This window comes from Sorghum bicolor, chromosome 1 (genome assembly GCF_000003195.3).
Source record: "Sorghum bicolor cultivar BTx623 chromosome 1, Sorghum_bicolor_NCBIv3, whole genome shotgun sequence".
NCBI classification, from domain to species: domain Eukaryota; kingdom Viridiplantae; phylum Streptophyta; class Magnoliopsida; order Poales; family Poaceae; genus Sorghum; species Sorghum bicolor.
In genome coordinates, this window is record NC_012870.2 from 15,233,879 (window position 1) to 15,304,637 (window position 70,759).

Sequence of the window (70,759 nt, forward strand, 5' to 3'; positions counted from 1 at the left end):
GATTTTTTAGTACCCTTACTAGATCTGACAGATGTGTTTTGGCGGCATTGTCTCGACGTTGATGGTTATATTCTTGTGGAGTTGACATCAGCAAGTCGGTTGTCACGTAGGACTAATCGAGTTCCTTGTTGGGGTCCTTGGGGATGTATTTTCCTTATGTCAGTTTCTTTTATTTTAGTTTCTCCTGTTGTAATAATAGCGTGATGCATTCTTGAAAGAGGATGGCTGAAGCCAGAAATATGATTTCCTTTATCTAAAGAAAATGTATCCAATCATATTGGGATCGTAATTCCTCTTAAAGAATAAACCAAGATTCTTTGTGCTACTAAGATATCTGAGGATATGCTTCGCTCCAGTTTAATGACAATGGATTTGATTTGCACTATGTCTAACTAGTATGTTCACTACAAATATGATATTAGGCCTGGTGCAATTTGCAAGATACATAAGTGCTCCAATGACACTAAGATATGGAACCTCGATCTCAATATCTTTTCTCTAATATCCCATTCGATCTCAATATCTTTTCTCTAATATCCCATGGTCTAGATGGATCTTTCTCTGTCAAATAGGAGAACCTCACTACAGGATTTTTCAGACTTCTTATGAAGCCGCATCATCATTGATGCATACGAAAAATTGTTTCGTGGTTTCACCGTTTCTCCTTCCGCGCTTGCTCATGCTTGCCGTCTCTCTTCCCACCTGCATGCACTAAATCCCTTCACATGGGAAATGGCTCACCACAAAATCCCCATCCATTAATTGTCAGCCAATTTATAAGAAGCATTAGAGGGTCCATCGACTTACCAGTGACGGCGTTGTTTCACAACAAGAATTAGTATTAGGCGTCCATCTAATCGGATGATCCTATACACCCTGGTAAAACACCGACATCGCCAACCATCAGGGGTTCATTCACGAGTGATGCTCTGAATGGACACAGACTGATTGCTTGGCGACAGTCGCCAACCACATGGGGTTCATTCACGAGTGAAGCCACATAGGCAGCCACAGGGGTTCATTCACGAGTGATGCCTCTGAATGGACGCAGACTGATTGCTTGGCGACAGTTCATCGTGTATATCAATCAATGAAAACAATCATAGTTCAACTCTCCCTCCCTCCCTCTCTGATTACATACTCTCAAACACATCTAAAACAAAATCCACACTACTCCCTATTATTTAAACCTATTTATACTAGAAAGCCTGGAGTCATATGCGCAGCATATATAGTCATGAACACTAATGGAACAAATGCAACATATAGGATGACACAAATAGTAGCTACTAGATTCCAAATGCGGCGGTGAATTAAGCGGTAACCAGAGTACTCCAAAGTCCAAACAGGTGTCCATAGGGAAAGCATTTATCAAGGAGGTTTTGTATATCCATACATATGTCAAACAATCTTGTGTAAAGACTTCACGGCATCCTCAATGAAATCATGGAACCTTTTGTAGAACAAAGCCTAGGTTAGATCATCCTCATCCTCATCCTTTTTCTTCAACTCATTCTTTGCCTTTAGAAGGAGACTTGTTTTCCAAGGATCCTGAAACAAAAACACATAAGACACCTTGTGTAAAGAGAAACTAACCTACTATTTATATTTCTCAAGTTAATATGCAATACCTCATCTCAGATAATACACTACCCTAGAAGAGGCACCTGCCCAAATAATGAAGGAAAAGACAGAGAAGTTTCCAATTGACTGTACCAGGCGTGTCATGCTGTCAAATTCCTTTACAGCATCAGTAAACTTGTCAACGTCTCCTTCATCCATAGAGGCTGCAAGGTCCTGCCATGTAAATTTCAGTCAGCCAAGTCACCCAAGAAAACAAATTTCTACACTTGTGAGTCAACATCTAGGACTGACAGAGCCTTCTTTGGGTTTCATTTTAGATAATTGACGTTCAATAATTGAAATGTGATGTAGTGTTAAAAAAACAGTGAAGTTCAAGCTAGCAATGTATAGCTTCTGGGAACTCGTAAGGAAAACCATATGGCACCGAAAGAGGCTGGCACCCTCGTTAGCTAAAGGACTAAAATATAATGTTACAATGTTTCAAAATCATCATAAAAATCATGTATGCAGTACACCTAAAGTTAAGTGTAGCCACAACAATTCATATTGAAATTCAATAATTCATCTTTAATGCTAAGGTTAAAAAAACAGAAGTGTCACTGTCAGCACATGGTGAAGAGTGCCAGGTTGATTGCTTGCCTATTTTGTTTCTTGGCATCTAGGATGAATTTAAAACTGAATCGTTACGGCTACACTTAACTTTATGTGTACTACATACATGTTTTTTTTGCTTTTGAAACATTGCAACATGGTATGTTAGCTAACGAGGGTGCCAGCCTCCCTGGGCACCAAATCTGCACTCAACTTGTAATGTGGGCAATTTAGTCCTTTGGTGATGGGTGTTTGTAATCTGTGTTAGTTCTGGTGTGCGTGGTATTTCTCATTGCCCTTCGAGGATTAACTTTAAGTTCTTTTCTCTCTACTATAAGTCTACAATGAAAGGTGGAGCTCCTGCCATTTTTCTTCAAAAAAAGCTAGCCATGTATAATCAAGGGCTATACATCAAGAGGAACACAGTGAACAAAAGGAATGTGAGTATTGTATGGTACCGCCAAAAGCTTGTATTCACGTGTCCCCGAGAAGGTTGGGTCAATGTCCTGCAAAAATAAGTAACGTTGAGAAAGTTGACAATAGCAACCAGCTGACAGTTCAATGGAACAGATTGCACCTGATAGCGCTCCAATGAATTATTTATAGCAACAGTATCGCCTCTACATAGTTGGCAAAGGCCCGCATTAAGTAAAATGCCTCTGACACCATACTTGAGAAGGTTATTGTTTATTGATTTACGAGCAATTTCTTCAAAGAGCTCGGTTGCTTTCTGGTACCTGAACATAATGGCAGTGTGTGTGATAAACTGTTCATGAGGCCGCTGAAAAATATCTAACAAGCTATAAGAAAGCAAGAAAAAAATTACCTAACAGCTAAGAAAGCAAGGTAAAACATCTAGCAAGCTAAGAAAGCCATCGGAAGAGTGAATAAATAGTTCAAAAGAGACAGATAAGTAATAACCTAACACCTAGACCAAAAAAAGTGGTCAGTTCAAGCTGGCTACATTAACCTACCCATTTCAAATCAAATACATACCCCGGCCGATTTACATCATAACAATAATTTCAAGAAGAGAAATTAGAAATGGGCCAGCAACTTTTTATAAAAACAAAACGAGGTCCAACTCAACCATCCATATAGATGATGTCCGGTCTCATGTTTTGATTTTTTTTTTTTGAACGGGGGGGGACGCAAATGGCAGGGGCTCTTCCTTTCAATTAAGGAAAGATTTTAAGTACATGGTGGGCACAGGTCCAAAAGAACTCCAGCCCCAAGCATGCTCAGAAGGAGGTGGGGTGGGTCTGGTTAGGGACGCACCACTAATCGAAGACAAAAGTACCCTTTAGGTAGGTTGCAAATGATGTTCTGTATCCAGCAGAGAGGAGCAACGCACTAAAAAACAGAAAATAACTAATAATAGAATGCCAACTCTTTGTGGACAGCCAAAAATGCCTCACTTGACGCCACGGGTAGTCTTGTTGGTATTCCATCAATTGTCGTGACATTGAAGCCATTTTCATTTTTAGTGCAAAATATATTGGATATTCAGTGAAGAGCGAGCGGGGTCTACAAAGCAGTTCAGTGTTCAAAATTCACTGTTGAAAACAAATTTTAGCTATGCATTTTCTGTTAAGTGGCATCAATTTTCTATCGGAATTGCACCATGTGAGAGTTATAAGATAGCTCAGAGCACACAAAAGATCATTATTTCTTTTATGAACTGTAAGATTTAACAAGTTATGAAACTAGAAATAAAATAGCATGTATTGAGCAAACTTTCATTTTAAAATGCTAGTGAAAATCTGCATTTATGTCAGCACCAAATTGTGTTTTATTGGTAATTTTTTAGTCATTACAAATAAAGCCATTGTTGCATAAAACTAAAGTAAAAGGCTTACTTTTCCAGCTGAGCATATATTTCTGCAATTTTCTGTGTCATGCTGTTTGCCTGAGAGGACTGTCCCTCACTATCAAAAAGATCAGCAGCTCGATTCAGGTAGACTGCAGCATTCTCTAAATCTTGTTCTTGCTGATAGATATCACCGATATCCTGAAATGTCCAAATTCAAGGCCATCATTTTGGTGCTTCCAGATAATAATAATAATAATAATAATAATAATAATAATAATAATAATAATAATAATAATATATAATCTTCTGTTCTTGTGAAAGAACACATAATCCAAGTGTATTGGTCAGTACTTTTTTCAAAAACAGAAGTGATTGGTCAGCAAAATAGATATGTAGGTTAATCCTTTATAGTACAAGAACCGGAAAATAAGAAAATAAAAGATAGTCATCAATGTGGTCATATAACATTTTAATCATCATTAATAATGTATATGACCTTGCTGTATCTTGCAGCCATGTTCAGTCTACCGATTTCCAGGAAAAGATTAACGGCATTGTTAAGTGCTTGTGCAGCATCTGCATGAAACATTATATGTAACAGTTAGTAGAGCAAGTTGTAGCATGAACAGTCATGCCAAGGGAATCAAACTTCATTTTGTTTGGTTGGATTAATGACTTGTTCACTTGTAGAAAGTACTCACGACACATAACATTAATGTTTCTTTGATTGCATTAAATCAATTATTGTTAAAAGGACATGCCATCTTTTTCATGCTAGCTGCTAGATATCCCATGGGTAGCCAACTATAGAAAGAGGTAGTAAGAGCAACTCCAACAGCTTTGCTATTCTTATAATGGAGGCCTTTTAGAATTTTTATAGTAGAAAAATAGGCTCCAACAGATGTGCTATTTGGTTTTGTAAAATAGAAAGTTTGTTATCCCTTGATTTTCGTTGGCCATATATAGCCAACCACTGGCACTAGCTATCTGATAGCAAGGCTGTTGTAAACCTCTTCTCTTTTAAGAAGTTATCTATTTTATAAAATAGCTAAATATTATAATTTAGCTACTCATTTTAGCCAAGCTCTTGGAGATGCTCTAAGGTAGACATATTTAGCCATAAGGAACAAATCAAATAGCATAACTTAGACAACCGAATGAGTTTCACTAGATCCAATAATTGATATTCTAGAAAAATATGAAGGATATATCGAATTGTATGGCTAGCTAGAAAATGTATGAAATGAAGAACAACAACAAAGGAGGATATTCATCATACTCTGGTAAGTGTATATATACTACCTTGTGGTGAGAACTTTTTGTAGCAGTTTGCTGCCTCAACATAAGCAGAGGCAGCCTCATGCTTGCTATCTCCCTATAAAACAAACATCAGCAGCGTAGTCTCATAATTTAATTTCCATGGTGGCAGACAATGGTATGCAGAAAAAAAAACAAAAAGGAATAGTTAAACAAACCTGCAAATGACAATCTGCAATCTTTTTGTATACCGAAGCTGCTCTGCTCCCTATAGCAAATAGTACAATGATTAACAAGGATAAGAAGTTTTTCTTTTCCTTAAATGCAAAGGAGGAGTTGATAAACTCCAGTATGACAAGATAAATCTGCAATTTCAGGTTCTCATGGATAGTAAATGGATTCGAGAGGGCAACAGGGCACAGTACCTACTGAACATATATATCAGCAGTTCAGGATCCCTAATGGATAAGTCGGGTATAAAACCAATATTGTGGGATATGGGTCCCAATTCAATATTGAAACAGCCAAATTATGCGGCCTACCAAAAAATGGAACAGATGAAAAACTGCACATGGATGGTAGTATCAGGGAGCTCAATAATAAGATCGGCCCAATGGCATCAATAAATTTCGTCGAAATCACGAGTATCATGTAACCTCTCCGGCTCTCCCCCAATCAAAATCACTTATATAATGAAAAACAATAAACCTAGATCTCAGAAATCGCATTTCCGTACGTATCCCCCGTGATACCCAGCGAAACGACATCATCAGACACCTACATACGATCGATCGCGCATTGATGCCTCAACACCGGCACACGGATGCGAGATTGCCGAACGATGCAAAAGGGGGGACAGGGCGTCTCACAGTTCTTCGCGAGTTTGAAGAAGTTGCCGGCCCTGTCGAGGAGGTCGGCGGCTTCCTCGTACTTGTTGCCGAAGAGGCCCCATCCGGAGAGCTTCTGATCGGCCTTCTTCTCAAAATCGTCCCCGCGACCCTCGTGGTCGCCCATTTCTCTCTCTCCGGCTGCTGCCGTACGAGGACACGGTTGCGTTGCGCGCGTTGCCTTTGCTACCGATCGGTGGCGGTGCCGCGGTGGACGGTGGTGCGGTGCCGTGCAGAGTGCGAACTGCTGCGACAGGGCACCTGGCGCCGCCTTCTTGTTGGGTTGCGGCCTGCGGGCGGGGAGTGGGACGGGCCAGGTGAGATATGCTCCCGAGTTGGTGGGTACTTGGGTTCCACCAGGCCCATAGGGCCTTGTTTAGTTCCAAAATATAAATAGTACCAATTTCGTTTGTATTTGATAAATATTGTCTAATCATGGACTAACTAGGCTCAAAAGATTCGTCTCGTCAATTCCGACCAAACTGTGTGATTACTTTTTATTTTCTTATATATTGAATATTTCATGCATACGTCTAAAGATTCGATGTGACGGGAAATCCGAAAAGTTTTGCAAAATTTTTTGGAAACTAAACAAGGCCTAGGTGAATACTCTGTCCAATAACTTTATTTTTATCTATATTTTACTAGAAAAATGCCATTACTTTTACTCAGTTTTTTTTCAAGTAACATTTCATTCATATCAGCAGCAGGACGCTGTAAGAACCCATACAGAGTCTAAACTTACAAGGTTCGGTGCCTCAAACAACGGGCACCGATTGTAGTGAGCTCCATTGGAGCAATCAACCTGGCAAGGCTGATGAAAAATTAGATCTCCGGCAAGCACTAGCCTAGCTAGGGAATCAGCCTCTACATTATCCTGTCTATTTATTTTGTACAAATAAGCCTGAATAATGGGGGCACAATTGTCATATTCCTGAGTATAGATTTTCATTCGCCAATCCGGATGGTGACTATGATCTAATGTTGAAATGAATTGCTGGAGCTGGCTGCAATCTGTTAGAAAGGAAACATTTGTGAATTGGAGAGTTACTGTTCTTCTATCTTCGCATCCATCGATAACAATTATTATACAATATTAATATTTGTAGTTAATAATTAGTATTGTTACATAGATCGTTGAATCTATTTTTATAATTAACTTATTTGAAGATGTATATATTGTTAATGTTTTCTATAAAATCTAGTTAAATTTAATAATGGTTGATCAGTAAGAATACTATAGCGACACTTATTTAGAGCGAGACTTTGGGATGATATTTCTTGTTTTTACACCGTTAAGTTGCAAGTTAAACGTGAGGCTTTTGATTTTAAAAAAAAAGTGAGGCCTGCTTACCTTGAAGTTAAATATAAGGCTTATTACCTTTAGTTGCCCCCTCCGCGAGAGAATTTTAATTTAATCTCAACCATAGCTTCTCCATGGGACTCGGGACATCCCGTAGCCAATAGCCACATAGGGCTCACCTTCGTTGTCAATGTCAGAGCTCACATGGCCATTGCCGAAGATCTAGGCTTGCCGGCTCGCCCGCCACCATGTCGGAGGCAAGGGCTTGCTAGCGAAGGAGCCCTAGTAGTGTGTTACTCTTTAAAATGTCAACGGGGAACCGATCCCCGATTCCCCGTGGAGAATTCCTCTATTTGGTGATGGTTTTGGGGCAAAATCTCTCCCACGGGGAGCTAAATGGGGCAAAATTTGTCCCCGTCGGGTTTCGCGGGGCCGGGTCTGGTGTGCCTCCCCCCGTCCCCGTTCCCCGTGGAGACCCGATAATAATAAACCTATGTTCGATGTTTGGATTATTAGTTGTTATTTCTAGTTGATGAATCACTTGTGGTGAATGTATGAACAATGTGATTGTTTCTATGTTGTTATGAACTATGCAGTAGGTAATTATGGACAAATGACTGTTATTTGCATGTGAATTATTGGATATTTGATGTTGTTTATGTAAGTGATTTGCTGTTGTTTATATAATTGACGCGGAGACGGAGATCCCCGAGCGGGGACGGGGATGGGGCAGAAGTTCTCCCCGTGACCATTCACGGGGACGGAGATGGGGGAGAATTTGCCCCCGCGGGGACGAGTTTAGGACAGTAACCTCCTACAGGGAATTCCCTATTGACACTCCTAGTTACTCTGTTGTCATGCCGCCCGTGGGGGTATTAGCGCTGCCTACCTAGCTTGTTGTTGCGCTGGTGCCTCGCCTGCCATGGTCGTCGTCGCCTGCTTTGCTTCTACCGCCCAGGAGCTGCTGCGGCACAACTTGCATATGCTCCGCTCATCATGGCTGTCCTCGCCTGCTCTGGTCACCACATAGGATACAGCCGCCCAACAACCTGCCTACTCCACCCACCAAGGACGACCAGACACTCACGATGAAGTTCTCCATGCCGGCCCACGGCGGATCTCTTTCGCATCACCTAAGGCTGTCTCCAACCGCAGAGGCATTTGGAAACCCAAACCTAAAATGAGTCTCCAACACAATACCTATAGCCTCCAACAGAGTACCCATACAGAAGATCCATTTTGGGTATCAGGAGAGGCATAACCCAAATTTGGGTATCCTCTCTTCTCGAGACCCATTTGCAGAGAATGTTGTCTTTTAGGTCTTGTTGTTGGAGAAGACTAAAAATAGGTATGGAAACTTTTACCTGTAGCGCTACCCAAAGGACAAATGGGTCTTATATTTTGGGTGACGATTGTTGGAGATAGTCTAAGAGCATCTCCAACAATTATGCAATTGGACTTTGCATTTTTGAAATTTGCCAAAAACCTCAAAAATTGCTCTCCAACAGTTTTGCATTTGACTTATGCATTTTGGCAAACTTGGCATTTGATGGACCAAACTTTACATTTTTAGAGCATCTCCAACCATTATGCATTTGAAGTTATGCATTTTAGGCAAATTGCAAACCCCCAAATGAAAATGGCAAGGCTAAAATCGGGTGATCTCCAACCGTTATGCAAAATGCGAAGTCCATCATCTTTTTTTCCCGGAAATTTTGTTTCGCGGCACTCGTTCCTGCGCGGCCAATCGATCCCGCGCCAAACAGCCCGCCGTCGTGAGCTGCGCAGTTCGTCGTTCCCGTTCGCAGTACCGATCGCATTGATGAAGAAGGCGTACCTGGCCGGCGTTGATGAGGAAGGCGTCGTAGATTCGTCCTATCGCGCGTTGCGTCGTCCTATTGTGCGCTGCTTCGTCCAAACGCGCGCGCGAAGCTGGCGAAGGAGGACGCGCGATGCTTCTCCTATCGCGCGAAGTGGTGGCGGCGCGAAGGGAAACCGCGCGAAGGGAAGAAAAAAGCCCGCGAGGTGGAACCGAGAATCCCGTGATCTCTATTTGCATAGCCGGACTCCTTTGGCATATATGCCAAGTTTCCCCCTCCAAATGCATAGCTATGTAAAATGCAAAGTCCAAATGCATAACGATTGGAGGGGTTTTTTTTGGAGTTTTATGCATTTTGGTAAATGCCAAGTTCATTTGCATAATGGTTGGAGTTGCTCTTACATAGGCACAATGGCTTGGCAATTTTGATATCTCTGGAATCTTGGACTTCTTGTTGTGCCCCTGCTCATCACGACGTCGGTTGTTTCCCGCGATAGGAGTCGTATCGCGTGCGTGTATTCCCTTCCCCCCGCGCGCCGCCTTCTTTTTTCTGCGCGCCAGGTCCTTCGCTTGCAGCGACGCGTGAGCCTATGATCTATCTTCGACGCATGGTGTAGGAGATCGAGTGCTTCGACTGGTTTTGTTGGAGCGACTAGAAGGGTCCAAGATCGATCGCAGGTACTGGTTTCGTTCCAGCGACGAGAAGGGTAGGAGATCGAGCGCCGCGACGCTACGCCAGCTGAGATCCATCTTCGACGCAACATCGGTTGATGTAATCCCTACAAAACTTACCGCGGATGAAAGATTCTCGAACAAAAACAGATGGGTCCACTATATTGGAAAATGCCAAATAAAAAATGTCAAACACTTGGAGATGTACTTTGTTTTCTTTTGGCAAAAGGTTTAGGGACTTGGCAAATTCCAACAAATGGCAAATTTCATCTGCATAACTGTTGGAGATGCTCTAAGGCCTTGTTTAGTTCACCCCAAAATCAAAAAAAAAATTAAGATTCCCCATCACATTGAATCTTGCGACACATGCATAAAGTATTAAATATAGACAAAAATAAAAACTAATTATGCAGTTTGCCTGTAATCGCGACATAAATCTTTTGACTCTAATTAATGTATGATTGAATAATATTTATCATAAATAAACGAAAATGCTACAGTACCGAAATTTAAAAAAATTTCACATCTAAACAAGACCTAAGCCGAGCTCAAGGCCGCTGCAGGGCCCGCTCCGAGAGACTGCTTGGGACACTGTCGAAGCCGCTGCAGGGCCCGCTCCTAGAGACTGCTTGGGACACTGTCGAAGTTGCACCTTTTGGGCTACGGTTTGTGCTCCGATCCTCTTTCTTTTTGGCCTTGTTTAGTTCACCCTAAAAAACAAAAAATTTGTAAGATTCTTCGTCACATCGAATCTTGTGGCACATACATAAAACATTAAATATAGACGAAAACAAAAACTAATTACACAGTTTAGCTGTAAATCACAAGACGAATCTTTTGATCCTAGTTAGTACATGATTAGACGAAAGTGCTACAGTACTAAAAAAATTTTTACTTTTCGAAACTAAACAAGGCCTTTGTCGTTGGCCGCGCCATGCCCCTGGCAGAGGCGAGCCTCCACCGTGCCGGTCGCATGGCAGGTGTGCCTGGATCAGCCCCTTGGTCGGCCGAGCTAGCTACTAGCTAGCGAGGAAGGCCTGGCTGGGCTACTTGCCAAGCCTGTGTTGGCGTCATGCCGTCATCGAAGTCCTTGCCAGGCTCCTCTGCCTGTTGCGCGTTGCTAGTACGTCGTCCTCAGTCGCACGCTACGTCAAGAATGCCATTGTTGGGCCGCAGGCCAAGCCCCAAGCTAAGCTAGGCTACCGTAGCACCTAAAGATGACAATTTTTATCCGTAACCCGAGAAACCGGGCTATTTTTTTACCCATACTTAAGATAATGGAAAAAAAGTTTTACCCAACGGGTAAAGCGGGTAAAGTTATGAGACTGCATTGACCATACCCGTTAACCCATTGTAAATTGATCCCGATAAATTATACTAGAATCATGGAACTTGTGAATTTTATGACTTGTTATCTAGTAATGATGGATTTACCCATTAGATCATTTGATTGTGTGTTCATGTAGCTTATATATTTGAAGAGTTTATTAATGATTTATGATATTTTGGCTAAATTTAGGAGCCTGATATATTAAAACACGTATTTTTTCATAGCAAATATTCTTAAAATCATGGGTAAAGATAACTCATGGGTTACCCGTTATCCGCATGGGTAAGGGTATGGGAAAAAACTCTTATCCGTGCACGGATATGGGTAAATTAATGGGTAAAATATTTTCTCGTGGGTAAGGGAGCGGGTAATTATCCATTGCCATCCCTAGTAGCACTGTGCATATATATATGACAATAGAAAAAAATCTACATAACCTCTTAAAATACTTCATCCCAAACTATAAAATCAGATACAAATATTCTACCTCCTGAACTTTCAAACCGATTAAATAACCCCCTATAGTGGTTTTAGATGGTGATTTTATCTTTTTCTTTTTTATTTATTTCCGTTGAATCTTTGAAAAATCATAATAAATCACAAAAAATTATAAAATGAAAAATTCAAATATTTTTTTAACTAATGTTCCACTCACGTCACAATACACTCACGTCACACCTAATGTTCCAATCCAAACATGCCAAAAAAGAAAAATAAAAACCAGCCAAACAGGCCATCGTTACATGAGTGTCTAACTGTCTATCAAATCAAATTAATAGAATCCCTTCCCTTTTCAGACAAAAATGTTATATCTCTATACTATTTTATGAGTGATCTAATATTTTTTTTGAATATCATGAATGTTAGTAATTTTTACAAATTTAGTTGAATTTAAGATTATTTGCACTTTTTAAATGTAGAGAGCAATTATAATGTTTCGTGATTTAGAAATTTTTATTATAGAAGTGCCCGTTGACAGTGGACTGCTGAAACGGCTTCTAGAAGGGAAGGGATCGTCTAGTACGTGGCGTCAGTGGTCTGACGCCCAAACGGCCAGATCGTCGTTGCCGAAAAAGCGCTCACGGCGCACCGAAAGCGCGGCCTGACGACTGACGAGACGAGACGAGACTTGATTGAGACTTTGGCAGCTTTCCTTCCGTCTGAAGTCTCCTCGCTCCTCGGTGCGGAAGTCTCGGTGTGCACGGGTCGGCGCCTCGGGTCGGCGGGTGTCAAGTGCAACAGGGCAGCCCCAGCCCAAGCGCCGCCCCTCCATGCTTTCCTCTTCATCCCTCCCAATCGCTCCGCCGAAACCTCACCAGCGACCAGTCCCCACCACCATGGATGGCTCCGCCTCCCCCTCCGCCGCCGCGGTCGAGACTGATACGCAGGGAGGAGAAGCTCCGTCCAAAGCCAAGCGAGGCAACGGTACGATCAACGGAAACTGATGCCGCACCTCACTCTGCTTCAGACTGTACTAGTAGTACCTTAGTTAGCTAGTGTTTACTCTTCCCTACATGAAAACGATGTCCTTCCTGAGATCTATAGTTACTGTGCTTTTTTTATAAGGATATTTGTAGTTCCCTTTTGAAAAACCCTGTTGTGATTATTACTGATTACCACTGCTGTTGTAACAATTTCATGACTGCTTCGGTTTCACCATAAGTTACTTGATTTGTTGTAGGAATTGTCATTAAAGCTCTTGCCAGTAGCTTTTCAAAAAAATAATAATTATTATGAACTAGGTGTAAGGACTGCTGTTACAGTTCAAGCTTTCAACTAAATTGAACCTCACCCGTTCGAAACTGGTGTCATTATTTTGCTTAGTGTCAAGCATCTGCTTAATGTTAGATTTGTGATAACGATGCCTGCCATGCCTTATTCAGCCGAGGAGAAATATCAACATGGACAGCCGGTTTACTTTCCAGAGGAACTAGTGGACAATTGGGTTTCTTTTTCTCGTCATGGCTTGTATTATTGCTACAGCATCAACATCTCGTTGCAAGGGTCTTGCAACACAGCTGCTGATCCGACCAACATAATTTTAGCTGTCAAATGTGACATGGGACCTGACTTTTTTTGGCACTCTTTTAACTCGGGTGGTATTGGAATTACCATTAAGTACTTGTGCAAGATCCATCTGAATCAAGAACAGGTAAATATGGAGTAATGTTATCTTTTTTCTTAATCTCAGGTTCCTGTTTTTAGTTTCTTTTATCAATATGTTAGTATTTTAAGTGTGAGAGATCTTCTGCATTAATGTTGTGTACAACATTTTTGCTTCTTCAGGTAATTTTTGCTAGAAGATTCCAGACAACGGTTCTTTCTTTGCTCATTAACAGTGACCATTTGGAGGTCAGTGATGCCATAAAATACTTCCATGAACTGCAAGTAGATGTGGGGGTTGTCTATCTACTTCTGCCCACAGTGTATGGCAAAATCGATTGGTGCGGTATCAAGTTCTCAACTTCATCAGTATATGATGATGTGACTGATAAAAATACTAGACATTCCCATTCTTGTAAAGATGCTGATATACTGCAGACAATGGATGGTCCTTGCTGCAGATGCATACTTCAGAATTCTGTTGTCTATGCCCCTTGTGATAAAAAAATTTATAATATTACAGAACTTGACTTAAATGCAAACCAACCTCTGGATTTGAACAATAGGAGTGCTGTTAGCTGCAAAAGGTATTAAAGATTAGATTTATGTTTGTCCTTACATTTGTTATGTGCTCCTCTGAACGGTAGAATTTACATCCAAAAACGGTATTCTTTTTGTATGCTCCGGATATGGCCTACATTTGACCTCTGAAAGCAAACCACTCTTGGTCGCCAGTGGATTATTCACAGTGCAAAACTTTCTCTACAAATGCTACGAAAAAAGAAAAGGTTGTTTTCTGTTAACAGTACTGAAATTTTTGCCTCTTGATATCTTGTTCTAACAGCATGTATAAATTCAACTACTTTACGATGCTTAGTACTCCCCCATTTATTTTTATAAGGTGGGCACGAATTTTAAGATTCAAACCTTGTAATTTACAATCCGCAATTGGGCTTACAAGATGTAAACTCCATTATACAAAAGTGATATCGTTGAATTAGTATTTGAAAAAACTACTTATGGTTATAATTTTGTTGCTAGAAACATTGTAGTATAAGAGGCAATATAGGTCAAAGTATAACTTTGGAAACCACACCTAGGTAAACCGCACCTTATATTGAAAAATGGAGAGAGTAATTAGTAAAGCAAATTCCATGCATAGGAAAAGGTTTGCAATGTAATTTTCCACTCCCAAAAGACAGAGAGAATGAGGTTAATTAGAAGTTAGAGCTGTAGCCTGTGATCCTACTGCTGTTAATAGGCTATGTATGATGTTAACTTATCTTTTTTTCCTTTCTTCAGAACCTAGGAGTGTTAAGTTGCTGCCACCTGGACTCTGCAGAGTAGTCATGGCACCAGTGTCAGCAAATACTTTGTTCAGCTTCTCATTTGTACCTTCCATAATGTACCGTATCCAGTGTCTGCTTCTTTCTGCAAAGTTGAAAGTCCAGTTGGGCCCAAGAATGCAACAGTTCAACATAACGGCTATGAAGGTTCTCTTTTTCTCAGCAGTTATTTACTCCACTAATAGCTGTAGTAGATGACTAGATACTAAGCTGATGAGCTTACAAGCTACAAACGTATTTCAGTTGCTCTTATTTTGAGAATAAAGAAGGCTTGCCAATTGGCAATGTTCATGCATTACTTTACTAGACCTAAAGAACAGCAGTTTTTTTTGGATAAATAAATAGACGGCTTGCTTGTACTATGCTTCATTTGTAAACTAATAGCAACATGCTACTAACATTACGGTTTATTCCTTGGCTGATGCTTAAACTATTTCGTTTCGCTATGAATTTGAAGTTAGCAAGATGCATCATTCGCAGATTCTGGAAGCGCTTACAACAAAGGAATGCCAGGAGAAATTTTCACTGGAATCATTAGAAACACTTGGAGATTCTTTCCTTAAGTATGTTACAGGCCAAGATCTTTTTAGCAAATACACATATAGAGAGGACATGCTAACCTCTATGAGAGGAGAAAAGGTCTCCAACCCAGCTCTATGCCAGCTAGCCTGCAAAAGCGAAATTGTGGTACTGAAAGTTTTCTGATCTGCTTTGCATGACTTTTTTCAACTTAGTACTGAAGTGTAATAGTTGGTTGAACTTTCTGAATGAAGTAGTTTGTGATTAAAATTGAACACTTACCATAGCCAAGGAGTCCTGAGTTTGGAACCTGGTTTGTTGCTTTATTTAATCAAAGAAGTCCAAATATCTCCCCCCTAAGTTTGGCCTATGTCCAGAGAACCCCTATACTAACATTTTGTTCGATTTACTCCCCCAACTACTACAGTTGGCCCAGTTTACCCTTTAACAAGGTTTTTTTTTTGTTTCTCCACGAACAAGGTAAGTCTAATTCAAATTTTGTGAGATGATAGCTTACATCATGTTTTATATTACAAGATATATATGACGAATTTTTCATTGTTATGCTTCGTACAATTTTATATCTCTAGTATTATTTTTTTACTAAATGTCCAAACCTATCAAAATAATGATGAAAATTTTTTATGTATTTTTTAACATAAATTATGATGTCATCTATCACTTCACAAAAATTGAAATTTAGACTCAACTTGTACGCAGAGGGAAAAAAAATCTTGTTATGGGGTAAATTGGACCAACTGAAATTGCTGGGGGAGTAAATTGAACCAAACATGGGTTTAGGGTTATTCATAGGTCGGACTTGAGGGGAATAATTTGGACGTTTTCCTTTAATTCAATTCAAAAATAAAAGAATTATGTTCACTTTAAGTCATATTCCTAGTGATGAATGTTCACATTGTGGTTGAAATGACCTTGTCTAGAGCGGTCTTTTCATGGAAATGTTGCAGGAACTGTTATGCTTTCTGCAAAATTTCTGTGCTGCAAACAAGCATGCCAGCTAAAATCATTTTGTGAGCAGCATTTTCATGAGAGTCCTACTGGATATGTAGATTTTGTTTTTTTGTACATTACTTTGTTCTGAGTTTTAAAGATGTTTTTTTGATAATCCTGTTATCCACAATTTTTAACCATGTTATGCAATGAAACGCGGCCAAATGGACCAAAATTTCCCACCATTATCCACAAATTACTCTACTCTTTGTAAGTACAGAGATAGAATCATTTTAGTTACTTTATCATCTCCTCAGCACTTAAATTAATTTATATGTTTACTTTCAGGTCTATATGACATTAATAGATTTTTTTTCCTTGTTTGGCAGGGATACATTCGAGGTGAATTGTTTAGCCCAAAAAAATGGACCATTCCAGGGCTCGGTTATGACACACGTGGTAACAACAAAGTTTTGTTCCGAACAACCAATGATATGTACAGTCTGGATGAAATACCCATAAAAAGTAAGAGAATTGCTGATACAGTTGAAGCCTTGACTGGGGCCTACCTCAGTGCTTGTGGTGAACTGGCAGCAGTTCATTTCATCAAATCACTAGGAATGGATGTAGAACTGCATAGTAAAATGCAAGTTGAAAGGATTGTTTCAACAAAATCTGAGGAGTTCATTGACGTGGAAAGCTTGCAGACAATCATCGGTTATGTGTTTGATGACAGTTCACTGTTAATAGAAGCATTGACACATAGTTCCTACAATACTGCTGGTATTACAACTTGCAATGAGGTTAATTTCAATGACTTAATGCACTTTGATCTTCAGTAGCAATCGTTTATTTGATTGCAAACAATTCTTTTTCAAAGTTAACAATGTTTTTGCAGTTGAGTAGTCTGCAGCATTGAGATGGGTAGTTCAATAGTTTTTCAGTTAATCCAAAGGGCGTGAATATGTAACATAAAGACTAACCCAAGCCATGGAATGGACTACTAACTTTTAATACAATGAAAAATTGTTCTCCTGCGTGTTTGAGGGGGGAAAATAATGTTTTGCAGTTCTTTGGTGCACCCTTGACATGCAAGAACATAGACAAAATTATCTGTGCAGAATTACTAAAGGTGGCTAAATAATACCAACAGCAATTGAGTCTAAAAATCTACCAATAGGATAGAATCAGAGAAGTACAAGGAAATGTGTGAAATATAATTTATTATTGTATTATCCTTTCATTAACTTCTTTTAACACAAATGGTATTTTACCCCAGATGACTTTTTATGGGTGAACTTAACAAGTTTGTGCTCATGTGCAGAGGCTTGAATTTCTTGGAGATGCTGTATTGGACTACATCTTAACTGATTACTTTTACAGAAAGTACTACCCCAAGTGTACACCAGCACTATTGACAAATCTACGAAAAGCTTCTGTGAACAACTGGTGCTATGCACATGCAGCTGTTAAAGCAGGGTTACACAAGCATATTCTCCATTCCTCATCAAAACAGATGATTAAAGATCTTGAGAGTTCAGGGCCGTTTTCAGGCCCATCACATGGTTGGGAACCTGGCATTGGTCTACCTGAGGTGTGTCTTTTTGAATGATCAGTTTTTCTAGGTTTCTTTAAAACACATGTTCCATGCATTGCTAGGCCCATGAAAACACATGTGCCCCTTTTTTTGTTTGCATTGAACACATATACTTACCGTATTTTATATGGTTTTCTGTTTCATGTTTCTTGGATAAATTAGTTATTAGCTATAGATGTATGACTGAAACTGGCTGGCTTTCATTAGTCTTTGTTCTCTCGTACAGTATTATCATGTCTCATGGCAGACAACTGCGGCTCTGCCAGTAACAAGGCAGATGGTTATGTACGGCTGAGGATGAATCTGGTTTAACATTTTTTTTTCTCGAAAAATCTGGTTTAACATTTGAAATAGCAGCGTGAAATACGGATTAACCACACGCATGGCTTGGCTTCACCTGGTTTCCGCCTTTCTTTGTTTCTCAATAGGTGCTAATGTGCTACTGTATATTCTATTTACTCTTCTGATCTTTTTTTCCCCATTTTCTTGGGTAACATGGGTCTGTTGCTTGTTGCGAAAATAAAACACAGGATCTCGCAGATTTATTTGAAGCAATAGCTGGTGCAATTTACGTCGACAGCGGGAATGACAAGGAGGCTGTCTGGAGAGCCATGAGGCGGCTACTGGTACCTCTTGCCACCCCGGAGACCATTTTGCTTGACCCAGTGTCGGAGCTCAAAGAACTATGCGAGCACAAAAACTACCCTGAGCCATGGTACTCTCCAACTCGTGACGATGCAGCTGGAGTGACAAGGGTGGTTGCAAAGGTGAAGGCTGCGGGGAGAGAATACTCTGACACTGGAGAAGGCCCCAACCAGGATGTGGCGGAAGTTTTCGCTGCAAAGGCTCTGCTCAAGAAACTGAAGGCCGCAGCAAGAGGATGAAGCTTGGACCTGGAGCACAGGGCGTTAGAATGTTTTACGCACTTGATAGCTGTTTTCGCGGAGGATCAAGTCGGTCGCTTGGTTACCAGCTTGTATGTAAGACTGGTTAAAGGTTTGAGCGCTGCCTCTGGTTTCACAGTTGTGAGAAACTTTTACTGGTGTTGACTGCTGAGTCTATGTTTATGCTAGACTGTGCCTCCACCAATTAGATAGAGTATGTTTTCTTTTTGTGATCGTGCCGTGGCACGTTTTTCATCGAGTAGGAGTAGAATAGTTTGTTACAATGCCATGTGGTTACGGTAATCCGTTGATGACCGAAACACACCACCAACACCTCTCGCACGCGGTTATGATTACAGAGTAAACTCTTTTGCGACTAACGTTATACGAACAGCCCTGTGGCCGATCAAGTTAAAGCAGCGAGCCGAGTGCCCGGTCGCTCCTGTGAGGAATTCCCTAATGACATTGACATTACGACGTGTGCGACCCATTAAGTCCTGCATTTCACACTTGTTTAGATGTAAAAAGTTTTTTAATTTCACTACCGTAGCACTTTCATTTGTGGTAAATATTGTCCAATCATGAACTAACTGGGATCAAAAGATTCGTCTCGCGATTTATAGGTAATCTGTGTAATTAGTTTTTGTTTTTATCTATATTTAATGCTTCATGTATATGCCCATAATATTCGATGTGACACGAAATTTTGAAAAAGAATTTGATTTTTAGGGTGAACTAAACAAGGCCTGCCCATATGAGTGATGCGAGGCTGACACAGCTCCTGAAATAATTTTTTATTCATTTCAGCACCCATACATGTATGGCCCTAGTTCCCGAGAAATTTTGTAAAATTTTTTAGGTTCTTTGTTACATGGAATCTATGGTACATGCATGGAACATTAAATATAAATTAAAAAATAATTAATTGTACAATTTGTTTGAAAATTGCAAGACGAATTTTTTGAGCCTAGTTAGTTCATGATTGGATAATATTTGTCAAATAAAAATGAAAGTGTCACAACGTCCATTTTGCAAAAAAAAAAATACAACTAAACAAGACCTAGGCCCAAAATTTTTTTGCAAAATGCTACTGTAGCGAGGGCCTGGCCATCATGTCGAACAGATGCACGTCTATGGAAGTTGACTTTCGTTTTTATTTAACAAACATTATTCAATCATGAAGTAACTAGACTTAAAAGATTAGTCTCGCGATTTTACAGGCAAACTGTGCAATTAGTTTTTTATTTTTATTTATATTTAATGCTCTATACATATGCCGCAAGATTCAATATGATGGGAAAACTTGAAAAGTTTTTGGTTTTTATGTGAACTAAACGAGGCATGAATCAGTCTGATTTACGTATGGCCTGGTTTAGTTCACCCTCAAAATAAAAAAATAAGATTCCACATCACATCGAATTTTACGGTACATTAAATATAGATAAAAATAACTAATAATTATATAGTTTGTCTGTAATTCGCGAGCCGAATCTTTTGAGTCTAGTTAGTTCATAGTTAGACAACAATTATCAAATACAAACAAAAGGCTATAGTGTCAAAATTCAAAAAAATTCGGATCTAAACAAGACATATGTACCCTTGTGCAAAATGTACTATTCTGCTCCATCTTTTACTTCACTTTCAATTTTGCTAGACAAACATATAACTTCACTTTCCTTAAAGTTGGATGATGGCCATCCTATACATCTACAGATTTTTGTGGCTACTGAAAGCCCTAGTTTAGTTTTGGATAATTGATGAAACCCTAGTACTAACCTCTATACTAAGTGTGTAGAGTTAATAAGGTTGGTACATGTCAAGTGATAGAGCAAGAGATGATCATGGTGATAATCGTAATGACTACAAGGTGATCAAGTGCTCAACTTGGAAAAGAAGAAAGAGAAAAACAAAACCCTATGGAGATCAAGGCAGAGGTATTGCTTAGGGTTTCGATTTTGGTGATCAAGACACCATAGAAAGGTGTGATCACACTTAGGATAGATAGTTGTACTATAAAGAGAGGAATTCTTTGGCTAAGCGGTTATCGAGTGCCACTAGGGTCGTTGTTCATGTACATGCATTTAGAACCTAGTGAGCTAACTCAACTCTTTCGAAGAAAATGATTGTGAAAATGCTAATACACTTGCACTTGTTGGTACACACTTGATTGTGTTGGCACACTTTAAGAAGGAGGTGAAAAGTTTCTTTTATGCCGGTAGAAAGTTTCTTGTATGCCGGTGGAAAGTTTCTTGTATGCGGGTGGAAAGTTTCTTGAATGTCGGTGGAAAGTTCCTTATGCGCCATTAGAAAGTTGGAAAGTTTCTTGTATGCTGGTGGAAAGTTTATTGTGCGTCAGTAGAAAGTTTCTCACTGAAAACTCCCACCATGCGCAGGCACCGAACGCTGCCTCGGAGCATCCGGTGCGCTCTCGGTTGCTGGCACAGGTGAAAGCTGAGTACCGAACGCTCAACATCGGACGGGGGCCGGACGCTCAGCATCGGACGGGGTCAGACGCTGTTCGCGCGTCCGGTGCCCCTGCGGTTTTGTAGTGTTCTCTGAGTAAGCGTCCAGTGCTGACTTGGCGCGTCCGGTGGTCACGTCCGGTGATCCTGCTTTTTTTACAAACCTCTCTGCGTACGTGACCGGTGTGCACTGGACGCGTCCGGTGTACCATGTTAGGTGGTTCGAATATTATTGTTAGAGCTTGACGCGCGAGATTCAAGTAGAGGACACGTGGTTGTTTCTGGAGCACCGGACGCTATGTTCCAGCGTCCGGTGGTCCCATTTTCTGCCCAGTGAAAGAGCCGACAACTCTATTTGCTTGAGGGGCTTATAAATACGTGTTGGCCGACTTGGGGCTCACCCTCTTGGCATTCTAGCATACTTGATATCCTTGTGAGCATAAACAAACACCTCCCACTCATCTCTTTCATAGATTAACCATTCTTGTGAGATTTGGAGTGATTCAAAGTGCATTTGCTCGAGTGATTGCATCTAGTGGCACTTGGGGATCGATTTGGCTGCGGTTTTCTTGTTATTGGTGGTTGCCGCCACCTAGACGTCTTGGAGCAGCGGAGGAGCATTGGCACGAGTTGGTGATTGTTCGTGGCCATCTCCCAGTGATTGTGAGGGGTCTTGTACCTTTCCCGACGGAGAGCCGAAAGGTAACTCTAGTGAATTGCTCGTGCCATTGACTTACCTCACTTGTGGGTCGGTTCTTGCGGTGTCCTAGTGAGGACGAGGTTTGTGCTACACCTCTTAGCCGACGAATCACCAAGTGTTGGTCGACACAACGGGGATGTAGCGTGTCGGTAAGCACGTGAGCCTCGGAAGAAAATTTGGTGTCTCAATTGTGTTTGATTGACATTCTCCCGGTGCTTGATTGTTCATATATTGGTGATTGATTCATCCCCTACACGGCGGTATAAATATCTCACCCTCTCCGTTTACTTACCGTAAAATATTGTAACTAGTTTAGTTGCTAGTCTTGCTTTTTGTAGTATAGTTCACTAGTGTAGCTTGTAGTGACATAGCTCTGGTGTGCCTAGTGATTATAGTAACTATAATTGTTGGTTAGGTGGCTTGCAAACACCCCGTTAGAGCTAGAGAAAAAGCTTCGCTTTGTTATCTACTAATCTCTTGTTTTAGTGAGTTTGTAGAATTCTTAAATATGCTATTCACCCCTTTCTAGCCATATTAGGACCTTTCAGCTACACATAAAACAATATTTTTCTTTCACAATAAATCAAACATAAGTAGTATCATTTTTTCAGTCATCCGAATAGGTGTCAGTGTCAAAATGAAATGAAATGGGGCATAGCCAAGTACGTAGTAAGGTAAGAATTTGGCCCATTACTTAGGCCTTGTTTAGATTCAAAAAAAATTTAGATTTTGATACTGTAGCACTTTCGTTTTAATGTGACAAACATTGTCCAATTATGAAGTAACTAGGCTTAAAAGATTTGTCTCGCGATTTAAAAGCAAACTGTGCAATTAGTTTTTATTTTCATCTATATTTAATGTTCTAAGCATATGCCGCAAGATTCGACGTGACGGGGAATCTTGAAAAGTTTTTGATTTTTGGGTGAACTAAACAAGGCCTTAATTAATTATAATGAGTTAATATTCGAATCATTTCATCCTAGATTTTTTTATTAAAGCAAATGATAAAATATTAATATGCTTTGGCACGACACAAAAAGTGAACTAAGGGGCATTATATATCAACATAGCACATTCTCATCTATAATTCCACTTTTATAGAAAGGAAAACCGAAAGAGCATGTCTGAGTTGCTTTGCATCAAGCTATTCTGTTATAATATTGTACAAGCCTATTAAAAAAACCTAAAATGAGGGGGCGGAACTAGTCATCACTGAAAGTGATGCTTGCTGATTTATTATAAGAGAAAAAAATCGTTAGCTGACAGAAAAAGTACGACTTATAAGATAAACAAATAGAGACTATATTGGATCTAGTTGCGAGCGCACCCACTAAAAGTAGTTGTTTCACTACTCCTAGTTTATTTTGAGAAGAGAGAGAAAGGAGCTAGAGCCAAAGCCATTTGAAGCTCTACCAAACAAGGTCACCATGCATATAAATAGCCTCATGGCACAAATCTATGAACGAGTACAAGACAAGCACACATTTCCAACATGCTACGATTTCTCTTGGAAACCTTTAAAATTGTAAAACAATGATGACTATATGAGAAAAAGCTATACATTTGAGACCGTATTCTTTCCATTCCAAATTAATAGAGGGTGTATGAAGCTTGTGTGATATAAAAACCAAAGATCAATGTTTGTGTGAGTGTTCATGTTCTGGATGAGTTAGGCCCCATTGGGATTGGAGAAACGTTTCAATTTTTTACGAGAATCACTAGAATCACCTCCAAGGCTCCAAATGGTCTTTTCAGCAAGTGATTTGAAATCAACCCCTCTTAATGAAATACACGTGAAGTCGTGTTCTAGAAAAAAAGATTTGAAATCAAAACGTTTCACCATTTCTACGTAAACATGTGAAATGGCTGGAGGCGTTTCACACAGATTCTCATCTCATTGCTTCTTACTTTTTTGGTATATTTTTCAGTTAATTATTTTTTAGTGCAACAAGTTAAAATGGTTTTTATTTAAGTTGTTCTCCATCCACCAAAAAAGATTTTTTTTATGATTTTTTAAATTAGAATCCAGATTGTCAGTCAAACGATTTTATAAAATGATTCTGTTTCATTATGAGAAACATTTTTTAAAAAAATATAAATCTAAAATGTTTTTATGATAATCTAAAGGCCTACCAAATGGATCCTTGCTATTTATTGTTTCGGTTGGACCGCCGACCGCTCCATCATCAAGCAACGCCAGCCATCTTACCAAGCTTGTTCCGGAAGTATCTGCACTCGGATTTGTTTTTTTTGGGCGATTAAGTCTGTTCTTATCTACCGAATATATTAATCATTCAATAGCATTTCTCTTACAACATAAAACAATACTTTCAGGGATCAGGCTCAATCTGAACTCGGGTCTCGCCCGCCCCTGCCGTCCCAGACTTCCAGTGGAGAGTGTGGACCATTCAGAGTTCAGATCCAAGCTTGTTCGACAAGTAATGCCCACTTTTCCAAAAGTTTTCTTTTCACATCAAATTTTTAAATACATATTAAAATATTGAATATAAATAAAAAATAACTAATTATATATTTTATATGTAATTTGTGAGATAAATATTTTGAACCTAATTAATTTAATTAACAAATAAAACGAAAAATATTTATAGTACTAAATCCAAAGTTCAGATGAGTGTGGACAATATGCTTTGTGAGACGAATAGTGGGATTGGGTTGTTTTCAGATGCAGTGAGCAGGACCTTGCTGGCAGTTGGCTTTTCATAATCGTGCGCTCTACTTTCTAAAGCGCCTTTGAACGAACACAATAAATATTATGTACGGTTTCGGTTAACTTTTGGCATCTTTTTTGGTTTCGTGTTGGTTTCTGCCCTTGCCGTTTTCAAAGAAAAGGAATTATTCGCTTAGAAACGACCTTGAAATTTCAAGATTGTTCCGCCCACTCAGTTCACGGTAGGGATGAAAACGATAACAAATGATCGATAGAAGTCTGAATTTACTTTCATTTTCATATTTTTGTGTAAAAATGAAATTGATACAACATTGACGAAAACAAATACAGTATCGATATTCTGATAATTTTGAAAACAATAGTAGTCGATAAAAAAAATACACAATAACTATCGGAATTCATAAAAACAATGTCCTCTTTTGGCCCCAACGGCGGTTCGGAAAGGGTGCTCTACTTAACTGTAGTGCACTTACTAAGAGTATTTATTTATTTATCCACTTGTATCATTGTACGTTATATTGTTTAGTTTCTCCCTACCACATTAGATATTTGAACACATGCATGAAGTATTAAAATAGACTAAAAAATGATTAATTGCATACATTGTGGCTAATTTGTGGGACTAATTTTAAGCCTAATTAATTCATGTGTTTGACAATATGATGCTATAGTAAATATGTTGCTAATGACGAACTTCGTCTCGCTAATTACTAATAATTTTTGTAATTTATTTTATTATTACTATCCGAACATCTGATATGACACCTGGTGTGACACCCTTAAACTTTAGCCTCTAAATTTAAACACACTAAATGTTTGAAATGATTACATGCATTGGTGTTCCTGATTTGAACTATCGGTTTTTGATCATCATTATATATCGAGGTGTTCCATTTCTGATTTATCGACATAACTGTTTTTGTTTTCTCGACTGGCATTTTTTATTCCAAAATAAAAATATGGGATCAACAGTTGTTTTTTTTTGCCCCTGACGTTTGACATGATTTTCATCATCATTATTTAAGACAGACAGACCAGTACTCCTACTTCCGAAGGAGCACGAGCGTGGTTGTTGCCCCCACCACTTCATGCCTTCGTCGTGGTCTCGTGGAACATTGGAAATTTTGAAAGGCAGAAAACCAAGCGCACAAAAGGGATCGAATCTCCAGGCCCACCCACCGACCGTTCCCCTCCTGTCAAGCGACCGAGGTACTGTGCCCGACAGCTACAGGATGGGGTTATGGGGATCAGAGGATGGCGCAACGCGGCAATGGACCCTCGCCGAGTCGGAAAGCGTACTCATCACTACCGAACAAGCGCAAAAAGTTCCGTGTCCCAACATCTTTCCCCTCCCGAGGCCCTGTTCGGTTTTTCAAGAATCTTGGCCACATTAAGGTCTTGTTTAGATGCATCCAAAAAAACTCAAAACTTTATAAAATTTCTCATCACATTGAATCTTACGGCACATGTATGAAACATTAAATATAAATAAAAAAGATAACTAATTGCACAGTTTACTTGTAAATCACGAAACGAATCTTTTAAGACTAGTTACTCCATGATTGGACAATATTTGTCAAATAAAAACGTAAGTGCTACAGTGTTAAAATCCAAAAAGTTTTTGGATCTAAACAAGGCCTAAACCTTGTTGTATATGCATAAAACATTAAATATAAATTAAAAAATAATTAATTATAAAGTTTATTTATAATCTATAAGACGAATTTTTTAAATGTAGTTAGTCTATAATTGGATAACAATCGTTAAATACAAACGAAAATGCTATAATATATTTTATTAATTTTTTCACCAAGGCCTTGTTTAGTTCACAAAAATTTTCAGAATTTTCCGTCATATCGAATCTTTGAACGCATGCATGAACCATTAAACGTAGACGAAAACAAAAACTAACTATACAGTTTACCTATAGACAATAATTGTCACATACAAACGAAAGTGCTACAGTAGACAAAGCCAAAATTTTTCACGAACTGAACAAGGCCCAAGTAAAAACATATTTGGTTGCATATGTTAAACTTTATCGTCTGTCACATAGAATATTTAGACACACACATAAATTATTATATATATTAATTATAAAATTAAAAACATAGTTAGAGAATAATTTACAAAACGAATTTTTAAATATAATTAATTTATAATTAGACACTAATTATTAATTAAAACAAACATATTATAGTATCAATTAAACTTTAACGGCCAAAACTAAACATCCCTGGACAGTCCCCGAGTCTCAAAACTCTCAACACCTCCGTTTCACTGCCAAACTCTCCCGTTCTCTCCCAACAGTTCGTTCCCACCCCGCACGCACGCGCGCGCGTTGATTTGAGGCGGCGCTTGCACTGCACGGCGTCGTGGAGGCAGCGGCAGCGGCAGCGGCAGCGCAACCGTCCACCACCAAGCCCTCCGCATTCTCTCGTGCACGCGTCGCTAAACCTCCCTCGCCCCTTCCCCTGCTCCTTCTATATACCTCGCCGCCGCCGCCGCCGAAGCCGAAGCCGCCGGGGAGGTGGTAATGGCGGAAGAAGATCCGCTGCCGCCCTGCGACCCGCAGACGCAGGCGAGATGGTGAGTGCAGCGCCACCGCGCGCGCGCGCGCGCGCCCTGCCGCCGCTCGGCGATCGGCTCCTCGTCCGCCGCTCGCTCGCTCGCTCGCTCCTCCGTCCCGCTCCCGTCCTAATGTGGGTGCCCGCCCCCCGCACGCAGGTACCAGCTCGAGGCGCTGGAGCGCGCGCTGGCCGGGAACACGCTGGTGTTCCTCGAGACGGGCGCCGGGAAGACGCTCATCGCGGTGCTCCTCCTCCGCCGCTTCGCGAACCGCATCCGCTCGTCCCCGCCGCCCTGCTTCGCCGTCTTCCTCGTCCCCACCGTCGTGCTCGTGTCCCAGCAGGCGCGCGTCGTCCGGGCGCACACGGACCTCACCGTCGCCGAGTTCTTCGGCGAGATGGGCGTCGACTTCTGGAACGCGGACAAGTGGCGCGACATGGTCGACGGGGCCGAGGTGCTCGTCATGACGCCGCAGATCCTCCTCGACAACCTCCGCCACAGCTTCTTCAGGCTCCGGGACATCCCGCTCCTCATCTTCGACGAGTGCCACCACGCCACCGGGAATTCGCCCTACGCCTGCATTTTTAAGGTCACCCCGAAAGTTGGAACCACGCTTGGCTATTTTTGTCCCCCAACTGACCCTCTTGTCTGTTGGCATGCACATTTATTGATCTGGTTTCCACATATCGCAGTTCAGTTACAAATTTTAAGGCTTAAGTTTGCCCACGTGTATCAGTTCAGTATGTTTGTATGTGTATTGGGGTAGGAGTACAATTTTTGGTGGAATCATGAATGCTCTTTTTTGGGGGGTAAATTTCGGTTTCAGTTTGTCTTGGATTCTTTCCTTTTTTTAGAATGTATATCCAACAATCTAGTTAAATCTTTTATGTGTCTTTTTCTGGTAGGAGTTTTATCATCCCCAACTGAATTCTAGGCCATCAGATCCTATTCCAAGGATATTTGGGATGACAGCTTCCCTAATTAATTCGAAAGGTAAGGTTGGGGACAATATTATTTGTATATTTATACGCCTTTAATTAATTAATTCAAAAGGTAAGGAGGCGGCAATATTATCTGTATATTTATTTATATGTGCATTTCATTCTCTCATTAATTAACTCCACTCTATTGTGGAATTTTGTCCACAGATCTTGCGCGTGACAAATATTCAATGAAAATATCTGAGCTCGAGAACCTCATGAATGCGAAGGTCAGGCTATATAAGAACACCCACACAACTGTATTTCAGATAATCATTATTATCCCTAATTTGTAACATGTGACAATAACTTATGCATTTCCCTTTATAGGTGTACACTGTTGCCAGCGAATCAGAGCTATTGCAATACATTCCATTTGCGACTACAAGGATAATCGAGTATGATGATTATATCGTAAAGTCTGAGTTATATAGCCATACTATCCGTTGCTTGGACAAATTGGAAGCGAAGGTACTATTATATACTCTAGGCATGGTCTTTTGCTGGACACAGATTGATTACGTTACTCTGCATCACCCAGTATGTAATGCAGGGATCGTTTTCTGTGCATTCTGCATTATGATATTGAAGTATATCATTGTAGACTGTAGAGTTGGAATCTTATGATTTAAGATACTACCATTCCCAGCAAAATTATCCAGTCTTGTTTTTGTAAACACATTTTCTGTTTGATGCTGAAATTGTTAAGAGTGCTACAACACTCTGTAAACAACATTAGTTTATTCTGGTTCTTAATTATAAATGGTAAGCATTATTACACCTTATATATCTGGTTCACAGTGTAAATGGTATCGTGAATAATTCTTGTAAGAATAACTAAGTATGACTGCTGAACTCAAATAGTTTAGCAGGAAGGGTAACACTACATACTGGTAAGGTGGTTTAATATTAGAGTGAAGTCCATTTGACCCCATGAACTTGTCATTGGGTTCAAAAAACCACTCTCAACTCAAAAACTAGAAATCCAGACAAATTACCCCATATAGCAGTTAAAAGTGTTTTTGAGTTATGTTGACATTTTTTTATTCAAAAACAAATCTGGAAAACACTGGATAAGGTTCTTAATAAACCATGAAAAATGATAAGGATCTTAAGCCTCTTAAAAAACCCAAAAAGATCATAGAGATATATTAGGACAAGATATTTAGAGCTTTTGAATGTTTAAACATATTTTGAAAACTTTCCACACAAAAACATGAGTTGCAACCAGCTTTAAATGAACACAACTAGCACTATTGCGTGTTGCATTCTTGCTAATTGCATCTCATATTTTTGTTGTGAAAAGTTTTCAAAATGTGTTTATACATCGCTTAGATTGTTCTGGGAATTTTCTCATTTTTATTGGATGTTTTCCCCATTTTACTAGAGCTCAGTCCAATTTTAAAAGCTTTCAATTTCACTGGCTCCAAATATTTCATTTGGATGTATCTTGTCATAATATATCACTTGGATTTTTTTCTTGGATGTTTCGGAGGCTTGAAGATATTTTTCGTGGTTTAAAACCTTATATAGTGTTTACCATATTTGTTTTTATTATAAACTAAAAAAGGACGATGTGGCTGAAAATCACCCTCAAAACTACTTTTAACTGATGTAGAAGTAATTTGTCCAGTTCTGAAAGTTGGAGGATGTAAGAGTTCTGTTTTTAGTTCAGGTGTTCTTTTTTTTTTTCAGATTCAACAAGTTTATGGGGTCGAATGGACTAAACTCTAAATATTTTTTAAAAACACTAAACTCTAAATATTACAGGCATAATGCTCTTCGAAAGAAATCTGATTATGTTAGAAATATTCAAAGTAATACTCAACCTTGAAGGGGTGTTGAACAAATCTGTATTATTCTTTTGTTTTGTTATAAATGTGCAACTGTGCCACAATCACAATGTTACCATGGCTCCATATTTATATTCCAAAAAATGCAGTAGTTGTACTGATATCCATATTGCTTTCTTTATCTAGTTTTATGCTCACAATGGTGCAATGCAGCTTTTTAGTACATTTTAGTAACTTCTTTCATCATGTTCTGAGTTGATATGCATATGAAATAACAGTGGTTGCATTATCTTAGCATTTAGAAATCCTGAAGGGCAAACTGCATGGTTCATATTTGGAAAATGCAGAGAAAAGGATTAAAAAATTAAATGCAATGTTCTTATATTGCATATCTGATCTTGGAGTATGGCTGGCAGCAAAGGTACGAGGTTATGTAATGTGCACATTTTTATCATTCTTATGCACTCCTAAAAATGCTTTAAAACCTTTTCTCAGGCTGCTGAGATTCTACAATCAAACAAGGAAAGCTGCGTATCCTTTTGGGGTGAAAAACTGGATGACGAAGTTGAGGGATTCATTAGAAACTATATTGGTGACGTAAATAATGAACTGTCAGAAATTATATTGAAGATGACAAAGAGGGGTTTACAACGTAATTGCATCCTTCTTCCTTTCTTGTTTCTTCAATGCACCTCTTCCTAAAAGTTTTCACTTAATATAAATTACTCTGTGCAAGTTTTCTGCCAATGCTATTCAGTATTTTTTACTCAGTGCTGATAAGACTTTTCGTATCTATAACAACTAAGGTGTATGCCAATAGTAATCACTTTATCTATCCATTAAATAAAATACTAGACTCAACCACGGGGAGAAGATGGCACTTCCCCCAACCTTTAGGCAGGGGCACACGACCTATGAACACCTGGGGTTTGAAGTTTGAACTGGGGTGGGCAGCCTCTCAACTGAAGGCTATTTGTCGATTTGACAATTTGCATTATTAGAGATGCATTTGGCCTTAGCGTGTGTTTGAATTATAACACTATCAAAAAATGTATGTGGTGCGGTTTATTTTTGCATTCTTCCAAACTAGATTTTGACTATTGTTTTCTTACATAAGAATATTGTTTATAGATATGTATGACTCTATTTATTTTTTCTTCTATTAATACAATGATACGCAGCTCTCCTGCGTGTTCGAGAAAAAAAATTGTTTATAGCTACAAAATCAATATAGTGCAAAAGCATTTTTTTTGAATCTATTTATATGATATTTATACCAAACGTACCTTGACTAAATATTGGTCAAAATAAACAGTTTGAATCTTCTTATAGCATGCAAACCCTACCTGATTATGTATGATCTCATATTTAATCTGTCTATACAGGGCATATTGGTGAGGACTTTGATGCGGATTTGCAAGATGGGTTATTGAAATCCAAAGTTTATTTTCTTATCAAATCTCTTTTGGAGTATAGGTGAGAAAATGCTTGGATCTTAAGTATGTATAGTTTACTCTCATTGCCTTTGAAGTAGTGATTTGACTACAACACATGTCTAAATTATCTCGACACCCAAATCCTAAACCACAGTGCTCACCATACCTTCAAATCTAATTCAGCTAAAGTTGCCTATTCAAATAAATGTACGCTAGCTTATCCTATTGATCTGGTATAGTTTTATGAACTGAATGGCTAGCTGGATGATTACTGCCTTGCACATATCTTGATGTCATCATGGTCCATGCACTGCGGCTCTGCATATGGCCATATGGTATAAATTGCTAATGAAATGATACGGCCAGCTGCAAATTATTCTCTCTTGTTGTAAACCATGAATGATTAATCTCCTGCTCCCTCTTGCAGGCATGTGCAAGATTTGAGATGCATTGTTTTTGTTAAGAGAGTTATTACAAGCATTGTGTTGGAGGCTCTTCTGTCAACTATTAATCAAATGTCTGGATGGAGTGTAAGATACATGGCAGGGAAAAATTTTGGTTTGCAATATCAGAGTAGGAATACGCATGTGGAAATTGTTGATTCATTTCGAAGTGGAAAGGTTTGCCACTAATGTTGCCCTGCAGTGGTCATGTCTTATTAATAATTGTACTGATGATAAAATGATATCCTGTAGGTGCACCTAATTATTGCCACACAAATTTTGGAGGAGGGACTGGATGTGCCCAGTTGTAACTTGATAATCCGCTTTGATCAGGCAGCAACTGTATGCAGCTTTATACAATCACGGGGTCGAGCTAGGATGCAAAATTCTCACTATGTTTTACTTATTAGAAGGCATGTTTTCCAGTTTTGTAGCTGTTGTTTCGTGAGCAATTTTTTTTTGTACTTTCAGCTTCATGAATTTCTTTTGGGTCCACAGTAGACTTTGTAGGATCACACTTTTGGTCACTCACCGTGGACACTTGGTCCTTTTGTTGAGTAGAATGTGGATGGTGGTTGTCTTTTTGATGGCGTCCGTGACACGTCTGTTTTCTGTTTCGACGGGTGTGTTTGGGTTTGTTTGGGAGCAGACTCCAGCCTTTCCTTTGTACTTGGAGTAGGCACTTGCTTCTCCTTGTGCCTTTTCTCCTTAATTTTTTTCGAGAACGTGCGCTGCATGTATTTCATTAAGCAGAGAAATAGAGTTCACAACCCAAACAACACCCGGTAATCCAGAGATTACCGCAGAAACTTGGACCCAAACTCACACGCTAGCCTTTTCTCCTTAATGAAATGACATGCATATCTCTTGCATTGTAACAGAAAAAAAGTAGACTTTGTCAGATGGATTCCCCAATCACCAATTGAATTGCATGTATGGGATAAAGAACATGTAGTTTGTTGCATTTTTTTAGTGTAGGCACAACATTTCCTGTTGAATTGTATGTTGTGAATTGCTAAGTGCACATTTAGTCTCAGTGGATTAATCTGCATGCCAGTGCAACTGATGGTGATACGAGAAACAACGTGAAGGACCAACATTAGAAAAAAAACCTGTGTTTTGTTCATGGTGGTACTGTCTTCATATGTTTACAATCGTTAGAGATTTGAGATATTGTTCATGGTGGTTCTGTTGATTTACTATATTCAGTTAAGGACCCTGTAATCTCACATTTGTTGTCAACATTGTGGTTCAACTTATTTGAGTGATATTGTTGGATTTTGCATATTGCTTTACATGATCATTGAGTTTTTTCTATGCTTCTGTATCAGGGGGGACGCCAATGCTCTTTCTAAGACAGAGGAGTTTCTCGAAAGTGGACAAATCATGCGTGAAGAATCTCAGAGATTGGAATCTACTTTTTATCAGCCTCTTCCAAACACCCTATGCAATGAAGAATTTTATGGTGTTCAATCTACTGGAGCAATTGTTACTCTGAACTCTAGTGTTCAGTTGATTTACTTTTTCTGCTCAAAGCTACCTTCCGATGAGTCTGTTTTCTTTCTTAGATTAGACAATGTTTTCTTTTGGTTCATACAACAAAACATTTCCTGGTGCAAATACTAACAGTTTTTATCAACATATGCCAGGTATTTTAATCCTCTACCAAGATTCAATATTGACAAGGCATTAGGTACATGTACGCTGCATCTTCCAATGAGCAGTCCCGTACAAACAATTTATGCTGAAGGAGAAATTTCTATCATCAAGAGGGTTGTTTGTCTTAACGCCTGTCGTGAATTACATGCTGTTGGTGCTCTCACAGATTATCTCTTACCCGAATCGAGTGTTCCATGCGAAGATGAACCTGACATTGGTATTCCTATTTATTTGTTATAACAAAAAAATGAATCAAGACTTCATTTAATTGCAGTTATTATTTTTTTTTCATTGTGACTGCTTACATACGTTGGATACCATTTCCTTCAGTAATGATATACTTGCAGTTTTATCTGAGTTATATTTGTACTATCCAAAGCTTCTAAACTCAACATACATATCTTAGGACTTTGGGCAATTGTGGAGGGTGGGATCACACATAGGGCACGACTACAGTGAGTGGTGTAGGGCAGGGAGTGGTATGGCTTTAGAGAGACTATTATTTTAGCTAAGGTCATCTGATGCTTACAACAGCAAAATGGCTTATAGTGGGTATGCTGGATTCAGAGGAAACTTCATTTTGTAGGTTCAGCATAGAATGTTTGATCGGTTATGAATTTCCACATTTATCAATGTAACTGTTAAGTTTCAATTGCAATGTAGGGGTGAGTGATTAGAAATATCAAGTTTTGTGTATGGCTAGGATCCAAACAGTACCATTTTCTTGTCGGGAATTTTCATCCCTGCCTGAAATGTGTATGCTAGAAAGTCAAAAGTGTGCACACTCGTTTGATCCATGTTTTCAGTTGGGTAATCAGTTTGACATGCAATTGAATCGGTATATTATACTAAGACTGTATTAACTCTGGTGATGTAGTTGTGGACAAATACAAGGAGGAGCAACCTGACTACTTTCCAGAACAATTAATGGATAATTGGTTGTCTTTTTGTCATCGTGGCTTATATTATTGCTACAAGATCTCACTGGAAGGTTGTTCTGAAACAACTACTCCAGCTGAGATAGTATTAGCTGTAAAGTGTGATTTGGGATCTGACTTCATTTCAACCACATTCAAATTGTGGGGTGTGCAAGACTATTTGAGTTTTACCATAAGATATGTTGGTGTGATTCATCTAAATCAAGAACAGGTAGCTATTCTCTTCATATAATCTTGTTCTGTAGTCACCATACCATCCTTTCTTTTTCTCTTCCATAGATGAAAGTATTTTGGGCCCTTCATTATGAATACACCTCTCCTGCTCAGGTAATTGTCGCCAGAAGATTTCAGACAAGAATTCTTTCTTTGCTTATTAGTAAGGACCTTTCCGAAGACGGCAATTCTATTAAGAGTTTACTTGAAATGCAAGTATCTTCTGGAGCTGTGTATCTACTTCTGCCTGTAGTTTCTGGAAAAATTGATTGGTGCAGCATCAAATTCTCATCCTCAGAAATGCATGAAGATACTATCATGGATAGTAGACACAGCCATTCTTGTAAAGATACTGGTTTGCTGCAGACAAAAGGTGGCCCTTTCTGCCCATGCATGCTTCAAAATTCTATTGTCTCCACCCCACATAATGGCATGCTCTATGCTGTTTCTGGGCTTCTTCTTGACTTGAATGCTAATTCGCCTATGCGTGAGAGTGTTCTTAGCTACAAAACCCATTTTAAAGAAAGGTATAAGTTTTGTCTTTCCTTTGGTATTCTTTATGTCATGCTCCCATAAGCTGTAGAAATAATCTTTATGTATCTTATTTCTTGTTTTACATTTTCCAGTCATGGCCTTGACTTAAAATGTGAAGATCAACCTCTCTTGCGTGCCAGTAAACTTGTGAAAGTGCGGAACATCCTCCATGAGCGCAACTATAAAAAAGAAAAAGGTTCCTTTCTTTTGAGAAGAGTATTTAAGGCATATCCATCGGGCTGCATATTATACCATGTGCTGTATCAATTAGTTTGCGCTCAAATTCTGGGAGATGGAAAGACTGAAAACATGGGCTTGTGATTTTCCTAACTGTTTTCTCTTAGACGTGAGCCTCACATTTGCAAAAGCTAGCATAATTGACTTGTGGGACATGGGTCCATGAGTACATAATGATCTTTTGGGCGCATGTTGATTGTCTGGCAACATTGGCTACACGATAGAAGATGAAAGAGTTTCAAGTGTTAAAAAGATTTCCTTTTTTTTTCTGTCTTATATCTATGTTCTTAATACTGAGTTTATCTGTGGTTACTAACAAAACTACATATTTAATTAGTGGATTTACATTGTAAATATGAGTATGAGAGTATAGAACAAAACCTTTTTGTCACAGGCAGTGGCGGAGCTTGGACCTAAATCCAGCAGGGGCCACTAATTAAAGAATAAGGCTAATCTTTAGTTTTGTTCAAGCCAAATGGATGCAATTATATGGATTTTACATAAGTTCAGGGGTGGCCATGGCCCCTATTGGTCTATGAGAAGCCTCGCCACTGGTCACGGGTGCACATGTACCAAGGAGTAAGGGTTTGGGTGTTATAGTGTACTCAGGGTTTCTACTGTTCTCTCTTCTCTCTAATACAAAGATAGACAGCTCTCCTGCATAGTCAAGAGAAAAAAATACACTGACATCTTATAGCTGTTTCAGTTATGGATATGTGTCATATGAATTAAACTCACTTCTCCTTTTTGAAAACATTTTTTTCAGCAATGAATATTCTACTATATAGGTCTTAATAAAACTATAGTTGATTGGTTACTTATGAGACAGGATAAATGCCACACATTTCAGCTTTAAGTTCTCTTAGAAGCTTCTAGAATTCAATTCAATATCACAATGGTTGTATAGGTAGACAGTTCTATAGCAGAACTTGTTTAATGTGTACATGTATATTTCAAGTAACTGTAGTAGTTTGGAGGCTCGAATTTGTGGAAACTACATTTTTTTTGTCTTCATTAGTGCATTATATATATTTTAAATTCATCGATGGTTTGCTCATAGGTACCATTTGTGTACAAAATTTCAAGAAACTACATTTGTCTCCTCTCAAGATTATATAAACTGATCAAAGAATAAAGGAGATATGCCAATTTCATGTCCTTTTTCTACTGAGCATAGCTTAGCAAGCTTCTTAGAGTAAGGGAGTCAGAAGCTTCATACTTGCAGAAAGGCCTAATACCTGTTTGTTTGCCTCTCTGTTTTTGAGGGGTGGTTTTTGGCTGACCTGATAAGTTGGCAGTCTTTTTTTTTTTTTTGGGGGGGGGGGGGGACTTTTTGACTGAATTCTAATTGTGGGCCAGAATATCTCTAATATCCTCTACTAAAAAATTGGATGGTTCAATTTATATACAATTTTAAATTGAGTTTTTTATACTACTATAATTAAATAACTTGTTTGTTAAATGACTGATTCCATTATCCTGTTTCAGAAAGTACAAATGTGTTTGAATTGCCACCCGAGCTCTGCATAGTTGTCATGGCGCCAGTGTCAGCAAATACCCTGCGCTGCTTCACATTTATTCCTTCTATAATGTATCGTATCCAATGTATGCTTCTTTCTGTGAATTTGAAAACGCAATTGGGTCCAAGCATGAAGCAGTTCGATATTCCAGCACTAAAGGTTAAATTCGATAGCAGTTTTTCTACTTTATGCACATCCATAATGTTTTAGAAAATGTAGCTGCTAAATCAGCTTGTTGTTCTCTAGATGCGAGAACAGAGCTATTGGTTTCCCATATACACTGTTTTATTAGTCTATTGCTTTGTTAAAATAAAGATTCTGTTCAGTTATTCTTCAGTTATTGCATCATGTGCATCGGTTCTTGTCATAATTTTTCTTCTCCGAAACAACTTGTCATTATGTTTCATTCCCTTGGGATGATTTTTCTATGAGTGCTTCCATTAGTTCAGATCCTGACTCTGCAAATAGGAGCTAGAAATTTATTGTTACTTAAATATAATTTTACATTATATAAAAGTATTTTCATGACAAACCTAGGAATGTCGACCTTATCAAGTCAATCTATATGATTATTTAGCTATTGATGGTTGAATCTAAAAAGTTTTTGACATAAGAGATAAGAGTTTATAAGACGTTTTGACTTTTCTAGATTATAAGACGTTTTGACTTTTCTAGATACATTGCTTTTACTATGTTTTTAGACTATGTATATCTAAGTGAATAGAAAAATGTATCTAGAAAAGCCAAAACGTCTTGTAATTTGCAATGGAGGGAGTACTTATTTGGGATCAGAGTATCTTAAACTGATCAAGATGCAGGATATGCATGCTGCTTCATATTCTCTTCAGAAATTTTCAGTGAAATTATTTGTTGTCACCAGCGTGAATATTCTTCTATGCACATTGTCTGTACAAGGGTTCTCTTTTTTTTACTCATTCAATGGCTTGCAGGTTCTGGAAGCACTAACAGCAAAGAAATGCAAAGAAGAATTTTCGCAGGAATCATTAGAAACACTTGGAGATTCTTTCCTCAAGTATATTACAACTCAGCACCTCTTTAGCAAATACAAACATCAGCATGAAGGCATGCTAACCAAGATGAAGAAAAACTTGATCTCGAATGCTGCTTTATGCCAGCTGGCCTGCAGTAACAATCTTGTGGTACTCTTTCTTAATCTGATATTTTTTTCTTGTTTGGAATATAAGGTCCTCTTTGTTTACATGAGTTGGTCCTAGAATCGTCGATTTGAAAAATGGAATTTTCTGAATACAGCTGTTTGGATCAGCTTAGAACTTTAATTAGAAATGGAGTCTGATTGTATCACTTGAGAGCAACTCCCAATACCAAGCTCTAACCTTCTGAATAGCACTGACCACAGCTCATCAACTCCACCTAGTCTCTCCATGTACAACCAGACACCAGACAACTTCCATCTCCAGTGAGCTTGTAGAGAATTAGGGAAACACCTCACACCCAATTAGAGCTCCAGCAGTCTGGCCTTAAGCCAATGCTGGTGAAATTGCTAGTGAAAAACTAGACCTGCGGGGGTGTGTAAGACAGCCCTCGGGCATTTTGCTAAGAAGAAACCCCCGAACCCCTACCCCACCCATACATAGCGGCACCGTAGCCCATGTGAGAACTACCACAATCAGGGCCGGACCTTATACCTGTACTTTAGCGTGGGGTGGGACTGACGGGAGGATTTTTTAACCCTAGCCTAAAATTTGCTCCCACGGGGAGTCAAACCAAGGGTCTGAGGAGTGCTAATCAAGTCACCTAACCAACTCAGCTCAGCTAGAGGCCCTTTCGCGGTGAAATTGCTAGTGACATCCACTTTATTTGCCTCTGACAACTTTCTCCTTCCTCTTCGAGCACACACTGGTCCATATCCAATCAATGCCACCACTGGCCATTGCTTCGTCCTTTTCACTGGCAGTGAGGCCCACACTGCTGTTGTTGACTGGAATTTTCCAGGGCCTGGGCTTTCGCTGCTGTTGTCAATTGTGGAATATTATTCCTCCTTTGGCGCTCAGACCAGGCAAAGGTGTGAGCGTGTGGCTTGGGGCCTGGGATCATGGAGCTGGCCATTCTTCCTGGCAGACAGACTTAGATTGTGTTAGAATAGGCGCCCTTTGGGCTGTTATCGGCCTAATGCCTTAGTGGTTAAGTTAGATTGATAAGGCAAGGATCACCGTTATCTGGGTGTTTCTATAAACCCTTAGGGGATCCTTGCCTATATATGTACTCTGTACTCTTGATTATCAATCTACTAATCTCGAGACCTATTGGCTCTCAGATTGCAAAACTTTGGTGACTTAGATTTCACAGCTTTGGTGTCGTTGCTCATGTATGTAAGCATGGGCGCATCTTTGATGCCCTTGCCTGCGGTACTGCTGCTCCCATACAGCATTGGGTCATGTGCATTGAGGTCTTTGGCTCTGAGCATGGACAAAAACAGTATGGCCTCATGGCTTGTCAAGCGCACATCTGGTCGCCCAACTGCACCAGATCCCAAGCCTTCACATCCTGCAAGGCTCATTTTTCATGCCGTCTTTCGAATGAAACAGTGTATGGAATGGATTTTATTCAGCGATTTCCTCTATAACCAGACAGAAGAATTGAATTCAAGCCTGTTTTCATTTCCTCCTATATTCAATTTGGAGCCTCATTTGAATTCATCCAATCCAATTCAACAAATTGAGCCTAATACTTTTTTAGTGTGTTAGGTTTTTGTTGATAATCATTGACCCCAGGTCCTCCTCCTGTATCCGTTATCCAAATATTCCTTCTAATCAAAATTGTTTAAAACACTGACATGGTCCCTAAAGTTGACTCCTTTTTGCACATTTGAGGTGTCTATAAGTTTCAAAGTTTTTGCATGCATGTATACATAAAAATCTTTTTGGCAACTCCATACACAATCGCCATTGACAACGACATGCTTACCAGTAGCCTGGTGATCAGTAAAGAGCTGATTGAAATATTAAAATCTGTTTAGATAATTCTTTACCAATCAGCCACTAACACAATGTGTCTCAGTGTTCTCTGTTAAAACTTGGTTGTATCATTTATTTGCATTTTCTTGTTGTACAGTGTGTTTATCTGTACCATTTCTGCATTTGTTGTGCCTTTTTCTTTGATTGCAGGGATACATTCGAAGCGAAACTTTCAACCCTGAAACGTGGATTATTCCAGGGGTTGGCAATGACTCATGTGGTAGGAGTCTGAGGAAGCTTAAAAGTAAGAGGATCGCAGATTCAGTTGAAGCCTTAATTGGGGCATATCTTAGTGCTGCTGGTGAGCAGGCAGCGTATCTTTTCTTAAAATCTTTAGGAATGGATATAGAGTTTCACAAAATGCCAGTTGAAAGGAAAATTACAATCAATGCGGAGAACTTCATTAACCTTAGAAGTTTGGAGCTAATGCTTGACTATAATTTCAGTGATCCATCATTGTTGTTGGAAGCACTGACACATGGTTCATATCAGATTGCCGGCACTACTGCATGTTATCAGGTTGGTCTAGAAGCCACCAAACACCTCTCTGTTTCAGATTAGTTAATTTCTATCTATTTTCCCAAAGATCCCTGTCTACTTCAGCGTAGAGGCTTACATCCAGTATTATCACAGTTGGGAGTATCTTTATCATTAATAATTACCTTGCATTCTATTATTCACTTACAAGTTACAACCTAGTTTCATGAGATGAAAATCACAGTGTTGTGGGGTACCCCAACCTCTAGGCCATTGAGAATACAAATATTCTATTGGTATATATATGGGTGATTTGTTAAAAGCATTATTGTCTTCAGGGGGAGTCTACCAAATGCCCCTGGATTTTATCATGTGTCTTGGGGCAGGATGGGACTCCTCTAGCACCCAAGCTCCTTCATTTTATCCACGAGGGCAAGAGCACCATTGCTTGTTCAGTCTCTTCACTTGTAACTTAATTCCCCTCTCTAGTTCGTGTAGTTTAAAGGGTAGGGTACAACCCTCTGTTTGACCTGTAAGGACAGCACAGAAAGCATAATCAAGGAAGTTTTGCAAGATAGTTTACTTAGGCTAGAAAGATAATTCATAGCCTCCTAACAGTGGATGGAAAACACCAACAAACTTGAACTATATGTTCTGTGTATTCTAAGAGGACTAGTAAAAACAAGCTGAAAGCACGAGGTAATGAAATACACTATTGTGGATCTCAATACGATGCTCAAGTTGAATTATGTTGAATCCTTTGTGGATGATGTAATATTTTAGGGTATCTAAACTGCTGTAAAAAAATGTGGAGTATGTGGTTTACACATGGTAAAGTTTTTCATCTTTGAGCATAACATCTGTAATGGGAGTGCATCCTGCGCATAGTTCTGCTGACTAAATATAATGGGAGAATACTTCATGGGAGCACCAAATTTATAAAAAAAAACCAATATTTGTGTCACCAAATAATTATCATTAGGTTCATCATTAGATATGTTTTCATAGTATACTTATTTGGTGGCATAAATGTTAACAATCTTCTCTATAAGCTTGGTTAAACTTAAGCTAGTTTGGCAAGCTATAGTGACATGTTTTTTGGGGACAGAAATAATACTACATTGGATGAGGTGAATAATAATCTTTTGTATTAAATGAATGCACAGGGCATCTTTTGTTGGCACAGTTCAATTTGTTTCTTGCAAAAGAGTATCTCAAAGATACTGTTTTATTGTTTCCTATATTTCCACAGAAAAAGAATATTCCTCTTAGTGTGTTCTATCATCCATAATAAATTTGATACTATCAAAGTTTATACCAAGCAGCAGGTAACCATTATATTGAGTTACTTACAGCTTCATGCATTTATGCAGCGGCTCGAGTTTCTTGGAGATGCTGTATTAGATCATATTTTTACCGATTATTTCTACCATCAGTACCCTGAATGCACTCCAGAACTGTTGACAGATCTGAGATCTGCTTCTGTGAACAATAGCTGCTATGCTCATGCAGCAGTTAAAGCAGGATTACATAAACATATTCTACATTCATCATCTGCACTGCACAAAAAGATGGCTGACTACCTCGACAAGTTTGAGCAGTCATTTTCAGGTCCATCACATGGTTGGGAAGCTGGCATCTGTTTACCAAAGGTGCGTCTTATTTCCTTCTAGGTGCTAATGGTCTAATATTGTGCAACTTTTAGCACACTAATAGTGCATTTTCAGTGCTCTGGTGCCATGTTTGGGAGGAAAACCTGGCCTCTAGCCTGAGTGGCAGTAACCACCTAGACTCCCTCAGTTATAGATTCTTTTCAGCTTTGACTAAATCCTTTCAGAACAGGCTGAAACACTAACGATTAAATGGTTAGTTCTTTACAGGACTACCAACTAAATCATATCATTAACCAGGAAACAATTTTGGTTATAACAAAACAGCTAACAAGTAGGGGCTGTTAGTGCCATAGTGGCTCATGTAGACCTGCTTTGTGAGTGAGGGTACGTGTGCTAACTTCATCCCAAACCTCGTGCACGACCAAGGTTAAACTAGGGACGGCACTGTTAAAACAATGTCGGCCAGCAACATTGCAAGATAACAAGCAAGTTGAAACCCTTTCGTCCAGCTTTTTAACACGTCAGGTAGCCTTCCGCCACCAGGTCTACTTCTCATCTGGTTGTGGAGCGACACATCTGACCTAGGCAATCTTTTGACTATGTTTTGTGTTCATTCTAAAGCTGATTACCCCAACTAAAAAGAATATTTTGTTTCTTGAGAAGCCTTTGATCCAAACAAACATAAATAAAAAATATGCCCTAACATAGTAGAACACACTGTTGCATGTTCTCCATAGGTTGAGGGTAATAAATGTTAAACCACAAGGTAACATGGGGCAAATATTGATTAATGACACCCATCGTATTTCCTTTTTGGAGGAACATAGTAAATTTCAAGTACTCTGGGACCCTAATCGTTTGCTTATTTGCATACATGCAGGTTCTAGGTGACGTAATTGAGTCTATCGCTGGTGCAATCTACATTGATACCAAGAACGACAAAAAGGTTGTTTGGAGAAAGATGAAACGGCTACTAGAACCTCTTGCCACCCCCGACACTCTTGAAATTGATCCTGTCAAAGAGCTGCATGAATTCTGTGATCCTAAAACGTGCAGTATCAAGTACACAGTAGCTCGTGAGGACCGGGTAACCTCGGTGGCCGTAGAAGTACAGACCAAAGGGACTACATACAAGGCCACTCGGACAGGCCTCACCAAGCGTGACGCCAAAAAGTTAGCAGCCAAATCCGTGCTCAAAGATATGAAGGCCGCGAATAGCACGCAGCATTTTGCAAATGGTATCAGCTGCACTTAAACTTCATAGCTCTGACGGTGTACTTCTGTATATAGATAATAGATGTCATACTTCAGAAAGAAAGCCTCGATCGAATCAGTAAGGCACAGGTGTGCAAGTGCCTACGCATGCTACGGACTTCCCAAATGCTGCCTCTACGGTCACACTTATTTAAGCTGTACATATTTTTTTTTTTTGTTTTGGTCATGTCTCATGTGAAAGTTTTTTGTTCTTTTCTATTTTTATTAGATGGCGCATCTCTGATAGTCTGATTGGGCTGGTGTTGGTTTGGGTATCTGGGAGAAGGAGATGGGCTGGGATGTAAAATACTACTCCCTCCGGCACGTAATATAAGTACATTTTAGCATTTGAAATTCATCCCAAAATATAAGGGATTTAAGGAACGATAATGTTTACTAGATAGAAATACTTGATTCAGTGCTTGCTATATTTTTCGTATAAGCGAATTGAGAGCCGATCCTTTATTCATGTTAAATAGAAATGGATTTCAATAAATTAAGAATTTATTAAGGGTACATGTGTCTATTGTACTCTCTTATTTTAGCTAAAGTGCAATATGTTTTTTTTCTTTTTTTTTCACAAATGAATCTATGTCATGTATTTCATTAAGACGATGGAGAATAGTTTTACTGGAACCGGTAATAAAAAGTTGCTGAATCCTTCTACAGACACGAGGCAGACTTAGGCCAGTCTGAATGCATGTTTTATGAGAGTGTCATGCACATTAAATAGTGTGCCACATAAGAAAAATTGCTGACTTTGTAGGGTCATTAAATGGAGTTTCATCAGATGATAGAGGAGTTTTATCTCCATGAAACTCCTATAGTTCGGTTACCTAGTTTATAGTCTTGGTAACTGTGTCATGAAACTATGCATTGAGACTGGCCTTAGGGCTCTCTCTATTACATGAAAATATTGGCGACGCAAGCTTGAATAGGCTTACTCGATCCTGCTTGTTTTTTTAACGCAGGAGACCTACGTTTCTTTATATTAAGGCCTTGTTTAGTTCACCCCAAAAATCTAAAAAATTTCAAGATTTTTCGTTATATCGAATCTTGCGCTACAAGTATGAAGCATTAAATATAGACGAAAACAAAAACTATCGTGAGACGAATCATTTGATCCTAGTTAGTCCATAATTAGATAATATTTATCACAAACAAATGAAAGTGCTACAGTAATAAATTCCAAAAAAAAATTTACATCTAAACAAGGCCTAAAGAGAAATCATAGTCCCTGCTGAAGCGACTAGATCTGGCTGTGCCCCGCCAGAACCCAGGTCTACGCCTCGTCAACAATGTTGCATATAGCAACTGCCGCTACGTGGAGTTGTGTCGTTGGAATGTCCTAGCATTTCGCTTTTTCCATAAATTCCAACCTGTCAGCAGTATGAGGCTATCAAAACCTGTCCTGCGTTCCTTGGGTATCTGCTTCCTCGAGATGAGCCCAATCGACACATGCAGCCCCTTGAACGGTGATAATGGCGTCGAGATTTCTGGACGGAGAGAGCAGTGGGTTTCGGTCTTTTGGATAGGGCTACGCGAATTATTTCCATTGTCTTCTGTATGGTCTAGGCGTATGTCAGGGATATGATCTATGATGACCACATGAAAAATTATTATTTGTATTTGTATTTCTTGTTAATATGTATATACCAGTTTGGAATTTCAATACTATGCTCTATTGTATAATCAAAGGATGAAAAAGGTTGGTATCACTTAGGAGTATATATGGAAACAACGGCGGAGCGTGGCCCAATAGCAAGAGGGGCCGAATTGCTCATTTCAGCATCAAACCATGATGACATACTCCATTATTGATACTCATTTTGACTAAGGCCTTGTTTGGATGTAGTCCGATTTGCATCAATCCACATGTGTTGATGTGGATTGGAGTGAAACTTGAACTAAATTACACCTCAATTCACTCCAATACATGTGGACTGAAGTGAATCCGACAACATCCAAACAAGGCCTAAAGAGGGGGGCCAAACTGTTTCACAAATCACAATTACACATCAACCCACCCTGTCCGCACCATTCTTCTTCTCTCCAAAACCAAACTGAAATAGACACTGTACGTATAATTGTTTCAGTTCAGACTAAGAAAAAACCATGAACGAACCTCGTTCTCCTCTCTCGACTCCACCGTACGTGTCCGGTGTCCATGCAGACACGCCGCGTCCCCGTCTGCGAAGATGGCCGGCGCCACCGTGTGCTCCATGTGCGGCGACGTTGGATTCTCCAACAAGCTCTTCTGCTGCGCCCGCTAGCTGCCGCCTCCGTCCGCGAGGCATGCAGATGCCAGCGTGTGTGTGCCTGGTCCCGTCCGTCAGAATGCCAGCAGGTGCAGCAAGGGTGCCGACAAGGTTACCCGGCTGCAAAAGCACGATGGCGACGAAGGACACTCTGTGCTAGCTAGCGAGCCGGGCAGCCTGCTAGCTAGGTACGGCTTGGGCGATTCTCAGCCCTAAACCCCCCAAACCACCGCGCTCAGCTGAGCACCCGCTTCTAGGCCGGCCAGCTGCTGCTCCGGCGGCCGCTGCTTCGTCGCGCTCTGCGACCGGGACGACTTGGCCTCCGATGACTGCGTGCTCGACATGTACCCGGGGCAGTTGGGCGGGGTGGCCGTAGTAGCTGTTGCCCCCGGCCGGCGCCGCCGCCTCCGACGCTCTTCTCCGATCCGGCGCGCACCAGTCGTAGTCCGGGAAGTGGCGCGACGTCGGCACCGCGATGCGCGGGGGAGCTGGTGCCTGGTGGTGATGCTGGCACGGCGGTAGCAGCGGCGACGACACCGGCTGCGCCTGCGCGTACCAGCACTCGTCTTCAGTGCGCAGGGACGCGAACAGAACGGCCGGGGAGATGTTGTCGAGGAAGGCACACGAACCGAGCTGAACAAGGGGAAATGGTAGTTTCGACTTTTCCCATGCCCTGAGGAGTGAGAAGAGGCCTTTAGAAATAGAAAATGGAAAAAAAAAAAGATCTTCATAACCTCTCAAATCGAAAGAATTGGTGTGTGGACAGGGTCAAATATCAAAAGGTTTGTCAATACTTGCGAATTAAAGGTTAAATATTAAAATATCTCGTATCCCCAAATCCCAAACACAGGTTTGGTTATATCCTAATCCTATATTTTCTCTGTTCCAGAATATAGCATTAGATTTGTCAAATGATGTTAGATTTGATCAACTTTACATAAGAAAACATCAAGTACAAGCTCGTTTAAAATTAAAATAGCTAAAATTTGGACAGACTTAAAAGTAGTTATATTTGAAACGGAGGTAATGGCATTCTCAATGCAGAAACTATTATTGTTTTTATAGACATTAATTGTAGTGCCAGCTAAGCATTTTGCTGATGTGGCAAGTTAGTTATTGAAGAGAGAGCAAAAATTATAGAAACTGGGTCTAAGTTAGAAACCATGTCTACACGAAATCCAAGACATGAACTAATATTATTGGCTGAGAATAGAGAGAATAAATATGATTGGATAAAAAAATATTCTATAGAAACTATCCAATGGAACTATAGTTTATATATATAATGTCTATAAAAATTAATAGATATAGAAACTATATACAGTTTCTAACATTGGAAGTGTCCTCATACTTCACATTCCTATCTCACCCTTCGCTTCCCGCGAACCAAATGGCTACTGATTGTTTTATCTGTCATTTTAACCAGGGTTGATGCTAGTGTTTGGAACAGAGTCGGCTTTTTGTTTTTTCCCCTCTTAAAATTGAAAGGGGGCTTTTTGTTATGCCAATTGCCAGTGTTGCAACGGCGAAGCATGAATTTAACGAGTGTTGTATTGTTAGTTGCGGCATAATATTTGATGTTATGCCGTTTTTCTTTTATATTAAGTAGGCCATGTACACACTAGCTATGTTTAGGCCAGACTAAAGTAATTTTGGAGGTTTTTGCGGCTTGTTGAGTTGTACAGAAAAGTTTTGTTTTTGGTGAAAGGAAAACTTAGTGAAAGCAAATCACCATACCTCCCTAATTGTTTGCCATCTCAATGCCCGTCTAGCTTCTTTTGTAGAAATCCAGTATCACAAATCGGTGTGTGCACAAGGCCTAGCACTTTCTTCTGACACTGCAAGCCAGCAAAGGAGTGCAGTGTGCAGAACCACTAAAAAAAATGAACCTCGTGCCAACGATTGCTACTACTCTATTGCTAGGAGTAGACCGACAAACTCTAATTTCATCAGCTATTGTAGTTGTAGAGTAAGCTATTTCTTCCTGATATTCTATGACACATGCTGCACAATTCATGTTTCATGAATATATATCTACAAAAAAAAGGGTTACACCTGCAGAGTTGCTGCAGCTAATTGTACAATTTACATAACCCCTGAAGGGCCAAGCAGCTTTCCAAGGTCTATGGGGCTGCTATCGTGAGTTGTCCTGAAAGGAAAGGAAGGCAGGAAGTTATCAGTGTTAACACGATAATACAAGAATGGCAAAGATTCGGACTTTAATGCTTGATATGTTTTACCTTTGATGAAGCAGCTGGTGTGGAGGTACTGTCAGAATTCCTTGCCTCTGACTTTTCGTTTGAGTAACTGGCAAGGGGTCAACAGATTACACGTTGAGGTTCGAAGCCATGATAGTTAGGTGATATTAGAAAAAGATGATGATACTCACGTCGACAATATTGTGACCCAGACAAGTTCCACACAGTCGACCCATAGAAGTCTTTGCTCAACAGGAACCACACCATATGTAACTAAGTGCGCAAAAGGCCACAACTTCCATCCAGCCTGCAGCAATCCAAACAATGATTCAACTTTGTCAGAACAGGAAATATGACATAAAATAGCTAGTAGTGGTATCACAAATATTTGCAACAACATCATCAAGAGACAGGTATGCTATTGTTACGCCCTGCTGTGTATTCAGTTGAAAACCTCCATAATAATGATGTGAGGGAGGGTAGTACAAGCACAGGCATAGAACAATGGAGGGTTACTAAATGGAGTGCTATCAGTACACATGGTTCCGCTATTGTTCACCATATTATCTATTTAAGTTCAGTTATAGCTTATGAGTTATTCTGCTACATGTTATGACAGTAAAAGTCACATTCATTGCCTAGAGCCAGGAGCAGATATAGTATGCGCGTACCACTATCAATGGAGCAGACTCTTAAAGGCCCGACAATTAAACCCAAGGATATGGATAGTCTCAAATGAACAATTCATGTAATTAAGACTCAAGTTGCCAATATGTGTAACAGTATGCCCATGGGTTGTTCATAATGACAGTGAAAATAAGCAGCACAACTCTTATGTTTAATGCCTGCCCAATTCTCACCCTGCGAACTGATTAAACTTATTCAGGGAAGATGAATCCTTACGGTAAGCATGGGCCAGAATGTGGACTTGAGCTCGCCGTAGATAGTGGTAGGTGATTCCAACCGAAGGAAACCCAAGACCACGAAGTAGATACTGTTCCAGATTGCAGACCAGATGGTCTGATCGAATGCAACCTTTGCAGGGACAACCCACCAGTCCTTGAATGGGAACAGTGCCTGTCAACATAACAAAATTATGTAATCCATCAGGTCTGCCTTAGACGGCATGTTAGCTCTCTAAATTTGAAAAATCAAAATGATTCATATATGACCTCTATCTGATGGGACTTGCCCCTTCTATTAAGTTGTAGCATCAACTTAAGAGCTCTATCTGATGCCTGCTATGTGCCGGTTAGTTTACCCCCAAAACTCAAAATGATTCATATAGATATGCCGATTAGTTGACCTCTATCTGATGTGACTTCCCCCTTTTATTAAGTTGTAGCATCAACTTAAGAGCTCTATCTGATGCCTGCTATGTGCTGGTTAGTTTACCCCCAAAACTAAAAGTCAGATTAATGGGAAAAGTTGGGCAAATCACATACTTCAACACCTTAAAACCCGTTTTATTTGTTTTGTCAATTCATCAGCTTAAGAATTTTGTTAACTCGACACAGACAACTTTTACTAGAGTATACTAAGTAGGTCATGTAAATGGTTACCTCACAGATATGGTAGTAGTAATGTGAAAGTGACCCATGAAGCGTGAACCCAACAAGGCCAGACCGGAACATCCGAGCACGGTCGAAATCAAAGATTGGCTTGCCTTCGTAGCACTGCAAGCATAAGCAGCAGCAGCAAAAACAACGGCAGAGTCAGTAATCACACTGATGCTACAACAGGACATGACATACGTCTTATGAGTAGCGGCAGAGTGGCTGTGGAAATTGAAGTGTGAAGGCACCTGTGCAATCCAGTCACCAAGGGAGTAGACGACGCCACTGATCATCATCTTGGCTAGAACCGGGTTGGCTTTGAGGGCCTCCTCGTATGCGGACCAGTTGTGCTCCGGCATATATCGCAGGATCTCGAAGATCGTCCATCCCTGTACCAGCAAATGAAATCAATATACGCCCGCCGGTACATGGCTCTGAATCCAGTCAGGAATTAATTAAAATCTAGTAGTACGTACAAGGGAATGAAGAAACCGAGGAGAGGAGACTCACATGCCAGTAGTCCTGGTCGACGGTGAGCAGCTTGGTGAGCGCGTAGGTGCTGGCCCCGAGCACGATGGCCGTGTTGATGCCCCGGTCCAGCATCTTGTTGCCGTCGCCACCGCCGGAGGCCCCGGACCCGGAGCCCGACCCGCCGCCGGTGAATCCCCCGCCGACGTCGCCCTGGAAGGCGAGCCCTCCGATGTCGAGCTGGCTTCCCCCCAGCGGGGGCTCGTCCCGCTGCTCCTCCAGCCTCCCGGTCCCGGGCACCGCCGCCTCCCCCTCGGCCCCCGGGCCAGGCAGCACGTCCGCCTCGTCCCCCGCCGCGGCGACCCGCAGGGCGCGGGCGCGCCGGAGCCGCCTGGCCGGCCTCGAAGGGAGCCGGAGGAGAGACGGCGCGGCGGAGGAGGGGAGGGGGAGCAGCAGCCGCCTGGATGCGGGGGATGATGGGGAGGCCACGGTCGCCACGGACGCCGACGCCGCCGCCATCGCCCGCTCGCGCGCTGACGCGCGTTCCAACTCTCTTCCCTCACGGGCGCGCGCGCGCGCGCCGCTTTTATCCGCGGCGGCGGCGGCTGCCTGTGGATCTGGAGAGGGCGGGGCCTACTGTTGCTGGGCCTGTGGACGTGAGCCGCGGTTGCTCGCTCGCCTGAGACTGAGGGATCGGTGGCCGTCTTGCGGAGGAGAGGAGGGTGAGATATGGTGGGAGGGGAGGGGAGGGTGGAATTTGGGGCAGAGATGTGAGCCACTTGTCTCAGCCGGTTGTGGGCCAGCAGGGAAGATTCCAGTGAGCCAGCGTGGTATGATATTTTTTTTTTCTTGTATAGTTGTATAAAATTCATTTCAGTTACTTTTCTCAGCTGACATTTTTGGCCTTGTTTAGTTTTCAAAAAAAATTTGGTTCGAGACACTGTAGCACTTTTATTTGTTTGTGGCAAATATTTTCTAATTATAAACTAACTATGTTCAAAAGATTCATCTCGTGATTTACAGACAAACTGTATAATTAGTTTTTGTTTTTTACTATATTTATTAGGCATGTATATTCTTCCTATATTCTGGTTACAATTTATTTTTAGAAGATTGACAAAATTATCAGCTAGACACGACACATATGGCCCTATTCGTAGCACTTCTTCGGCGAAAGATTTATATATTTTCTCTCATAACAAATCAGCGTCAACATAAATTCTAGCGTCCAAGAGTAGTTACTTCTATCTTCAATAAATAACATTGTATGACTATGTGTATGATAGTGTGTAGGACTCCGATAATATTATTTAAATAATGTCTATATGACTATGTATGATTGTGTGTATAACTGTTTATTGTCTATGTCAAATTATGTAACTATAATAATGCCTCAAATTGTACTTAAAATTTTATAGAAAAAAATATTTTTATATGCATATTTACTTCAATAGTGCAAACAGTTTAAACCATCTAAACGGTGACTGAACTGGGGGTGGTTAGCCATTTAGGCTTTAATGTTTAGCATCTAGGATAACACTGTTTTAATAAGGATCAAAGTATGCATTATCACATAATAAACAAATTATTCTTTGAGGTCTCATTTTGTACGGCTGGCTTTATTTCACCAGTAAAGTCATTTTTTAAACCGTTTAGCAAAACAACTCTACATGTAAAGTTTCTTAAAACATGAACCCCATACAAGGCAAGATGAAGCTACTACTTTTTATTCTACCCTCCACATATCCTTTATGAAAGTATAATTTAAGGGGCTCTTTAGGTGAAACCTTTTGGTTTTACCTTGTTTGCCATAAAACGACTCCAAACGGCTTCAGGAGCTGATGGAAAAGTCATGCCAAATGGGTCTGAAATTGTATTTTTTTTTTCTTATTGGATGACAAGTTAACTAACCCCTTACTTGGCCCATCGTAACATAGCCCCCCTCTACCTACATGCCGTAGATAGAAAGACCTTATGTGAATTGGATTTCTTCTGATGGAACCTGTTCAGGTTTAACTCATCGACTTGGCATGAGTATTTGTATTTTATTGGATTTTAATAGCGATATGCTTTCTATGGTAGACGACGTTCTTGTCGACAGTGAGACGTCTATGATAAATTTGTAAATCTTGATGTTCTCATAAGGATAAGTTTGCGTGCATGTTGTGGACATTAACGTTGTAATGTGTATAATTTTATAAAAAAAGGAACCACTTGTTCTCCAATGCATTTCGTACATGGTTTTCTCCCTCGGGAGTTCAGACTAGTGCATTATCTATTTCTTTCATCATCCAAGACCATCCCTTCCGATTAATGTTCTGGCCTGTCTCAGTTGTTATTCTTTGGTTTTGTTTAGTTCTAAATTTTTTTGAGAAATCGATATTGTAGCACTTTCGTTTGTATTTGATAAATATTGTCCAATCATGGACTAATTAGGCTCAAAAGATTTATCTCGTCAATTCTGACTAAACTGTGCAATTAGTTTTTATTTTTATTTATATTTAATACTTTATGCATGCGTCTAAAAATTCGATATGACGGAGATTCTGAAAAATTTTGCAAATTTTTTTAACCAAACAAGGCCTTTCTCGAAACCACGGGCACCAGAGCTAGAGTGAAGAGGTGGCGCGGCGAGTTCAGATGCGGAGGACAAGAGGATACCGGGACGCCACCCTTGCGTGTCAAACAGATACTACTACAAACAAAGACAAGCCGCCGAACTGTGTACTGTACGTCCTGAAGGCGCGATCGACCGGAACCCCCCCGGCCGGTTGGACTCTCCGGAGGCGCGCCTCCTCCACACGGCTGAGACTTCGCCGGCGGCGGCACCCGTTCCGTGAACCATTCCGTGATCGACTTGACACTTGGCTGCCCGTGATCCACACGTCCTGTGTGCTGTGTGCCGGGCCGATTCGCGACTTGTGGACGAGAAATCACTGCGTACTCCTACGCGGTATATACGTCTACGTCCTGCCGGCATTGGCGAACAGGCGTAGGACTACTTGTCTTCTCGTTCAGACCACCGACCCCGACGGGGTTTTGTTCTTCGTTTCCTACGGCCTTGCTTAGAAAATTTTGTAAAATTTTTCACATTTTCCGTCACATCGAATCTTTAGACGTATATATAGAGTATTAAATATAGACGAAAATAAAAACCAATTGCACAGTTTGGTCGAAATTGACGAGACGAATCTTTTGAGCCTAGTTAGTGCATGATTGGACAATATTCGTCAAATACAAACGAAAATGCTACGGTGCCTGTTTTGCAAAATTTTTTGGAACTAAACGAGGCCACGTGCGGCTGTTGCTTTCGTGGAGGTGTTTCTTCTCTTCCTGCTGGGAGAAATACATGTGGGTGTCCAGCTCGCCACCTCGACGCCACAACAGCGTGAGGAAAATCACTTGGTTCTGATTTGACCCGATATATCTGCCAGTCAAATAGAGTTCGGAGTAAAAGACAGCCACGTCAAAATTCAAAAGCCACAACCACAACCACAACCAGACGCTAGGCTACAACTGAAGAGATCTGCTTAGGCCGTGTTTAGCTGATGAAGTCAAAAATTTTGCGACACTGTAGCACTTTCGTTTGTTTGTAGTAATTATTGTCCAATTATGGACTAGCTAGGCTCAAAAAATTCATCTCGTAAAATTTAACCAAACTGTGCAATTAGTTTTTATTTTCGTTTATATTTAATACTTCATGCATGCGTCTAAAAATTCGATATGACGAGAAATCTTGAAAAATTTTGAGTTTTTAGGTGGAACTATGGAAGTAAACACAGCCTTAGCAATAAGAGAGAGAGAGAGAGAGTATATAAGCAGGCTCTAGAATCCAGACTTGGCGGGCTCCACTGTTGTGGTTTTGCTCGGCTCCAAGGAGAAAAGAAGGCCCAGTTTGTCAACATGAAAACTGGAGCCTGTTAGACCTTTCGGTCCTCCCATCTCCAACTCCAAATGAGGTCTTCTATGTAGCCTTTGGCCCACTATCTGATGAATTAAGGCAAAATACAGCTTATTTGTGTGGCACGGGAAGAAAGAGGAAATCCTCTTTGGTTTTCTTTTGGAATACTTTTCTCTATTTAATTCCCGATGTGGTTTTTGTGACCAGTCTACCCTTTTCATTTATTTCAAAAAAATTTCTCAATAGTTGCATCAACAACTCTTGTATCCAACTCAATGTTTTGGGGATATAACATTTTTTAATGTTCTAAGGAGAATGTTCTATCTTAAATAGAAAATGTGGTACCTTCGTCACGAAACAATGTTCTTACTTGATTAACTATTTCAACTCGATTAAAAAAAATATTCCTATTTCATGAGGAAAATTCCTCAGTTTCATAAGGACATTGTTCCATATTTAAATGCTTGCTCCAACTTTATGTGAAAAAATGTTCTACGTTAATAAGAATAATCTTCTAGCTTCAAAAGAAAAGAAAAATCTTGTTTCATGAGAAAAAGATTATATTTTAAATAAAGAAAGCTCTAGCTTTATAAGAGAAAACATCCTAGGTTAATGAAAAAATATTGTAGCTTAAAATACTTTTTATGAAATTGAGAGCCATGTTTTGCAGATTTCTTACTCAACCTTTGTAAATGTCGAATGTATTTGAAATGGAAAACAACAAATACTAGTAGTACGGAAAAACACACAGGACCTGATTGGTTGGCTTCCAATTCTTGCCCAACCAAAACCATGGCATACCAAAGGTTGTATTCATCGAATCGATTGTTTCATTACCAAAGAATTGACACACTAATGTTTGTAGTGAAAGTTTTGACAAGTTTCTAGAAAGTTCTGAAACCGCATAAAAGAGAAAATTGGCAATCCTTAACTTTGGCAGTCAAGCAAATGCACATATATGTCTTTTGCTCTAGCTTTAATTTGGCAGCTTTAACTTTGGCAAGCCTAAGTTTTAGCTTGGGCCTTGTTTAGTTCTGAAAAATTTTGGGAAATGGACACCGTAGCACTTTCGTTTGTATTTGACAAATATTATCCAATCATGGTCTAACTAGATTCAAAAGATTCGTCTCGTCAATTCCGAGTAAACTGTGCAATTAGTTTTTATTTTCGTCTATATTTAATACTCCATGCATGCGTCTAAAGATTCGATGTGACGGAGAATGTGAAAAATTTTGCAAAATTTTCAGAGAAGTAAACAAGGCCTTGCTATAATTTTGGTTCCCGTTCCGTCCGCAACCGTATACCGTATTTTCCCACTCGTTTTCGTTTTTTACGGGATAAACGGAAACGGGACCGAAAACGGGATGGATTAAAGCGGGAGCGGGATCGAAAACGGTAGATCGTTTGTCCGTCCGTATTTGCGGAATCCCGTTTTTTACCGGGATATCTCGTTTTCTATCCCGTTTTTCATAAAAACGGGAAAGTAGCCCAACATAGTCCCTAAGCCCAATATGGTCCAAAATGTCTCTTGTCTTATGTGATGTATGGATAATTCATATTTGTGTGAATTGTAATCTATGAACTATGGATATGTTCTTATGCGATGTATGGATAATTTATATTTGTGTGAATTATGATCTATGAACTATGGATATATGGTATTGTATTAATATGGTCACTAGTCACTGGTCAGTGCATATTTGATATTTGGTATTACATTTTGGTCTCTGTATTTGCGCTATCATATGCGGCTTATATGTTCCGGTTTGAATTTTCGCTTACCGCTCGTTTCCGTCTATTTTCGATCGTATTTACCCGTTTTCGTATTACCGTTTATCCCGCTACCGTTTTCGCTCCCGGTTGTCCGGCTTCCACTTCCGTTTTCGTCTAAAAATATGAAAATGAAAACGATAGAGCGATTTTCCGTTCGTTTCCGTCCTTTACAACCTTATCGATGCCAAGCCAGGGCAAACTGTCGGACGGGAGAGCCTGTCCTAACCTTTGGTATCGTGGCCATTTATTAAATGTGCCTGGACGCAAGGTCTAGGCTTGAGGCAAATTAATCGGGCTTTTTCAGGCGGGCGAAAAGCTTACTAGGACCAGATACAAGGCACTTCAAAACTATGACCCTCTGCCGTGTGCAATACTGTATGCCGGTATACCAATGGCAAATGATTTGCCGGTCGTCGCTTGTGGTCTTTTTGGAGACGACGTCCCCCGCTACCCGTTCACGTACGGTTCAGTGGTTCACCTTCACCTTGTCTTTAACCAAACATAGTCACATGATGCGACCTGGCAGCAGCAGCATTTGTTGCATCTATACAGTACTACCGAAATGTACTACCCTTTGTGTCTAGTTGTCCCTCTGAAACCTTACAACCTACACTACATACTCACCTCCGTTCCACAAATAAAAGTACATCTAACTCTTAGACATGCAGATTAAGGAAGTTAGCAAATTACACTGATGCCCCTATAAAGATATCTGACAACTCACGGGAATGACAACTAGAATTTCCATCTTCTCCTAACCATATGGGCTTCTTCTAGTGTTTTAGCCTTCAAAATTTAGTATAAATTTTTCCTACTAAATATCTCCTAGTGAGAATTCTCTGGTGCTATGAGTAGTAATAGTGTTTTACTACTAATTTAAAACAAAAAAAACTCTACCATTTTAGTAGCGAGTGTTTCAGAAAACACAATTTAAAAATAGCCAAACTAATGGCAAAACAGAGGAGCGTCAGGTAATAAAGAAATATTTACTAGAACCAGCCGCCCACCGCGAAGAACACAAACCCACACGAACTAACGATGTGCTCTGTTATGTTGGCAACATAGTAGCCTATAGGTCCTGTATTGATATATACTATAGGAAAAATTTTGAATCCTAAATATATTTTTATTTATGGAACGAAAGAAGTACACAAATGTGCGGGGACCACGGTCATCACATATCAAGATATCCATCTGGGTCACGAGACATGTAGCCTCCGAAACCTAAAGTTGGAGGCTATGGCCTTGTTTAGTTTGCAAAAATTTTAGTTTTTGGCTACTGTAGCACTTTCGTTTTTATTTGACAAATATTGTTCAATCATGGAGTAACTAGGCTCAAAAGATTAATCTCACAAATTACAGGTAAACTGTGCAATTAGTTTTTATTTTCGTCTATATTTAATGCTTCACGCATGCGATCAAAGATTCGATGTGACGGAGAATCTTGAAAATTCTTGCGAACTATTACACACTAGTCAGAGATACGCGTCAGGTGCACACACAATGCAAATTAAGTAATGTCTGTATGCAGCAACTCCTAAGAGCAAGTATAATAGCAGGCTGTAAGCCGGCTAAATGTTAAGATGGAAGAGAGAGAATAGAAGTAGGTTATAAACTTACAGTCGACTCAGGTACAATAACCAATGAAGTTTGTGAGAGAAATAAGCAGGTCTTAGCCAGCAGCTGAGATTAACTTTGCTCTAACAGAAAAAGGGGGGCAATTATGCAGCATCTTGCTAGCGCCCTGTGCCAAGAATTGCACATTTGCACCCATCTGGTAACCACCGATCGTCGACTTCCAGCCTTGCGGACTAAGCCAAGTGGTAGGTTTCCATCAGTTGGACGATCGAGTGGACAACGGTGTACTAATACAACGGATGAAAATTAGGTGGACGATGGGTTCATTGTATCTCGCGTGCGACCCCCTGGCTGATGGACGCCGTGTGGCACTGGTTCTAATCAAACGGCCACGGCAAGAGATGCACGTCATGGCTCCCCTCGGCTCAGGCGGGATTTATTGGGTGGAGACGGCGGCCTGTCCATGCGGTGCAGCCTCACGTCGTCCATCCATTTCTTTTCCGATGCAAGCAACTGCAGTTTAAGTCGCTGTCAGATCTTTATAATCCTCGGCTGGGACTGGGAGTGGGACGTGACATCTTAGGCCTTGTTTTAAAATTTTTTTATAAAATTGATACTATAGCACTTTTATTTGTATCAAATAAATATTATCTAATTATAGGGTTTAAAAATTTCGTCTCACAAATTACATATAAACTATATAATTAGTTATTTTTTTTTATCTATATTTAATGCTCTGAATATATGTTGTAAGATTTGATGTGATGGAAAATCTTAAAAAATTGCAAATTTTCTGCGGGAACTAAGGCCTTATTTAGTTCCCAAAAAATTTTGCAAAAAATTTAGAGAACTAAGACCTTGTTTAGGCTTAAAAGATTCATCTCGCAAATTATAGATAAACTATGTAATTAGTTATTATTTATAAATATATTTAATGTTCCATGCATACGCCGCAAGATTCGATGTGACGGAAACCTGAAATTTTTTGAAAATTTTTTTAGGAACTCATCAAGGCCTAAGGCCCTGTTTAGATTGGAGATGAAAATTTTTTAAGCTGTCAGATCGGATGTGTCGGAAGGATGTCGTAAGGAATTTTTAGAAACTAATAAAAAACAAATTACATAGCTCGTAAAAAAACTGCAAAACAAATCTATTAAGCATAATTAATCTGTCATTAGCATATGTGGGTTACTGTAGCACTTAAGGCTAATCATGGAGTAACTAGGCTTAAAAGATTCGTCTCGTGATTTTTAACCAAACTGTGTAATTAGTTTATTTTTTATCTATATTTAATGTTACATGCATGTGTCTAAAGATTCGATAGGATGGATGAAAAATTTTTGGGTGGTCTTATTCGAAAATCTACGGTTCCCAATCCACAAGATCTACGGTTCCAATCCACAAGGCCGGTCCTCCGTCCAGTCCAGGGTTGGGGGACGCCGACCGAGCCGACAAGCAGTACTACTCGTGGTAGTGTCGTACAATCCTCATCCAATGAGAATGTGTAGTGTGTACACCAGTGTTGTGTAGTGTCGTCATTCATGACTCGTCTCGTCTGCGTCCCGTCCTCAGCGCCCCAGTAGATCTACTCCGACGTTGCCATGCATGCACCAGCCAGCCGGCACCCGGCAGCAGCCGTGCTGCAACTGCACTAACGTCTCTGATTCGCCAGCAACCTACCCTGCACTGCACCAACCTGGACGCTAGCCAAACTTTACTGTTACAGCGTTACTGCTCCACGGCCAGTCGCCGTGATTCAGTCGTCAGCGAACGACCGGCGGCACGGAGCTCCGTCGCCGCCGGAAATGGACGCGGCCGTGCTCCGATCCGTCCGTCTCTACTCTAGTCGATCGGAGCTCGGGGAAGGAAGAACGGGCCGGGGAAAAGCAACAACAGAGGTGCATGGTGAGCGAGCGGCAATGGCGCCATAAAAATGTCCAATTTAGGTTACTGAGCAAGTAACAAGAGACAGCGATTAGCGAGAGAGGAACAAACAAAAACACTGCATGGATGTTGAGTTGCTGTTGACCAGCTCTAGTCTAGAGGAAGATGAAGCACTCCATGGCCACCGAGGGGTGGTTCTGCCCCAGCGCGCCCTCCTCGCCCACCGCGAGCTTCTTCTGTTCTGATTCTCCTCCGCCCGACGCCGCCGCCCACTCGTCGCCGACGCCGCCGTCTCTGACGACACGCGGCGGGGGCCTGGCTCGCTCGGGGGTGCCGTGCTCCTTCGCCGCCGCCGCCGCCTTGCGCATGGGGCTCGCGGGCCGGTGGTGGATCGTGCTGGCGCTGGGACTGGGAGACGCGGGGGCGCGCCTACTGCCCGTCGGGGAGTCCGACCGCCGCCCGGACCGCTCGCCGGGGTCCCGTCTGGACAGCGTGCTGACGCTGCCTCCCCCGTGGCCACCGGCGGCGACATTGCCGTTGATGGCGGCGGCGGTGAGGGAGAGGAGGGACCGCTTCGACGACGACGACGGCAGCGCCATGTCGGCCTCCCTGGCGGAGTGCGTCCGCCGGACGGCGGCGGCGCTCTCGGCGGCGCGCCTCGCGGCGGACGGCGAGAACCGGCCGCTGCGGCACCCGATGCCGGACACCACAGCGGGCTGCTCCCGCCGTGGCCGCGGCGCCGGCGGATGATGCTGCTGGCCCTGCTGGCCGCCGCTCTGCTGCTGCCTCCTGTGCGCCGACGAGGGTGACGGCGACCGCGCCCGCCCGTGCCCGTTAACGCCGCCCTTGGGCTTGCGGCTCTCCCTCTCCCTCTCCCTGTCATCCGGCGGCGCCGTCCTCCTGGCCGTTGTCTTGGCTTTCTCCGGCGCGTCCACCGCCCTCTTCTCGACCTCCAGCTCATCACCTCCGGCCTCGTGCACCTTCTTCACCTTCGCCTTCTCCTTGGCAGCCGACGCCACCGACGCAGCGCTGTCGCTGGCGCTGGCGCTGCACGTCTCGGACGGCGCCGGCGCCGCCTCATCATCCGCCTCCGGCTGCGGCTCTCGCCTCCTCTTGACGGGCTCCGGCTCCGGCGGCGGCCTGGGCGGCCGCGGCACCGGCGTCTCGGACAGCACCACCTCCTTGACCTCCTCCTCCTCGACCTCCAGCACCGGTGGCAGCTGAGCATGGGCCTTCTCCTTCTCCTTCTCCACGACCGGGAGCGGGGCAGCCACCTTGCCCTTGGCGCCGGCGCCGGCGCGGGCGGCCTTCTTGCTCACGCAGCTGCCCATGACGGGCCACCCACCCCACCCCGCCGCCGGCAGAGGAGAGGAGACGAGACGGAGAGTGGAGTGCCGGCGTAGCTAGGGAAAGGAGGGATGGTGGTGGCCCTGGCTGGGATGGGCGGAGCGGACGGATGGATGGGAGGTCCGGGTCAATGAGGTGGCGCCTCAGCGATCAGCTGAATGCAACTGCAGCAGCAGCAGCAGCATACATATGCATGTTCGTCGTGAGGTGGAGGTAGAGGGAATCGGATCGCGAATTGAAGAAGGCCTATTAATCTCGGGGTCAACAACCTCGATTCCAGCCTTCTCTCTCCTCTCCTCTCCTCTCCTCTCCTCTCGATGCACAGCACAGCTACCCACACTGGCTGGCTGCTACGAAGGACACTGTGGTGCTCGTTCAGGTTCAGCTCGCTCGGCTGCTCCTGCTGGGGCTGCTCATTAAACTGGAGTCAATTCGCCGGCCACTGACTGTATCGAGCTGGCGCCATCACTGCGCTAACTCCCAGCACCCGCCGGGCCGCTATCGCTACGACAACACTACTGGCCTTGCTGCTGGACGGCTGCTGCTGTGCTGTTCCCTCACCCTGCCACGAGAGATTGGACCCGGCCGTAGCCCAGCCCCAGAGGGGACTCATCTACTAGGATTAATGGTTAGAGGCACGGTAGGTAGATAATTAGATGCAATTTGTTATCTAAAGTATCATATTACAGATGCTAGAGTCATGTACTGTATTTGACAGCGCTGCCGAGATGGACAGTTTACATATCATAGAACCGGCCTCTGCTAGCTAGCTAGCTATAGATAGATAGATAGATAGATAGATAGATAGATATGATATATAAATATAAGTATATAACTATAGGATTAATATAGATAGATAGATAGATAGATAGATAGATAGATAGATAGATAGATAGAGTAGATCTAAACATGTAACTTTTTTTTCTATATGTGCTAACTACTCCCTCCATCTCAAATTGTAAGTCGTTTGACTTTTTTTATTCCAAGTTTGACCACTCGTCTTATTCAAAAAATTTGTGGAAATATAGTCAAATTTAAGTCATTCTTAAAGAACTTTTATTAATAAACTAATATACAACAAAAAAAATAATATTTTGTACAAAACTTTGAATAAGACGAGTGGTCAAATTTGATATTAAAAAAGTCAAACGACTTACAATTTGGGATGGATTGAGTATTAGAGTGGTACCTTTTTAGTAGGCTAAAGGTTGTTTGTAGATATTATTAGTACTACCAATTCTAAATTTAATAAACCCAAGCATGCCATAAGTTTGATTGCCCGGCTCCCACGGCGTTTTTTGTCCAAGATAAACCATCTCCATGTCGTACTGTAGAGTTTGTTTTGTATTCATGTCTCAATATAGTGCTTGTTTTTTTTCTAAACAATACATTATGCTTCATCCGTTCTAAATTGATACAACATATTTTAAAAAATACTAAGTTACAAACTTTGACTAACAATTAGTCAATGGGAATGTTTAGTTAGTCGACATATTTCATGTGGTCAAATCTGAGGCTCTGTATGGATTCTTGGAATTGAATTTATTTTAAATAATCATAATTTAGGCACATATTAATTAAGCTAATATGGTTGTATATGGATTGTATTTATATGTTATTGTTGGCTATATGAGAGATATTTATATGTTGCATTTCTACCGTAGGGGAGCGAGTTGAAGAGCGTGTTATCAGCTGCAAAATAGAAATATAGAATAGTGATCTATAGAATCAATTTCCATCTCCCACCTTATGAATTTTAGATAAGCTTAGACGTGAACTTTAGAAAGTGGTGAAATATCAAATTCCAAACCAAATACCTTAATTTATTAAGTATATTTCAATTCCTCCAAATAAAAGAATCCAAACGACTCAGATTTTTTTATAAATACTATCTGGTACATAGTCATAGCACAAATCTTAAAGTACAATCAAACATATAGGAATATGACAAGATTTAGTTTTCTAAAAAATCCATCAACAAATGAATAGCAAAAGTATTAGTCAATTTATATACAAGTTTAGAAAATTAAAACATCAAACTCATGTAAAAAAATTGCATTTGAAGCGGCTCTAAGACGATATTGATTTTTTTAGCAAATGGTAACATATTTTAAAGGAAGTTAAAGGTGGCATATATATCATTATGAATTATCCTGTTTAAGGTAAGCTTATAATTGGGAGGGACATATGGAGACAACAGGCAAGTTGAAAAGAAGACCTAAACAGAGGACCGTATTACAAGTGCAAATCGTCTTTAGTGATGAGAAGCTCATCGTAGAACGTGGAAACAAAGATGCCATGGGTGCATGATGCCTGGAGCGTAGGTTGAAGCCTTGAAGGATGAAGGGCATGGTACTCGTAGTCGTAGCAGTCAATGAAGAACGTTTCGGAGACCAACCAAAGGATGTGGATCAAAGTTGGTAAATGTTAAGAGTAGATATAATAATGGGTTTATAGTCAAACTAATGCTGATATGGAGGAGAGAAGAGAGATGATAACTTGGGTCTCATGCAAGCACCAAGCTGAGTACAAATGCACAAGTATGAGACAAATTATTGTATAATTTGGCTCTAATCACTTGGCTTATAGCCAAGCACTTGGCTCTATTATTGATCTTGCTCTAAGCACTAAGGGAGCAGTGACCCACGCTGTGCGCTTAAGTGGGCTTAAGCGTTCTAAGCATCGCTTAAGTGTTCTGCACTGTAGAAAATCAGGCTCATGTAATAAGCTGTCAACTTGAGAAGTATAAATAAAAACATACTCCCTCTATACCAATAAAGAAAGTCGTTTAGGACAACAACATGGTCTACAAAGCCTAACTTTGACTAACATCTGAAGTTCAAAAACCATAGGTTAAGGTCCTACTTAGTTCCAAAATAAAAGATACATCACTACAACCTACTCATGCGCATGACAGTACAACATAACTGATAAGTTGATAAAACAACAATGATGTCAATGCATAGATAAACATAACAACCTCACATGATCTTAGAGTGTGTGCGTGAAGCTACTAGCTCTTGATCAAGAGATAGTTTTCTCTCTTCTATTGAAATACATATTACGTAGTATTCTTAAAGCTAGCTGAAGTCACCATTGGAGCTGCCCTAAGAGAGATACATTAGAGAATGACATGTGGGCCTTACGAAATATTTTTTCCATTGGCTAATAGTTAAACATGAATTAGAGATGTCTAAACCTTGAGCAAACCACTTAGCAAGTTTAGGAACCAAAATATATATTCAATAGTTGATGGATCTATTTAAACATCATCGAACAAGTTTGAGAACTGCTGATTTATTTTACTTTTACTTTTCTTGCACTAAGTCGATGACTGATACAAGTTGATTTTAATGCAATTTTGACATGAATTTATTGATATAACTTTGTGCACAAACATTCATGGTGATTTTGTTATTTGCGAATTTAGAAAATATTCCCCCCCATTCTTCCTAGTGTAGCTTTATTAATTGTTGTTTAGTTTGTTTCTATTATTTGAAGATCGAACCTGCTTCCTCTTTTTGTAGAAAAAAAATCCTCACTAACTGTACATGTTTTTGAAATGGACGTCTTTTCAAGGTGCGTTGTGTAGTTATTTCGTTTAGCAGAAAGAAGTTTTAAAAATGATGCGGTATCACAAGTTTGACATTTTTTTTGACATTATCACAAATTTGACACTTGACAACACGCCCACATGCCCACACCACTTAGGCCCTGTTTAGTTTCCTACCCAAAATTTTTTCATCCATCCCATCGAATCTTTGGACACATGCATGGAACATTAAATGTACATAAAAAAATAAACTAATTACACAGTTTGGTTGAAAATCGCGAGATGAATCTTTTAAGCCTAGTTACTCCATGATTAGCCTTAAGTGCTACAGTAACCCACATGTGCTAATGACAGATTAATTATACTTAATAGATTTGTCGTGCAGTTTCGTGACGAGCTATGTAATTTGTTTTTTTATTAGTATTTAAAAACCCCTCCCGACATCCTTCCGACATATCCGATGTGACACCCAAAAAATTTTCATCTCCAATCTAAACAGGGCCTTAACGTATGGTGTGCGGCTTGGATTGTCTTGCCATTTTAAAACTATCAAGAGCGGAAAAGTTTATTTTTTTAAAAAAAAGTATGGACAAAGGAAAACTCACTTGTCTTTTTGGTGTTTGGCTTGTGCATTTTTTTTCCTTGGCGAGGAGGATGTGGAAACTTGTATGTGAACACGAAAGTGGAGTCGATCGCCAAATCAAATGAATAATAAATAAATGCTCCTATGTGTAGAAGGTACTGTTTGCTTGTTTTATAAACTATATTTTTTCTGCAGCTCCTTATAGTATTTTTCTATTATAACAAATTAGCGAAAATTATATTCAGTTATGACTTTTCTAACAAGCGAACATCTATACATGACTAATACCGGAGCGAATCCTTGCCCGGTGACACCCGGCAAGGTACAGTAAATTAATGAGAGGTGGCGAAAGACATAGAGGCAGTGACATGATCCAGGATGTTTTTGACGGCCGGCGTTGCTCGGTTTTGGGTTGAAATTTGAATGGCATCAGGGCGGCATGCAGGGCCCGGCCAGCGGTACAGAACCGGCCGGCCGGCTCCGTCGTGGCACTGCGGTGTACGCACATCACATGGTCGATCAGTTCAATGGGGGCCCTGCCCAACGTCGCCGTGATAGTTGAGACATGCATGCGCATGGCTGGCCATGGCCGCCGGTCAATTCTCGCGCGCAGCAGCGGGCAACTGTTGTGAACTCGCCGCAGGAGCCGCTCGGCGTTCGGTCTGTCATCATGCAACCACCGCAAACCGCGGCCAGCATGTGCCATCTCTCGTCTCGGTTCAGACAGTACTATGCTACGTACGTAGCAGCAGTTGACCTACCCTCACTTAATTCATTTGCGAGTCAAAGGGCACGCCGGAGAGAGCTAATGGCGCGAGGACTCTGTTTGCTCAAGTTTATTAGTCAAATTTATTTATTATTTAGTAGTATTTTTTTTCTTATAATAAATCAGACAATCATAGAATGCTTCGTCATAACCGCCGTCGCATTGGGTGGTGTACGACAGAGTTTTGGCTCAGCGTCAGCAGCCACATGGGGGCGGCGTGTGATGTGGCACTACATACGAGGGTCGGATAGAGCCGTATTTTAGGCCTTCATCCATCCCATCGAATCTTTGGACACATGTATAGAACATTAAATGTACATAAAAAATAAACTAATTACATAGTTTGGTTGAAAATCGCGAGACGAATCTTTTAAGCCTAGTTACTCCATGATTAGCCTTAAGTGATACAGTAACCCATATGTGCTAATGACAGATTAATTATGCTTAATAGATTTGTCTTGCAGTTTCGTAACGAGCTATGTAATTTGTTTTTTTATTAGTTTCTAAATACCCCTCCCGACATCCTTCCGACATATCCGATGTGATATCAAAAAATTTTCATCTCCAATCTAAACAGGGCCCTAGAAAGAACTTGTTTTGTGAAGTTTCATGGGCGAGTGAAGCAAAATTGAGATGCTATTTGGTTCTCTATATGAGTAGACGATCGATACAAACAAAACTAATATGAAAGACTGACATGTGGGACCATACAGAACAGCTTGCATCCACGGAGGTAGACTCATCAGCAAAGGCCGATTTGGCCGCACCGTTGGAGCCTACATGCGGGCATGCAACTGCATGTGCAGATGCAACACATTATAGTAATTTCCATCAAACAAGTTGCTCTACTACTGTTTCATACTCATAAGCATATTAGTGTTGGCTTAAATCTTTCCAGACACCGAATGCGCACCCACAAATTGCATAAAGATCATCACCGCGAACTGAACCTCACACAATCTAGTCTAGCCGTTTTGTGTTGTAGAAATAATGTTGGAGAAAACCTACAAATGCCTCCCGATTTGGAGATCGTTTACATACCAGATTCCACATGAAATTGACATTCTACTCGGATTCACTAAAGCAGTATGACCAATTTGCTCGACAAACATGCATGTACTATCAACTTTGATTGCCAACAACAACATATGCCTCATATTTTTTAATCTCACCATTACAATTTATATTCAGAGCCCTAGGCAATCACTCATCTTGTAGCATCTCAACCATATAAGTATTTTTAATAATATCCTTGATTACCTTGAGTCCTCCCCAACTTAAAACCACTTAACTTATTACTCCCTCTTTTCCCAACTATATAAGTTGATACATAGCTTTTACTATACATCTAGATATAACATACAAAAATATCTAGGTGTACTATAGCAAAAGCCATGTACAAAAAAAAAGCTAGAATGCCTCACAACTTTGAACAGAGAGGGAGTACTTTTTATTCCAAGAGAAAGAATTGTCTTCCAAACTAGATTATTCACCTGGAATGATTTTTCTTTCACCTTCTTATTGTAAGTCTTGACAACTTGAGATTTGTCCTTTTCAGTCCTCTCCAAAGCTCTTAATCGCGTGTCGATGAACTTATCAATATTATCCATCATAAATCGTGATAAACTTAATAGATAAATTATTTTGTTTATCTCACACCCCCGCACCTCATCCTCGATCTCCATCCCCATCCATTCACGTTACCCCCCAACCTCGCAGTAGCACCCCCACCTTGTCGTGCCCTCTGACGATGGCTCTGCTCCGCAATATGCTCCTGTCCCCCTCCCCGGCCCAATGCACCTCTTTCCCCAACTACAACATCGATAAACATGCACTGCAACATAAAAAATATATTTACTACAACAACAAAAAATATCTACTACAATGTAACATCAAACACATATATAGTGCAACATTGAAAAACATGTACTATAACATCAAAAAAGCATATACTGCAACAATAAAAAATTTGTAATGCAACATCAAAAAATTATGCCGCAACTTCAAAAAAATGTATTGCAACATCTCCAATGATCCAAAAAAAATCACATTACAACATTCAAAATCATCTGATGCAACATCTGAAAAAAAAGTATTGCAACATGGTGAGATCTGACCTGAGAGCTCACCGTAACTTTAGGCACCACCGCATTCCTTAGATCCAAAGGAGGAGGAGGATGAAGAGGAGGAAGAGGGCTTTGATCCAGATAGGAGGAGGGCGATCCAGATAGGAGGAGGAGCATGCCTCAAATTTAGATCCCAACGCACCCTACCTCGTCGGAGCCGCCGCCATCGTCCTTGTCTCCGGTGGAGGTGTGGGAGCCGAGTTGAGGGAGAGTGGGGTGCGTGGAGGTTCGTGGACGAGCGAGGGACAGAGGGAGCACAGGCGGGCAGGCGCGCAACGAGCTCTCGTGCACGGGTGCGGTGTCCCTGTCTTGGGGATGGCTTGGAGAGCGGGTAGCAAAGCAGGCGGAGAAGAGCGAGTGCGGGGGAGCATGAAGAGAAGAGCAAGTGTGGGGAGCAAAAGGAGTGTGATTGCGGAAGGAGCACAAGGGAGAACGGACGAGCGGAGAGAGCAAGTGGGGAACCGAGATATGCGTATCTATGTTGGTGGGAAACGGAGTGAGGGAGTGAGCCCGAAGAATGGCTTGGTCGAGTATGTGCGGATCCGTCCGGACGTCCATCATGTATCATTACCGTTTAATTTGGGACGAAATTGGATCACTAGAGACTCAAACAATACAACTACTACTCAAAGCGAGTATCGCGCCTTTGTGGTGGACTTGTTTTTTCTTTTCAGTTGCTCGAAATTTTAAAAGTAAAATTAGCATACATCTTATGTAACTAGTTATCGATTTGGCCATCATATATATATTTCTGACTGTGAGATAAAATTATCACATTGCTAGGAATTTTTAACATAATGAACGAGATGTGCAACAAGAAAAGAAGTGGTCTAAGATAAGAGCGACACAAATGAATCCGGCCTTGACTTTGAAACCATATAAAATGCATGTACGTTTCCGTGTTAACAATATTATTCTTATCAGATCCAGGCGAAATCTCCAAAATCAATCCCAAGTTGGCGTAATATAGGTCATTAATGTTTTCTATTCTATTGATATTGATGTGATCATCATCCGGCTAAGCAGCAGATGAGATGGCCATCTCTAGATGGACAAAATTAATGGTGTGAAGTACGCTTAGCTACTAGCTAGGTTGGTGCATTTGAATGAACCAGCATGGACGCGCTAATTCCTATGATCATGCGAATCTTAACGCATAATTTGTTTCCATTTCATGGCAATGGTGGATGGGTGGTTCCAATCTGTATCCTTTTTTCCTTCAATCCACACGGACAGGGGCGGCTATAAAATGACCACCATCTCCGTCCCTCCCTTTCCTTCCAAAATCTTGCATGTAGTCGCAGCAGCCGCCATGGCTCGCAAGAAGGTGACCCTGCAGTGGATCGCCAACGACGCGACCCGTCGCGCCACCTTCAAGAAGCGGCGCAAGGGCCTGATGAAGAAGGCGAGCGAGCTGGCGACGCTGTGCGACGTGGACGCCTGCGTCGTCGTGTACGGCGAGGGCGAGACCCAGCCGGAGGTGTGGCCCGACGTGGCCAAGGCGGCGCAGGTGCTGGCCCGGTTCAAGGCCATGCCTGAGCTGGACCAGTGCAAAAAAATGATGGACATGGAGGGGTTCCTGACGCAGCGCATCGACAAGCTCAAGGAGCAGCTCCACAAGGCGCAGCGCGAGAACCGGGAGCGCGAGACCACGCTCCTCCTCCACGACGCCATCGTGGGGCGACGCCCGAGCCTCGTCGGCCTCTCCGTCGAGGACATCGCCGGGCTCGGCTGGATGGTGGAGAACCGCCTCGTCGGCGTCAAGGAATCCCTCGAGCGCCACCACCACCAGGTCCAGGCCGCCGGCGGGAAGCAGCCGCAGGGTGGTCACCAGGGCAACGCCGTCGTTCCCCCGCCGACCCTGCAGCTGCAGATGCCGCCTCAGGTGAGCCTGCAGCCGCTGATGCCCTACAACATCGGCGGCGGCCCCGCCGGGCAGACGGACGGTGTGCATCATCAGGCGCCGCCGCACCCGCAGGCCAGCAGCTGGTTGATGGAAGTGGCCAGGGCCGGAGGGGACCTCGGCGCGCTCGTCTACAGCGGCTTCAGTGGTGGGCGCGGGAGCTTCGGAGGCTCCGCCGGCGCCGGCACCAGCACCAGCGCTGTGGCGGCAGACATGCTGCCTCATCTGGGCAATTTTGGCGCCGGATTTGGGTGGTCTGATCCTGCTGGCCCTTCTTCTTTCCCTCCGATGTAAGGAGGCCGACGCGCTCCGCCGTTCGCCACAATCCGCACCATCGCATCCTCTCGTCGTCGTCGTGTCGTCGGGCATGCATGCATGCATATCTATGCTATCGATCGTATCCTGCCGTCGTTCGTGTACCGTCTATATAATACTCCACTCTTATATAGGAGTATGTTTCATTTTTCACTATATATTGTACTTGTCATGCCACATGGATGGTTATATATTAAGAAATTGATTTTTGTGTGGTTGCTCTTTATTAGCTGTACCAATGTTGGACAAATTTTAAAACTACTAGATATATGTTGGTGCATTGTACCGGATGACAATTTTTTGATTTAAACCTTAGTGTTTGGATATGGACGCAAGGACTTCCTTTCAGACGCAGAAATGTGAATCCGGTCTTCGTATCGATCCGACAGGACGCGGACATGAGCGCTGAGTGAAGTTGAGAAAATGGTAATTCTGCTATTATGAAAAATGAGCTTCGCAATTTTACCATCCCGTAAATAAGATTCGCAAATTTGCCATTCTCAAACGATGTACACCCTCAAATATGCCCTAAACAAGATTTTGATGTAAACTTTCTTTTGCCATGTCTTATTTCTCTTCCCGTTTTGCACCTTCTCCTTATCCATTCGTTCACGGTTATTCACGGGAGACAATCACAGGAATTCGAGAGGGGACAACTCCCCCGCCGCGGACGAGACCGAGCCAAGCCGCCGCCCCGTCGATCTGCTCCAGGCCACCGGCGCTGCCTCCTCCGTCCGCACAAGCCACAAGTTCTGCGGCGGCGATGGCGCTCTCCTCCTCCCGGTCGCACCACCTCCTGCGCCTGCTCTTCCGGGGCTTCCACGCCTCCGCGCGGACCCTGGCGCGGGCGGAGCCACACGAGTTCTCCAAGCCCAGCAGGTACCTGGGCAGCTGGGAGCCTGTGGCGGAGCCCCAGGAGGCGTGGGGGCGGCTGGACCGGCTGTGCAAGTGGTACGTGCGCGACGTGCAGCTACGGCGGCAGTACGCCTACGAGGTGCAGCTGATGGAGGCCGAGCGGCAGCGGAAGGCCGAGGCCACCCGCATCGCCAACCAGGAGCGCAAGGCCGCCAAGCTCGCTGCCGCCCAGACGCGCGCCGCCGAGCGCCGCGCGTTCGAGGACTTCCGCCAGACCCTCATAGGCTTCGATCCCTCCTGGCGCGGACGGAGGAGGCAGCGCCGGTGGCCTGGCGCAGATCGACGGGGCGGCGCCGGCGGCTTGGCTCGTGCATTGTCCCCTCCCGAATGCCCGTGACCGTCTGCTGTGAACGAATGGATAAGGAGGAGGGGCAAAACGGAGAGAGAAATAAGATATGACAAAAAAAGAATTTTAAATTAAATCAACATTCTGCCCGGGACATATTTGAGGGTGTGCATCGTTTGAG

At 41.3% G+C, this 70,759-nt stretch overlaps 6 protein-coding genes across 10 annotated transcripts in view; 4 read left to right on the forward strand and 2 right to left on the reverse strand.

Annotated features, from left to right (window-relative positions):
• On the reverse strand, positions 1,057–6,427 carry LOC8064551 (alpha-soluble NSF attachment protein). 2 transcript variants are annotated; one of them, XM_021451805.1, is made up of 9 exons: positions 6,115–6,427; positions 5,464–5,513; positions 5,291–5,363; positions 4,485–4,564; positions 4,035–4,186; positions 2,753–2,912; positions 2,634–2,681; positions 1,632–1,797; positions 1,057–1,551 (listed from the first exon to the last, which is right to left on the reverse strand). In XM_021451805.1, exons 1-8 carry the CDS (start codon positions 6,257–6,259, stop codon positions 1,633–1,635), a joined length of 873 nt encoding a protein of 290 aa, XP_021307480.1. In that variant the 5' UTR covers positions 6,260–6,427; the 3' UTR covers positions 1,057–1,551; position 1,632. The 2 variants fall into 2 exon arrangements, with proteins under 2 accessions (XP_021307480.1, XP_002466875.1); XM_002466830.2 differs by having other exon boundaries at positions 1,717–1,797; positions 6,115–6,425.
• On the forward strand, positions 12,352–18,884 carry LOC8064552 (endoribonuclease Dicer homolog 2a). 4 transcript variants are annotated; one of them, XR_002449023.1, is made up of 10 exons: positions 12,352–12,681; positions 13,140–13,408; positions 13,543–13,946; positions 14,047–14,147; positions 14,662–14,852; positions 15,186–15,392; positions 16,565–16,978; positions 17,500–17,769; positions 17,999–18,200; positions 18,303–18,444. XR_002449023.1 is itself a non-coding variant. In XM_002464244.2 (9 exons), the coding sequence occupies exons 1-9, from the start codon at positions 12,528–12,530 to the stop codon at positions 18,654–18,656; spliced, it is 2,364 nt and encodes a 787-aa protein (XP_002464289.2). In that variant the 5' UTR covers positions 12,358–12,527; the 3' UTR covers positions 18,657–18,884. The 4 variants fall into 4 exon arrangements, 3 of the variants coding, with proteins under 3 accessions (XP_021306461.1, XP_002464289.2, XP_021306460.1); XM_002464244.2 differs by lacking the exon at positions 17,999–18,200 and having other exon boundaries at positions 12,358–12,681; positions 18,303–18,884; XM_021450785.1 differs by lacking the exon at positions 17,999–18,200 and having other exon boundaries at positions 12,359–12,681; positions 14,074–14,147; positions 18,303–18,884.
• Positions 26,778–43,580, forward strand: LOC8064553 (endoribonuclease Dicer homolog 2a). Its single transcript, XM_021462772.1, has 20 exons — positions 26,778–27,096; positions 27,235–27,664; positions 27,981–28,068; positions 28,224–28,285; positions 28,386–28,526; positions 30,144–30,269; positions 30,344–30,500; positions 31,234–31,324; positions 31,712–31,904; positions 31,980–32,140; positions 33,059–33,277; positions 33,377–33,603; positions 34,264–34,535; positions 34,652–35,064; positions 35,164–35,267; positions 36,797–36,987; positions 37,779–37,988; positions 39,975–40,343; positions 41,675–41,953; positions 42,795–43,580. Exons 1-20 carry the CDS (start codon positions 27,044–27,046, stop codon positions 43,167–43,169), a joined length of 4,161 nt encoding a protein of 1,386 aa, XP_021318447.1. The 5' UTR covers positions 26,778–27,043; the 3' UTR covers positions 43,170–43,580.
• On the reverse strand, positions 47,172–50,336 carry LOC8064554. The gene is made up of 7 exons (XM_002466831.2): positions 49,691–50,336; positions 49,429–49,569; positions 49,187–49,300; positions 48,528–48,701; positions 47,816–47,931; positions 47,667–47,733; positions 47,172–47,575 (listed from the first exon to the last, which is right to left on the reverse strand). Exons 1-7 carry the CDS (start codon positions 50,165–50,167, stop codon positions 47,561–47,563), a joined length of 1,104 nt encoding a protein of 367 aa, XP_002466876.1. The 5' UTR covers positions 50,168–50,336; the 3' UTR covers positions 47,172–47,560.
• On the forward strand, positions 68,453–69,603 carry LOC8063009 (agamous-like MADS-box protein AGL80). The gene has a single exon (XM_002464246.2). The coding sequence runs from the start codon at positions 68,472–68,474 to the stop codon at positions 69,354–69,356; it is 885 nt and encodes a 294-aa protein (XP_002464291.2). The 5' UTR covers positions 68,453–68,471; the 3' UTR covers positions 69,357–69,603.
• Positions 69,826–70,759, forward strand: part of LOC8064555 — a 1,162-nt gene continuing 228 nt past the window's right edge. The window contains exon 1 of the mRNA XM_002464247.2: positions 69,826–70,759. This exon is cut by the window's right edge and continues 228 nt beyond it. Within this exon, the coding sequence (XP_002464292.2) occupies positions 69,940–70,629 (690 nt within the window). The 5' untranslated portion in view covers positions 69,826–69,939 and the 3' untranslated portion in view covers positions 70,630–70,759.

Excerpts from the sequence above, each read along its gene's own strand:
- LOC8063009 (XM_002464246.2), top strand. The coding sequence starts at position 68,472 with ATGGCTCGCAAGAAGGTGACCCTGCAGTGGATCGCCAACGACGCGACC.
- LOC8064553 (XM_021462772.1), top strand. The coding sequence starts at position 27,044 with ATGGCGGAAGAAGATCCGCTGCCGCCCTGCGACCCGCAGACGCAGGCG. Across the intron at positions 27,665-27,980 it reads CCTACGCCTGCATTTTTAAG|GAGTTTTATCATCCCCAACT; the intron begins GTCACCCCGAAA and ends TTTTTCTGGTAG. Across the intron at positions 31,325-31,711 it reads AAATCTCTTTTGGAGTATAG|GCATGTGCAAGATTTGAGAT; the intron begins GTGAGAAAATGC and ends TCCCTCTTGCAG.
- LOC8064552 (XM_002464244.2), top strand. The coding sequence starts at position 12,528 with ATGCTTTCCTCTTCATCCCTCCCAATCGCTCCGCCGAAACCTCACCAG. Across the intron at positions 15,393-16,564 it reads CCTGCAAAAGCGAAATTGTG|GGATACATTCGAGGTGAATT; the intron begins GTACTGAAAGTT and ends CTTGTTTGGCAG. Across the intron at positions 17,770-18,302 it reads CTGGCATTGGTCTACCTGAG|GATCTCGCAGATTTATTTGA; the intron begins GTGTGTCTTTTT and ends AATAAAACACAG.
- LOC8064554 (XM_002466831.2), bottom strand. The coding sequence starts at position 50,167 with ATGGCGGCGGCGTCGGCGTCCGTGGCGACCGTGGCCTCCCCATCATCC. Across the intron at positions 49,570-49,690 it reads TCGACCAGGACTACTGGCAT|GGATGGACGATCTTCGAGAT; the intron begins GTGAGTCTCCTC and ends TTGCTGGTACAG. Across the intron at positions 47,734-47,815 it reads TGGGTCACAATATTGTCGAC|TTACTCAAACGAAAAGTCAG; the intron begins GTGAGTATCATC and ends ACCCCTTGCCAG.
- LOC8064551 (XM_021451805.1), bottom strand. The coding sequence starts at position 6,259 with ATGGGCGACCACGAGGGTCGCGGGGACGATTTTGAGAAGAAGGCCGAT. Across the intron at positions 5,514-6,114 it reads CTTCAAACTCGCGAAGAACT|GGAGCAGAGCAGCTTCGGTA; the intron begins GTGAGACGCCCT and ends TATTTGCTATAG. Across the intron at positions 2,913-4,034 it reads ATATATGCTCAGCTGGAAAA|GTACCAGAAAGCAACCGAGC; the intron begins GTAAGCCTTTTA and ends CATTATGTTCAG.